Source organism: Cryptomeria japonica, unplaced genomic scaffold (assembly GCF_030272615.1).
Source record: "Cryptomeria japonica unplaced genomic scaffold, Sugi_1.0 HiC_scaffold_84, whole genome shotgun sequence".
In the NCBI taxonomy this organism is placed as follows: Eukaryota; Viridiplantae; Streptophyta; class Pinopsida; order Cupressales; family Cupressaceae; genus Cryptomeria; species Cryptomeria japonica.
Window position 1 is genome coordinate 207,086 of NW_026728906.1, and position 72,089 is coordinate 279,174.

Here is a 72,089-nt window from a genome sequence, read left to right on the forward strand (position 1 = left end):
TAAAAAATCGAACTATTTCAACAATGAGGTTTAGACCAACCATGCACTACAATTTGCAATCAACAAATAACAAATGGTATGAGCACTAAGTAATTCATCATATATCTTCGCATTTCTCCATCATAATCAGTAAAATTCAATTAACTTTGAGAAGTAACAAGAACCCATGCAAAATGTAGAAAGACAGCACAAACATCCACCATATCTTCAACAAAACTTATGTATTAATTTCAACAAGTCTTGGAAACAATCTCTAGCTTCCTCCTCCTACTCTACTTTCTAACAGTTCTGCTCTACTCTATTATCCACCTATTAACCTTTAAAAATGAGAAGGCAAACCTTATATAGAAGTCTTGATACAAATGAATGTCCGAGATTGATTTGAATTTAATGGCCGAGATTTAACCATGAAACCCTAATTAGGGCTAGTTATAACAACAACCACTTTAACCAATGAGAAAACTACAACACTTTGGGCACATGTCCCTCTTTGAATGTGGATCAATGAGAAATGAGATTAGGTACATTGAATAATATTTGATGTAATGCCATATGTCACTTGCTCCTCCTTTGATGAGTTAGGTTCAATACACCTACAAGAACTGACTTGGCATCACTGAATTGGTCTATGATGATCAAGCACCACCTTAGCTTGCATGTCTCCCTAGCAATATGTCGACACTCAACATCATCCAATTGCTTGATGTGATGGTTCATATTCTCAAATTGCATCCTCTTGAAAATCAAGTTTCTAGCTTTGATTAACTCTTCTAAAACTATTTATAACATGTAATTTTTTTCATATCAGTTATCTTTTTCTTGAATAATATTTTAGGAGATTGACAAAATACCTAGGTTTACATTTATTATACTTTTAGTATTGTTATCTATTCTTTCATTGTGGTAGATGTAAAATGTTTCTATCATAATTTTGTGGGATACATATATGACTAATCCATTACAATACAAGGAACATTTTGGAGCACCAACAACAACTACGTATTTAGACTTTGTTAGTGTATCTGAATGTTCCTTCTAGATAAATTTTAGAGTTGATATTAGCTTGTTAGGATGTTGGTTTCTTGGGATTCTATGCCTGTGTGTGATGACATTTCATTATATTAATTAAAATATTTCTAATTGATAGAGTTTCTATTTTATTTATGATTTTAATATACATATTTATATAATTTATAAAAAACTTTTCAATAAAATATTTAATATATTTATAAAAATCTTTATCATAATAATGTATATTTAATTCAAATAAAAATTTCTATCTTAATTTGTTTTAAATTTAATGAAAAATAAATAAATAAGTATAAATTATTTTGTAATTTATGAAATAGGCTCATGACAATAACTGCATAGTTACTCTCTAGTTGGTATGATGTCAAAAAAATTAGATGCACGTAACATCATTTGGCTACCAGTTGGAGGAATTGTTGAAGAGATTGTATGGTTAATTAGTAACTTATATTTCATAAGTTTTATTTTTCAAAAAGCTTTGAATGAAACCTACACTAGATGTGTGTGCATGTAACCACCCAGATGATGGAACTTTACTACATTTTGTGTAGTATAATTCACGAAATGATACTTCATCATTAAAATATGTGAACAATTTTTAAAATAACCAAATTGAAAAGAGCATAAACAATACGGGGGCAAAAAGAACACAAAATATGCACTAGGAACTATTATTGTCTTCCTCCATAAAAGCCTCCACAAAAAAGTGCTTGTAATAGGAATAAATCTCTGGAAGCAATTATTCTCATCCAAAATTCATGTAACAAAGATTCATAGTTGACAAAGGATCTTTTCATCAGCAATGGAACAAGGGACACTATAGCCTAAAAAGGCAAACGTGACTACCAAAATAAAGTAAAACTAGATGAGGCCATGAGGCAAAACAAAATCTCCACATGCCCTCTAATGCTAGATAACTGGTCTAAGTGGTGCAAAACATGACCTTGAAGAACTCAAGTAACGGTAAAAAAAGGTTAAAAATTAGACCAAGAAGGAGTCTTGCGGCCTTGTAAATAGCCAAAATGACATTCATGCAAGGAAAAATTAATAGAGAAAGACAAAACAGTTTTATTCAAATTGTTCAAAATTCATGCAAAAATAGATAAGCAACATATGCAACTCTAAGATTGACCAAAAATTGATTTGATTTGACAATATTTATGTTAACAACAGCCAAGAGGGAAGAATGAGAGGGGGGTGAATCAGTCTTCACCGGAATAACAAACTTTACCGCAAAACACAGATTTGATAAACTGCAGTAATAAGACAGATAAGAAAATTAATAGCACAACACACAACACTAAGATTTTGATGCGCAAAACCCAGTTAAGCGAAAAACCATGGTGGGAACCTACCCACAGTAAGATGATACTCTACAATAGTATGTGAAAATATTACAATGAGGAATGCACATGCATTCAGGCACACTGCCTAGAGCTCACTGCTCAAATAATATTTGCTCGGAAGGCTACAACCCTTAGGGAAGTCTCACTGACTCGCAATAAGATTTGGACTACAATTTGAAAGAAATGAACGGAAAGAATAGCATCTCCAAATAGAATCTCACCACAAACTCAACATCGAAGGATACATCACATGTTCGCACACAAACCTCTCTCTGATAATGAAGACACAACATCAAACAACCAAATTACATGACTATATCACCTATATATATAATTTATCAACCTTGATAACAAGGTCGGCTAAACCCTCGACCCTCAATTAAAAAATTACATCACACGATACAAACACTGACCACCAGACCAATATAGTGGTTTACATAGCATAGCATGGTTCTAGGTCAAATTCCCAAACACATAACTCCACCGAAAATCACGCAAAGATCAATCGCAACACGCTACACCACCAGAAATGGTGCATAACACACAAATCATCACTGGTTGATAGAAACCACCAAAAACTCACACAACGATAAATACAGATTGCCAAAACAAATAGGACATAATTAAAAAAAATACCAGCAAGCACATTAGAATCATCCACAATAGCTGCACCAACACTACTTTTCAAATCTTCATCGGTCAACGTCTGAAAGCTAAAGAACACAACCAATCAACAACGGCCAGGAAGAAAGATAACTTGCGGAGAACCAAATCATGATTCAACTGAAATTAAGATACACAAGACCTTCCCAAGAAATATCCCAAAATCTCAGCACCAGATCTGATCACACCAAAATATACCAGAGGATATACCGAACTCTGCGAAACAGTGATCAACAAAGCATCGCTACAAACCGGATCAGAAAATCTTCCCAATCTGCAATCACCAGAGAAAATCATAGGAATATGTTGACATCAATGACCACAACATATCCTAGCATGACCAACAATATCCAACAATTTATGCCAAAACAACCACTTTATATCACTAGTTCAAATCAAATATCTATGCCAAAAGATCAGCCTATGCAAATTTTACCACACCAGAAAGTGCCAAAAAGCCAGCACACAAGGATCGGCTTTTTAATAAAATATCCCAAACCTTTACACATGCAGATTGACCATAGTAAAATAATTGATCGTCTTATTAAAATTGAAGACAAATCATCTTTTAGCTAATTAAGCGCTTCCACTATCCACACAATAATGTGTTCCTAAAAAATCGCCCTACAGTAGAGCTTCAAATTTGTCAACTTGGTCTCCATGATCAACAATTTAATAAAAAATATATATAATTTAAAATACACTAATCAACCATGAAATAAAATCTCCTATTTTTATTTTATTATTTATACGATGAATTTTATAAACTTCAATTCATCGGGATTTTTAAAATCACAGTAGAAACACCTTCGGATTATCATGTCCTCACAAGAACACAAAAATATTATGGCACAAATCCACATTCCTTTCAGATGCTCAACCTCAATCAAAACCTCTATAAATCTGCAGTCATAATTAAAATAAATTACAAACATGTGAGTACCAAAAAACTAGTGGAGCTCAAAAAAAGAAAATGCACAGATTGAGATGAATGATAAGCTCTTAATATCTTTGATCAACTTAGGGGTGATTAAAAATACATATCTAATACAGTTCCACCTATAATATCAGATGCTATCTAGAATCATGTAATGTTTCATGGATAAGATTAACATAACCAGGCATTATTCTAACAACTAACCATCTAGCAAACTTACATAGAAGAATATTCTAGTTAGAATATCATACACTAACAACACATAGCTTGAAAAATTGGCGTAGGCTATTTTGGGTTCATGGAGGTGCGAGCAAACGTTAATCTATAGTAAGTGAAATTGCTCAAACCCACAAAAAGGTCATTTGGAGCTCGTCGATTTTGCACAAGTCACGAGTTTTCTCTTGCACAAGTGTTTATCCTTTTGTAGACTACGGTCTTCTTCAGCATGGTTTTCTATGTGGTTTTCTTCTATTTTTTTGTGTGTGCCTGGTTTATTCGTGTGTGTACCTAATGTTCAGATTGCTTTGGAAAACCAGGTTATTTCCCCTGTTGGTGAACTTTTAACTAGCACATTTTTCAAGGACTAGTGCACCCAACACCCCTATTTTGCTAAAATAGGCTCAACTGTTGAGAGATGAAAGTGGACCTTGTAATTTGCAAGAATCTAATTTGTTTTGTTGTCCCATCACAACAAAATGTTTCGAAAAGGTGTGAACTTCATATAAACACAACTCCCTTTCCCATTCTAGGAATCAATGTACTCAATATAGAAAACCAAAAAACCTAGTCAATCAAGCATTCAGGGAGCGAAACGATAAAGAAGTCCCAATTTGATTATTCAATCATTGAAATATATGCTATAGCAATTATGATCAAGTGTATTATGTAATTCGTACCTAAGATAAGGTGTCATCATTTCACCATTTATCATTTGCTTAGCCTCTTTTCTTGTGGGGGCATGCATCCTATCTCATCATTATCATTGTTGAAGAGAGAACACTAATACGCGGTTTGGATAAGGTAATCCCTTATATGAAATAACCATTTCTCCCAATTTTCTCTATCTACAGGTCCAAATCCGATAACAAGAAAGTTAAAGAAAAGTAGACCAGACATTAGCAGGCATCACAAAACATTGATTGAACGAAAACCCTAAGAACAGGGCACCCAGCAGTCATTGACCCATATTTTTAAGAGGCAAGTGATCAAATATTGTCGATTTCATTTTCGATCATCTCTCAATTTTCCCTCAACTTTAGACACGGATCTCCAACGTTTCTCTCTAGTACAATTAGCTTCATATTACAGTCCCAATTTCCTCTCTATGTCTCCATCTCAGATATGTCTTACTCTTTCTATATTTCATCTTGTATCTACTACATTCTATAAAACTTAGTCATTTTACCATTGTTAGACTAGTTCATCTATAGACACTTCACTGTCTCCATCTCATGCAACAAAAGGAACAGGAACCTAATTTCGTATCCCTTCCTTAAAGACAACAACTAGTCCTATTCTTATTACTAATTATGTTGTGTCAACTAAGATCTTCTAGCTTACATTGGTCAATCGTAGGATCTTGTTTCCTCCATTTCAAGGTTTACATTGATTTATGAGATGGTATGATTATATATGCTACATAAACCAACATTTTTTAAGGTATGATCCCATATTGTATTGGTATAAAATTGGTGGTACTGAAACCAACATTGATATAGAAAAAAATAGACATTTTTATTTCTAACGTGTTTCCATCTACATCTTTCACTTGTCTTGCAATTGTGTACATTCTCATGTAAATACCAACGATGTTATACTCGCGCCCTTTTATGCTTCATACCATAATGTGACTCCTCTAATTCCATAAGACCAGGAGTGCGCAAGGAGTGTAATGCTTCGTGTGGTTCATGTAACTAAACTCGGCTTCTATTTGTAGATATGAGCAAAGGTTGTGTTTTTATCACTTAAAATGTGCTTTATATGTTTTCTTAAATGCTCACATATACATACTGGTGGCATAAAATGAAAGTAAGCGTGTAGGACTCAATAGAATATAAAATAGTGACTAGTGATTTAGAACTTTCCTTGGTGTAACCCAATAAAAAATATTGAAAAGAATGGAGTTGTACCCTCATCTCTAGTATCAATTAAATGCAAGATTCACAAGCCAACTTCTCAATTTGAGTCTTAAATACAAAGTGGACATTACCTAGCACTTATGTAATTTCGTACAATATTGTATTCTTGTGGAAAGAGCTTGCTTAACAATATGCTCGAGTTCTACGCTCATTGACTAATTCTCTCCAATGACAAAACTTATGTTTCCATGAGTTGAAATCTAGAATCTCCATTTCCAAGTGTTGCACCATCTTATTACTCGACGTTTTTCTTCATCCAAATCTATTGATTGATATCTTCATTATTTTATAGTCTCTCTTTTCAATGTCTTCCCCCAAGCTAAACTATGCAACCAAATAGCGTTCACTTCCTTGTCAACCTCAATCAAAACCTAGAATAAAAAACATGCACCTAGCTATCAAATATGGAATAAAATACATGCACTTGTCTAAAACAAATTAGCACTTCCCTAAATAAATCATGTAGAAAACTTTCTCCAATACCAACCGATCGATAATCAAATCGAATATTCCATTCTAATCTCACCATCGCTGATTTTTGTTCTCTTCACTTATGTGCCGATCCAATGCACTATGCTACTGATGTGAACATTCAGAAAGCCAAAATTGGTATCTTCTACATCTACACCTTCCACTTGTCTTGAAATTTTGTATGTGGTCAAATTTTGTGCCTACAATGTTATACATAATATTTCGCACCCCTTTGTGATTTATAACAATATTCACCCCTGTAATACCACAAGACTATTTAATAAAGAGTATGTTGATTGAATAAGATTTATGTATTTGAAATATGCTTCTTTTTTGTTGTGAGCATGTACTATGTTTTTCATCAACTCAAGACATTATTGTTGCAGTTTCTTAAGAATTTGAGTATCTGCAGTAGTTGCATAGAATGAAAATGAGCAAGCTTCAAAGACATAGGTTATATAGACATCGAAGGCATGAAAGAAGAGGTCGTGAAGCTTTAGAATGAACTGATGTATGAAGCTCTATTTTATTAGATCATTTATAAATGCATGGGAAAAGTAGAAGATTATGATATTTGCAGATCTCACTGATAATGTATGAGTTATATCTATTATCTTATTCTTGATGGAAATGCGATTGCCAATTTCTCAATATGACGACACTTTTATCTTCTTCGTATCAATCAACAAATACCTTGAGATATTGGAAATTATATTCAAAATGCGCTTACAACTTACCTTAAAATGTGTTACAGCAAAGTGAAATTTTAATGTTGTCATCAAAGGGACAAAACGACATCAATATTTAATTTTCAATCTTTGGAATATGATGAGGACATACTGATGTCCAAAACAGATGCTATGAATGGCACAAGAGGACGCCAATAACCCTAAAATGATAGTTTTATTCAACGGTTAATTTTCAATCTTTGGAATATGATGAGGACATGCTGATGTCCAAAACAGATGCTATGAATGGCACAAGAGGACGCCAATAACCCTAAAATGATAGTTTTATTCAACGGTGAGAAAAAAGAATTGGGAAAGACGGTCTTCATTGGGAGACCTCTTGTTTGTTTTGTTTAGTATGCGAATTTCTTTTGAATGTAATTCACCAGTTCCTGGGTGATGCGGAAGGCCTTGCTCAAAACGGAATCGGGGAGAGGGGGATTCGCCGCAAACAGAGAATTGGCGATTGTCTGAACTCCGGGAAACTGGCTGCTCAATCCAGCTATGGCCACTGCATTTTCATGCCCCACATTCTGCTGGAAATGAACAAGTGCCTTTGGAAACACAAACACATCTCCCTTCTCCAAAGTTTTGCTGAAAAATTTGTTGCTGGTGTCAATGAAACCCACAAGAAGCTGGCCTTCCAGTAAAACAAGAACTTCGGTGGCTCTTGGGTGTGTGTGAGGAGGATTTATTCCACCCACTGCGTAGTCGATGCGGACCAACGATATTCCAAACGTATTGAGGCCTGGTATCTGTTTAACGTTCGCCATCGTTACGTTGGAGCCCACATCATTGTCGGTGTTCCCTGCCTGCCCAAGTCCCCGGAAGAAGAAATCGTTTGCTGAAACTTGCATTGGGTCTTTGCAAACGAACCCGTTCACCAAAACTGTTTAAAACAAGATCAAATCAATCTGTCTGTTAGTAACTCGACTCGTCTAATAAGCAAATCATTATCATTGTTTATGTATAAATATTCTCACTCACCGTTGCTTTCCTCATCTGCAACGCAGAAATCTTGCAAGGGATCCGGATCCCCTGCCATGACCCTGTCGCTGTAACAGCATATCAACAGAAAAAGTCCCAACGTGAAGTAAATCATGCGGTTAGCCATTGTAATAGAAACGCAGACACAAGAGATCAGGATATGAATGTCTATTACAAACCCATTACACGCTTTATATAGCCCAAACCATAACTCTCCGCAAAGACTAATTCATCTTGACTCCGTATATTTCACGGATCCTTCCAGAGTTGTTGCTCTTTTCCTTACGTCACACTAAGTCTTACTGCATGTGGTTGTCTCGCCTGCTACCGCAGATGTATTCTCACCATCCTTTCATTAACGTTGAAATTTTCTATCTTCTCCCTGCCCTGCTGCGTATGCCTATCTCAAGATCAACTTACCTCCTGCCTTACACGTATTCTCGCCATCGCCATCATTTTAGTAATGTGGAATTGTTTAGACTTAATTGGAACGGTGGGCTTCTTCAAAGGAAACAATATATAAATCTTTCTCCACCGTGGGAGAATCGGTATGAGAGGAAAGTTTCTTTCTTGGAGTTGGATATTGGCCTAAAGACTGTCCATGCTTTGTACCCTTTTTCAATGAGATTTTTATCTCTCGTCATTTAAATTAATTTATGTTATTCAATGTTTATTTCTCAGATTGTCTATGTTCTAGGACAGAAAAACATTGCTCAAAATAACTTATGTTCATTTACTTTACATTGAATGCGTTGATTAGAATATCTATTTCACATCCATCTACAATTTTGAAGTCAAGTAGGTGTATTACTTTTCTTTAGCAGTTTTGGAGACCTAAATTATAGGTTTAAGACAACATATGCAAACATAAGAACCAATTTATGGAGGATAAATGTATAAGAAGATAGATTTTGGAGAGGTATTCTACAAGAAAAAAAACTTTTTGGTGGTGTTGAGAATCCCATCTTGGAAGAGACCATGTTGTCCAAGGGATCTAGTATTTAGAATTATTTAAGATCGTTTTATTTTTCCAAACCCTAGAGGGTAGATGGGTAGCGGAAATAGAATCCGGTTTTGACATTACAATTCACTAGAATCCATCACCTCTATAGGATATAACCTTATTAAGACGTTGATGTCTGATTTTCAGAATGTCATGGGTGAGTAGTTTGAATGCATCTTGAACTACCTTGGGTCAAGGTACAACAGTGACTAAAAATCGTACCGCTTCCAATACTCATAACTATAATGAATGTAAACCGCGATATTTTAGAGAAAAGAGCCTTCATTCTCAAACTGTTGATGGGTGCGAAAACATTGCTCACGTTGCGTTGAGTGCGTTGCTTAGATTGTCTCTTTCACATCCATCTACAGTTGAACTCGGCCAAAATTTAATCTTTAGGTGAGTGTGTTGTTGTAAATGAAGTAGGTGTCTTTTCTAGCAGTTTTGGAGATCAAAATTTTACCTTTAGGTGAGTGAATTCTCTTTAATAAAGTAGGTTTACTACTTTTTCTAATGTTTGAGATCTGTCTATTTCCATTTTTCGACACCAAAACTTTTCGTCCAGTTGACTGCATTGTCCTCTCGATTCTCCTTTTAACAAAGTACATACAGTTGATTTAGATGATTTATTTTTTATTATTTTTGTGAGATATATGTTTATTTAATATTTTTTTTAACTTAATGTTTTGATGAATTAGTTGTTTGGGGTAACTAAATAGGAAAATATAATATTAAAGATTATTTTTTTCCTCTTACTTCAATCAAATATATGAGAAAAGTATTTCATATTGATTAGACATTTCATTTTATTTATTTTTATTTATATTGATTGAATTTTCTTTTCTTTTATATCAAATAATATGACAATTATAAATAGTTTATAAAAAATATTCAATTTGAGAAGTAAAAAATGCGTTAAAAGTGATATATTGGGATGATTCTTGGTTGGGAAACGTTTAGTTCCATGATCCCTTGTTTACCTATCAAGAATTATCTTTTTACTCTCTTTGGATAAGGGTGGCTAACTAATGAACTTTTTACAATTAAGAAATCAAAGTGATCAACAATCGAATATAAGGAACAAATAGAGTGAGAGGGGGAATAAAATTCTACACCTGATCGATTCATGATTATAATAAGTGGTTCATATTATAGAAGAGCAAGTCAATAAAACAGTTTGGTCATATTTTACGCTAGTATAATCTCAGTTTTCTTGATAACTACTCGAGTACATTTTTTTTTAATATCTCTCATAGGTTTTACCTTGTCTTTCATACCACACTCACAATCTCCAATTCCCCATTGAGTTTCCACAAATGACTAATACGAAAGGTAAATCTACATCCATGTAAGAGCATGGACACCGGGAGTGATCTAATATTGGATGCAATTAAGTGAGGAATATTTTTTGAATGAATCCCTATACTTTTGGACCCTTTAATGACATGGTTTGCATAAGTAAGAAAATGTTTATTAATGTAGAGAGCATGGTTTTAGGTACTTTTCTATGTGGAGGTGATACAAATAGGCATGGGTAGCCTATGCGGTTACAGATGATTGTGGTTCTTCCATCAACGCTATTCTCTTTTTTATTGAATGATATGGTGTAATAGAAAAGTCAAGAATATACAACTAGCAATTGCACCTTGGTGTGCAATATGTACGCCGAATAGATGTGGAATGATTATTAAAAAAAATTGATCTATTTTTTCATATATTTGTGCAACACGTGAGATAAATTAGCAAACCATTTAGTAAATGATATTATTTATTCAACAAAGGTCTCAACATTTGAAAAAATTATAGATCCAAATCAACTATGCATCTACTTAAACGGACAAATGCAATCAAACAAAACCCTTAAACCGGGAATATAATCGAGTTCCATTACCAATATTCTTATGTTTTGTTTGAAATAGGGAGAGAAGGAGAGAGGGAGATATAGGGATATAAAGAGAGAGATAGAGGAGGAAGAGTGAGGGAAAGATAAAGGAGTGAGGAGATAGAGTTAGGCGATAAATATAGAGAGGAAGATAGAGATCGAGATTGATATAGATATGGAGAAGAATAGGGATATGGATATGAGAGGAAGAGATAAAGAGAGAGGAGAGAGAAATAGATAGAGATAGAAGAGATAAATATATAGAGAGGGGGAGAGAGAATGAGCGAGGGATAACTTTGAATCAATTGTGCATTCATTAATACAAACCAAACATAAGTGAAAGAAAACCTTTCAATCAAAAGATAATTGAACTCCATTACCAATAGGCTCATGTTATGTTTGCAATAGTGAGAGGGGAGAGATGAATAGATAAAGAGAGCGAGACATGTCTGGAGATAGGGTGACAGAGGAAGAGAGAGCTAGAGATGGGAATGAAGAGAGGGAGGTGGCAAAGAAATAGATGGTTAAAGAGAGTGAGACGTGCCTAGATAGAGTGAGAGAGGATGAAAAGGACAAATAAAGAGAGATATAGTTGTAGAGGGATAAGGAGAAATTAAGATAAAGATTAGGAGATAGAAACGGATAGAAAAGAAGAGATACAAAGATACAAAAGGGGAGAGAGAGAGAGAGGGAGGGAGGGATATTTTTGGGCCAATTTGTAATTCAAACTCGTTAATGAAGATGTTAACATAGGTTGACACCTAGTATGGTGGTTATACCTTTTGTAAATCTTTGAACCAATAGTAATAGTATTAACATAGTATTGAATTATTTGTAATTGCCATGTATAACCTCATTTTGTGTGTTTTGTCACGTATGCACTATCCTTTAGTGCATTATCCACTTATACTTCTCAGTACATAATACATCTGAGGAATTTTGTAGATAGAGTGGCAAGGGAAGAAGTTACATAGAAGTTGTATACTTCAACACTTCTCTTGTTTGTATTTATTTCTCACATTTGGGAGTCTTAAATTACACACTATAATTATTTTCTCGATATCCATACTTGCCTTGCTTTAGCTTTACAAACAACCTTATGACCACACATAATAAGGTCAAGTCATCCTAAAGCCCATACAACCTTGCATCCCTCTAATGACATGTGTGGTTAATAATCACATTCTAAACTGAATTAACAATAGCTTCGATTTTATGTCCAACGACCATTAAGTTTAATTTAATCTAAATTGTTCTATTGATCTAGATTCTCCTTTAAATAAGAATAATATTTAAGAAGTCATAAACATATAATTTAATATTAAATTTTTTAAATACATAATTAATTATTTTAATATTATAAACTTTTAAAAGCAATAAATATTAATAGATAAAAATTTCAAAATAAATTAAAACAAATTATTTTTAAAATTCAAAATATAATTTAAAAATAATAATATATAGAACTTTTTACATTTTTAAAAATACTAAAAAATCGAACTATTTCAACAATGAGGTTTAGACCAACCATGCACTACAATTTGCAATCAACAAATAACAAATGGTATGAGCACTAAGTAATTCATCATATATCTTCGCATTTCTCCATCATAATCAGTAAAATTCAATTAACTTTGAGAAGTAACAAGAACCCATGCAAAATGTAGAAAGACAGCACAAACATCCACCATATCTTCAACAAAACTTATGTATTAATTTCAACAAGTCTTGGAAACAATCTCTAGCTTCCTCCTCCTACTCTACTTTCTAACAGTTCTGCTCTACTCTATTATCCACCTATTAACCTTTAAAAATGAGAAGGCAAACCTTATATAGAAGTCTTGATACAAATGAATGTCCGAGATTGATTTGAATTTAATGGCCGAGATTTAACCATGAAACCCTAATTAGGGCTAGTTATAACAACAACCACTTTAACCAATGAGAAAACTACAACACTTTGGGCACATGTCCCTCTTTGAATGTGGATCAATGAGAAATGAGATTAGGTACATTGAATAATATTTGATGTAATGCCATATGTCACTTGCTCCTCCTTTGATGAGTTAGGTTCAATACACCTACAAGAACTGACTTGGCATCACTGAATTGGTCTATGATGATCAAGCACCACCTTAGCTTGCATGTCTCCCTAGCAATATGTCGACACTCAACATCATCCAATTGCTTGATGTGATGGTTCATATTCTCAAATTGCATCCTCTTGAAAATCAAGTTTCTAGCTTTGATTAACTCTTCTAAAACTATTTATAACATGTAATTTTTTTCATATCAGTTATCTTTTTCTTGAATAATATTTTAGGAGATTGACAAAATACCTAGGTTTACATTTATTATACTTTTAGTATTGTTATCTATTCTTTCATTGTGGTAGATGTAAAATGTTTCTATCATAATTTTGTGGGATACATATATGACTAATCCATTACAATACAAGGAACATTTTGGAGCACCAACAACAACTACGTATTTAGACTTTGTTAGTGTATCTGAATGTTCCTTCTAGATAAATTTTAGAGTTGATATTAGCTTGTTAGGATGTTGGTTTCTTGGGATTCTATGCCTGTGTGTGATGACATTTCATTATATTAATTAAAATATTTCTAATTGATAGAGTTTCTATTTTATTTATGATTTTAATATACATATTTATATAATTTATAAAAAACTTTTCAATAAAATATTTAATATATTTATAAAAATCTTTATCATAATAATGTATATTTAATTCAAATAAAAATTTCTATCTTAATTTGTTTTAAATTTAATGAAAAATAAATAAATAAGTATAAATTATTTTGTAATTTATGAAATAGGCTCATGACAATAACTGCATAGTTACTCTCTAGTTGGTATGATGTCAAAAAAATTAGATGCACGTAACATCATTTGGCTACCAGTTGGAGGAATTGTTGAAGAGATTGTATGGTTAATTAGTAACTTATATTTCATAAGTTTTATTTTTCAAAAAGCTTTGAATGAAACCTACACTAGATGTGTGTGCATGTAACCACCCAGATGATGGAACTTTACTACATTTTGTGTAGTATAATTCACGAAATGATACTTCATCATTAAAATATGTGAACAATTTTTAAAATAACCAAATTGGAAAGAGCATAAACAATACGGGGGCAAAAAGAACACAAAATATGCACTAGGAACTATTATTGTCTTCCTCCATAAAAGCCTCCACAAAAAAGTGCTTGTAATAGGAATAAATCTCTGGAAGCAATTATTCTCATCCAAAATTCATGTAACAAAGATTCATAGTTGACAAAGGATCTTTTCATCAGCAATGGAACAAGGGACACTATAGCCTAAAAAGGCAAACGTGACTACCAAAATAAAGTAAAACTAGATGAGGCCATGAGGCAAAACAAAATCTCCACATGCCCTCTAATGCTAGATAACTGGTCTAAGTGGTGCAAAACATGACCTTGAAGAACTCAAGTAACGGTAAAAAAAGGTTAAAAATTAGACCAAGAAGGAGTCTTGCGGCCTTGTAAATAGCCAAAATGACATTCATGCAAGGAAAAATTAATAGAGAAAGACAAAACAGTTTTATTCAAATTGTTCAAAATTCATGCAAAAATAGATAAGCAACATATGCAACTCTAAGATTGACCAAAAATTGATTTGATTTGACAATATTTATGTTAACAACAGCCAAGAGGGAAGAATGAGAGGGGGGTGAATCAGTCTTCACCGGAATAACAAACTTTACCGCAAAACACAGATTTGATAAACTGCAGTAATAAGACAGATAAGAAAATTAATAGCACAACACACAACACTAAGATTTTGATGCGCAAAACCCAGTTAAGCGAAAAACCATGGTGGGAACCTACCCACAGTAAGATGATACTCTACAATAGTATGTGAAAATATTACAATGAGGAATGCACATGCATTCAGGCACACTGCCTAGAGCTCACTGCTCAAATAATATTTGCTCGGAAGGCTACAACCCTTAGGGAAGTCTCACTGACTCGCAATAAGATTTGGACTACAATTCGAAAGAAATGAACGGAAAGAATAGCATCTCCAAATAGAATCTCACCACAAACTCAACATCGAAGGATACATCACATGTTCGCACACAAACCTCTCTCTGATAATGAAGACACAACATCAAACAACCAAATTACATGACTATATCACCTATATATATAATTTATCAACCTTGATAACAAGGTCGGCTAAACCCTCGACCCTCAATTAAAAAATTACATCACATGATACAAACACTGACCACTAGACCAATATAGTGGTTTACATAGCATAGCATGGTTCTAGGTCAAATTCCCAAACACATAACTCCACCGAAAATCACGCAAAGATCAATCGCAACACGCTACACCACCAGAAATGGTGCATAACACACAAATCATCACTGGTTGATAGAAACCACCAAAAACTCACACAACGATAAATACAGATTGCCAAAACAAATAGGACATAATTAAAAAAAATACCAGCAAGCACATTAGAATCATCCACAATAGCTGCACCAACACTACTTTTCAAATCTTCATCGGTCAACGTCTGAAAGCTAAAGAACACAACCAATCAACAACGGCCAGGAAGAAAGATAACTTGCGGAGAACCAAATCATGATTCAACTGAAATTAAGATACACAAGACCTTCCCAAGAAATATCCCAAAATCTCAGCACCAGATCTGATCACACCAAAATATACCAGAGGATATACCGAACTCTGCGAAACAGTGATCAACAAAGCATCGCTACAAACCGGATCAGAAAATCTTCCCAATCTGCAATCACCAGAGAAAATCATAGGAATATGTTGACATCAATGACCACAACATATCCTAGCATGACCAACAATATCCAACAATTTATGCCAAAACAACCACTTTATATCACTAGTTCAAATCAAATATCTATGCCAAAAGATCAGCCTATGCAAATTTTACCACACCAGAAAGTGCCAAAAAGCCAGCACACAAGGATCGGCTTTTTAATAAAATATCCCAAACCTTTACACATGCAGATTGACCATAGTAAAATAATTGATCGTCTTATTAAAATTGAAGACAAATCATCTTTTAGCTAATTAAGCGCTTCCACTATCCACACAATAATGTGTTCCTAAAAAATCGCCCTACAGTAGAGCTTCAAATTTGTCAACTTGGTCTCCATGATCAACAATTTAATAAAAAATATATATAATTTAAAATACACTAATCAACCATGAAATAAAATCTCCTATTTTTATTTTATTATTTATACGATGAATTTTATAAACTTCAATTCATCGGGATTTTTAAAATCACAGTAGAAACACCTTCGGATTATCATGTCCTCACAAGAACACAAAAATATTATGGCACAAATCCACATTCCTTTCAGATGCTCAACCTCAATCAAAACCTCTATAAATCTGCAGTCATAATTAAAATAAATTACAAACATGTGAGTACCAAAAAACTAGTGGAGCTCAAAAAAAGAAAATGCACAGATTGAGATGAATGATAAGCTCTTAATATCTTTGATCAACTTAGGGGTGATTAAAAATACATATCTAATACAGTTCCACCTATAATATCAGATGCTATCTAGAATCATGTAATGTTTCATGGATAAGATTAACATAACCAGGCATTATTCTAACAACTAACCATCTAGCAAACTTACATAGAAGAATATTCTAGTTAGAATATCATACACTAACAACACATAGCTTGAAAAATTGGTGTAGGCTATTTTGGGTTCATGGAGGTGCGAGCAAACGTTAATCTATAGTAAGTGAAATTGCTCAAACCCACAAAAAGGTCATTTGGAGCTCGTCGATTTTGCACAAGTCACGAGTTTTCTCTTGCACAAGTGTTTATCCTTTTGTAGACTACGGTCTTCTTCAGCATGGTTTTCTATGTGGTTTTCTTCTATTTTTTTGTGTGTGCCTGGTTTATTCGTGTGTGTACCTAATGTTCAGATTGCTTTGGAAAACCAGGTTATTTCCCCTGTTGGTGAACTTTTAACTAGCACATTTTTCAAGGACTAGTGCACCCAACACCCCTATTTTGCTAAAATAGGCTCAACTGTTGAGAGATGAAAGTGGACCTTGTAATTTGCATGAATCTAATTTGTTTTGTTGTCCCATCACAACAAAATGTTTCGAAAAGGTGTGAACTTCATATAAACACAACTCCCTTTCCCATTCTAGGAATCAATGTACTCAATATAGAAAACCAAAAAACCTAGTCAATCAAGCATTCAGGGAGCGAAACGATAAAGAAGTCCCAATTTGATTATTCAATCATTGAAATATATGCTATAGCAATTATGATCAAGTGTATTATGTAATTCGTACCTAAGATAAGGTGTCATCATTTCACCATTTATCATTTGCTTAGCCTCTTTTCTTGTGGGGGCATGCATCCTATCTCATCATTATCATTGTTGAAGAGAGAACACTAATACGCGGTTTGGATAAGGTAATCCCTTATATGAAATAACCATTTCTCCCAATTTTCTCTATCTACAGGTCCAAATCCGATAACAAGAAAGTTAAAGAAAAGTAGACCAGACATTAGCAGGCATCACAAAACATTGATTGAACGAAAACCCTAAGAACAGGGCACCCAGCAGTCATTGACCCATATTTTTAAGAGGCAAGTGATCAAATATTGTCGATTTCATTTTCGATCATCTCTCAATTTTCCCTCAACTTTAGACACGGATCTCCAACGTTTCTCTCTAGTACAATTAGCTTCATATTACAGTCCCAATTTCCTCTCTATGTCTCCATCTCAGATATGTCTTACTCTTTCTATATTTCATCTTGTATCTACTACATTCTATAAAACTTAGTCATTTTACCATTGTTAGACTAGTTCATCTATAGACACTTCACTGTCTCCATCTCATGCAACAAAAGGAACAGGAACCTAATTTCGTATCCCTTCCTTAAAGACAACAACTAGTCCTATTCTTATTACTAATTATGTTGTGTCAACTAAGATCTTCTAGCTTACATTGGTCAATCGTAGGATCTTGTTTCCTCCATTTCAAGGTTTACATTGATTTATGAGATGGTATGATTATATATGCTACATAAACCAACATTTTTTAAGGTATGATCCCATATTGTATTGGTATAAAATTGGTGGTACTGAAACCAACATTGATATAGAAAAAAATAGACATTTTTATTTCTAACGTGTTTCCATCTACATCTTTCACTTGTCTTGCAATTGTGTACATTCTCATGTAAATACCAACGATGTTATACTCGCGCCCTTTTATGCTTCATACCATAATGTGACTCCTCTAATTCCATAAGACCAGGAGTGCGCAAGGAGTGTAATGCTTCGTGTGGTTCATGTAACTAAACTCGGCTTCTATTTGTAGATATGAGCAAAGGTTGTGTTTTTATCACTTAAAATGTGCTTTATATGTTTTCTTAAATGCTCACATATACATACTGGTGGCATAAAATGAAAGTAAGCGTGTAGGACTCAATAGAATATAAAATAGTGACTAGTGATTTAGAACTTTCCTTGGTGTAACCCAATAAAAAATATTGAAAAGAATGGAGTTGTACCCTCATCTCTAGTATCAATTAAATGCAAGATTCACAAGCCAACTTCTCAATTTGAGTCTTAAATACAAAGTGGACATTACCTAGCACTTATGTAATTTCGTACAATATTGTATTCTTGTGGAAAGAGCTTGCTTAACAATATGCTCGAGTTCTACGCTCATTGACTAATTCTCTCCAATGACAAAACTTATGTTTCCATGAGTTGAAATCTAGAATCTCCATTTCCAAGTGTTGCACCATCTTATTACTCGACGTTTTTCTTCATCCAAATCTATTGATTGATATCTTCATTATTTTATAGTCTCTCTTTTCAATGTCTTCCCCCAAGCTAAACTATGCAACCAAATAGCGTTCACTTCCTTGTCAACCTCAATCAAAACCTAGAATAAAAAACATGCACCTAGCTATCAAATATGGAATAAAATACATGCACTTGTCTAAAACAAATTAGCACTTCCCTAAATAAATCATGTAGAAAACTTTCTCCAATACCAACCGATCGATAATCAAATCGAATATTCCATTCTAATCTCACCATCGCTGATTTTTGTTCTCTTCACTTATGTGCCGATCCAATGCACTATGCTACTGATGTGAACATTCAGAAAGCCAAAATTGGTATCTTCTACATCTACACCTTCCACTTGTCTTGAAATTTTGTATGTGGTCAAATTTTGTGCCTACAATGTTATACATAATATTTCGCACCCCTTTGTGATTTATAACAATATGTCACCCCTGTAATACCACAAGACTATTTAATAAAGAGTATGTTGATTGAATAAGATTTATGTATTTGAAATATGCTTCTTTTTTGTTGTGAGCATGTACTATGTTTTTCATCAACTCAAGACATTATTGTTGCAGTTTCTTAAGAATTTGAGTATCTGCAGTAGTTGCATAGAATGAAAATGAGCAAGCTTCAAAGACATAGGTTATATAGACATCGAAGGCATGAAAGAAGAGGTCGTGAAGCTTTAGAATGAACTGATGTATGAAGCTCTATTTTATTAGATCATTTATAAATGCATGGGAAAAGTAGAAGATTATGATATTTGCAGATCTCACTGATAATGTATGAGTTATATCTATTATCTTATTCTTGATGGAAATGCGATTGCCAATTTCTCAATATGACGACACTTTTATCTTCTTCGTATCAATCAACAAATACCTTGAGATATTGGAAATTATATTCAAAATGCGCTTACAACTTACCTTAAAATGTGTTACAGCAAAGTGAAATTTTAATGTTGTCATCAAAGGGACAAAACGACATCAATATTTAATTTTCAATCTTTGGAATATGATGAGGACATACTGATGTCCAAAACAGATGCTATGAATGGCACAAGAGGACGCCAATAACCCTAAAATGATAGTTTTATTCAACGGTTAATTTTCAATCTTTGGAATATGATGAGGACATGCTGATGTCCAAAACAGATGCTATGAATGGCACAAGAGGACGCCAATAACCCTAAAATGATAGTTTTATTCAACGGTGAGAAAAAAGAATTGGGAAAGACGGTCTTCATTGGGAGACCTCTTGTTTGTTTTGTTTAGTATGCGAATTTCTTTTGAATGTAATTCACCAGTTCCTGGGTGATGCGGAAGGCCTTGCTCAAAACGGAATCGGGGAGAGGGGGATTCGCCGCAAACAGAGAATTGGCGATTGTCTGAACTCCGGGAAACTGGCTGCTCAATCCAGCTATGGCCACTGCATTTTCATGCCCCACATTCTGCTGGAAATGAACAAGTGCCTTTGGAAACACAAACACATCTCCCTTCTCCAAAGTTTTGCTGAAAAATTTGTTGCTGGTGTCAATGAAACCCACAAGAAGCTGGCCTTCCAGTAAAACAAGAACTTCGGTGGCTCTTGGGTGTGTGTGAGGAGGATTTATTCCACCCACTGCGTAGTCGATGCGGACCAACGATATTCCAAACGTATTGAGGCCTGGTATCTGTTTAACGTTCGCCATCGTTACGTTGGAGCCCACATCATTGTCGGTGTTCCCTGCCTGCCCAAGTCCCCGGAAGAAGAAATCGTTTGCTGAAACTTGCATTGGGTCTTTGCAAACGAACCCGTTCACCAAAACTGTTTAAAACAAGATCAAATCAATCTGTCTGTTAGTAACTCGACTCGTCTAATAAGCAAATCATTATCATTGTTTATGTATAAATATTCTCACTCACCGTTGCTTTCCTCATCTGCAACGCAGAAATCTTGCAAGGGATCCGGATCCCCTGCCATGACCCTGTCGCTGTAACAGCATATCAACAGAAAAAGTCCCAACGTGAAGTAAATCATGCGGTTAGCCATTGTAATAGAAACGCAGACACAAGAGATCAGGATATGAATGTCTATTACAAACCCATTACACGCTTTATATAGCCCAAACCATAACTCTCCGCAAAGACTAATTCATCTTGACTCCGTATATTTCACGGATCCTTCCAGAGTTGTTGCTCTTTTCCTTACGTCACACTAAGTCTTACTGCATGTGGTTGTCTCGCCTGCTACCGCAGATGTATTCTCACCATCCTTTCATTAACGTTGAAATTTTCTATCTTCTCCCTGCCCTGCTGCGTATGCCTATCTCAAGATCAACTTACCTCCTGCCTTACACGTATTCTCGCCATCGCCATCATTTTAGTAATGTGGAATTGTTTAGACTTAATTGGAACGGTGGGCTTCTTCAAAGGAAACAATATATAAATCTTTCTCCACCGTGGGAGAATCGGTATGAGAGGAAAGTTTCTTTCTTGGAGTTGGATATTGGCCTAAAGACTGTCCATGCTTTGTACCCTTTTTCAATGAGATTTTTATCTCTCGTCATTTAAATTAATTTATGTTATTCAATGTTTATTTCTCAGATTGTCTATGTTCTAGGACAGAAAAACATTGCTCAAAATAACTTATGTTCATTTACTTTACATTGAATGCGTTGATTAGAATATCTATTTCACATCCATCTACAATTTTGAAGTCAAGTAGGTGTATTACTTTTCTTTAGCAGTTTTGGAGACCTAAATTATAGGTTTAAGACAACATATGCAAACATAAGAACCAATTTATGGAGGATAAATGTATAAGAAGATAGATTTTGGAGAGGTATTCTACAAGAAAAAAAACTTTTTGGTGGTGTTGAGAATCCCATCTTGGAAGAGACCATGTTGTCCAAGGGATCTAGTATTTAGAATTATTTAAGATCGTTTTATTTTTCCAAACCCTAGAGGGTAGATGGGTAGCGGAAATAGAATCCGGTTTTGACATTACAATTCACTAGAATCCATCACCTCTATAAGATATAACCTTATTAAGACGTTGATGTCTGATTTTCAGAATGTCATGGGTGAGTAGTTTGAATGCATCTTGAACTACCTTGGGTCAAGGTACAACAGTGACTAAAAATCGTACCGCTTCCAATACTCATAACTATAATGAATGTAAACCGCGATATTTTAGAGAAAAGAGCCTTCATTCTCAAACTGTTGATGGGTGCGAAAACATTGCTCACGTTGCGTTGAGTGCGTTGCTTAGATTGTCTCTTTCACATCCATCTACAGTTGAACTCGGCCAAAATTTAATCTTTAGGTGAGTGTGTTGTTGTAAATGAAGTGCATTGTTGTAAATGAAGTAGGTGTCTTTTCTAGCAGTTTTGGAGATCAAAATTTTACCTTTAGGTGAGTGAATTCTCTTTAATAAAGTAGGTTTACTACTTTTTCTAATGTTTGAGATCTGTCTATTTCCATTTTTCGACACCAAAACTTTTCGTCCAGTTGACTGCATTGTCCTCTCGATTCTCCTTTTAACAAAGTACATACAGTTGATTTAGATGATTTATTTTTTATTATTTTTGTGAGATATATGTTTATTTAATATTTTTTTTAACTTAATGTTTTGATGAATTAGTTGTTTGGGGTAACTAAATAGGAAAATATAATATTAAAGATTATTTTTTTCCTCTTACTTCAATCAAATATATGAGAAAAGTATTTCATATTGATTAGACATTTCATTTTATTTATTTTTATTTATATTGATTGAATTTTCTTTTCTTTTATATCAAATAATATGACAATTATAAATAGTTTATAAAAAATATTCAATTTGAGAAGTAAAAAATGCGTTAAAAGTGATATATTGGGATGATTCTTGGTTGGGAAACGTTTAGTTCCATGATCCCTTGTTTACCTATCAAGAATTATCTTTTTACTCTCTTTGGATAAGGGTGGCTAACTAATGAACTTTTTACAATTAAGAAATCAAAGTGATCAACAATCGAATATAAGGAACAAATAGAGTGAGAGGGGGAATAAAATTCTACACCTGATCGATTCATGATTATAATAAGTGGTTCATATTATAGAAGAGCAAGTCAATAAAACAGTTTGGTCATATTTTACGCTAGTATAATCTCAGTTTTCTTGATAACTACTCGAGTACATTTTTTTTTAATATCTCTCATAGGTTTTACCTTGTCTTTCATACCACACTCACAATCTCCAATTCCCCATTGAGTTTCCACAAATGACTAATACGAAAGGTAAATCTACATCCATGTAAGAGCATGGACACCGGGAGTGATCTAATATTGGATGCAATTAAGTGAGGAATATTTTTTGAATGAATCCCTATACTTTTGGACCCTTTAATGACATGGTTTGCATAAGTAAGAAAATGTTTATTAATGTAGAGAGCATGGTTTTAGGTACTTTTCTATGTGGAGGTGATACAAATAGGCATGGGTAGCCTATGCGGTTACAGATGATTGTGGTTCTTCCATCAACGCTATTCTCTTTTTTATTGAATGATATGGTGTAATAGAAAAGTCAAGAATACACAACTAGCAATTGCACCTTGGTGTGCAATATGTACGCCGAATAGATGTGGAATGATTATTAAAAAAAATTGATCTATTTTTTCATATATTTGTGCAACACGTGAGATAAATTAGCAAACCATTTAGTAAATGATATTATTTATTCAACAAAGGTCTCAACATTTGAAAAAATTATAGATCCAAATCAACTATGCATCTACTTAAACGGACAAATGCAATCAAACAAAACCCTTAAACCGGGAATATAATCGAGTTCCATTACCAATATTCTTATGTTTTGTTTGAAATAGGGAGAGAAGGAGAGAGGGAGATATAGGGATATAAAGAGAGAGATAGAGGAGGAAGAGTGAGGGAAAGATAAAGGAGTGAGGAGATAGAGTTAGGCGATAAATATAGAGAGGAAGATAGAGATCGAGATTGATATAGATATGGAGAAGAATAGGGATATGGATATGAGAGGAAGAGATAAAGAGAGAGGAGAGAGAAATAGATAGAGATAGAAGAGATAAATATATAGAGAGGGGGAGAGAGAATGAGCGAGGGATAACTTTGAATCAATTGTGCATTCATTAATACAAACCAAACATAAGTGAAAGAAAACCTTTCAATCAAAAGATAATTGAACTCCATTACCAATAGGCTCATGTTATGTTTGCAATAGTGAGAGGGGAGATATGAATAGATAAAGAGAGCGAGACATGTCTGGAGATAGGGTGACAGAGGAAGAGAGAGCTAGAGATGGGAATGAAGAGAGGGAGGTGGCAAAGAAATAGATGGTTAAAGAGAGTGAGACGTGCCTAGATAGAGTGAGAGAGGATGAAAAGGACAAATAAAGAGAGATATAGTTGTAGAGGGATAAGGAGAAATTAAGATAAAGATTAGGAGATAGAAACGGATAGAAAAGAAGAGATACAAAGATACAAAAGGGGAGAGAGAGAGAGAGGGAGGGAGGGATATTTTTGGGCCAATTTGTAATTCAAACTCGTTAATGAAGATGTTAACATAGGTTGACACCTAGTATGGTGGTTATACCTTTTGTAAATCTTTGAACCAATAGTAATAGTATTAACATAGTATTGAATTATTTGTAATTGCCATGTATAACCTCATTTTGTGTGTTTTGTCACGTATGCACTATCCTTTAGTGCATTATCCACTTATACTTCTCAGTACATAATACATCTGAGGAATTTTGTAGATAGAGTGGCAAGGGAAGAAGTTACATAGAAGTTGTATACTTCAACACTTCTCTTGTTTGTATTTATTTCTCACATTTGGGAGTCTTAAATTACACACTATAATTATTTTCTCGATAACCATACTTGCCTTGCTTTAGCTTTACAAACAACCTTATGACCACACATAATAAGGTCAAGTCATCCTAAAGCCCATACAACCTTGCATCCCTCTAATGACATGTGTGGTTAATAATCACATTCTAAACTGAATTAACAATAGCTTCGATTTTATGTCCAACGACCATTAAGTTTAATTTAATCTAAATTGTTCTATTGATCTAGATTCTCCTTTAAATAAGAATAATATTTAAGAAGTCATAAACATATAATTTAATATTAAATTTTTTAAATACATAATTAATTATTTTAATATTATAAACTTTTAAAAGCAATAAATATTAATAGATAAAAATTTCAAAATAAATTAAAACAAATTATTTTTAAAATTCAAAATATAATTTAAAAATAATAATATATAGAACTTTTTACATTTTTAAAAATACTAAAAAATCGAACTATTTCAACAATGAGGTTTAGACCAACCATGCACTACAATTTGCAATCAACAAATAACAAATGGTATGAGCACTAAGTAATTCATCATATATCTTCGCATTTCTCCATCATAATCAGTAAAATTCAATTAACTTTGAGAAGTAACAAGAACCCATGCAAAATGTAGAAAGACAGCACAAACATCCACCATATCTTCAACAAAACTTATGTATTAATTTCAACAAGTCTTGGAAACAATCTCTAGCTTCCTCCTCCTACTCTACTTTCTAACAGTTCTGCTCTACTCTATTATCCACCTATTAACCTTTAAAAATGAGAAGGCAAACCTTATATAGAAGTCTTGATACAAATGAATGTCCGAGATTGATTTGAATTTAATGGCCGAGATTTAACCATGAAACCCTAATTAGGGCTAGTTATAACAACAACCACTTTAACCAATGAGAAAACTACAACACTTTGGGCACATGTCCCTCTTTGAATGTGGATCAATGAGAAATGAGATTAGGTACATTGAATAATATTTGATGTAATGCCATATGTCACTTGCTCCTCCTTTGATGAGTTAGGTTCAATACACCTACAAGAACTGACTTGGCATCACTGAATTGGTCTATGATGATCAAGCACCACCTTAGCTTGCATGTCTCCCTAGCAATATGTCGACACTCAACATCATCCAATTGCTTGATGTGATGGTTCATATTCTCAAATTGCATCCTCTTGAAAATCAAGTTTCTAGCTTTGATTAACTCTTCTAAAACTATTTATAACATGTAATTTTTTTCATATCAGTTATCTTTTTCTTGAATAATATTTTAGGAGATTGACAAAATACCTAGGTTTACATTTATTATACTTTTAGTATTGTTATCTATTCTTTCATTGTGGTAGATGTAAAATGTTTCTATCATAATTTTGTGGGATACATATATGACTAATCCATTACAATACAAGGAACATTTTGGAGCACCAACAACAACTACGTATTTAGACTTTGTTAGTGTATCTGAATGTTCCTTCTAGATAAATTTTAGAGTTGATATTAGCTTGTTAGGATGTTGGTTTCTTGGGATTCTATGCCTGTGTGTGATGACATTTCATTATATTAATTAAAATATTTCTAATTGATAGAGTTTCTATTTTATTTATGATTTTAATATACATATTTATATAATTTATAAAAAACTTTTCAATAAAATATTTAATATATTTATAAAAATCTTTATCATAATAATGTATATTTAATTCAAATAAAAATTTCTATCTTAATTTGTTTTAAATTTAATGAAAAATAAATAAATAAGTATAAATTATTTTGTAATTTATGAAATAGGCTCATGACAATAACTGCATAGTTACTCTCTAGTTGGTATGATGTCAAAAAAATTAGATGCACGTAACATCATTTGGCTACCAGTTGGAGGAATTGTTGAAGAGATTGTATGGTTAATTAGTAACTTATATTTCATAAGTTTTATTTTTCAAAAAGCTTTGAATGAAACCTACACTAGATGTGTGTGCATGTAACCACCCAGATGATGGAACTTTACTACATTTTGTGTAGTATAATTCACGAAATGATACTTCATCATTAAAATATGTGAACAATTTTTAAAATAACCAAATTGGAAAGAGCATAAACAATACGGGGGCAAAAAGAACACAAAATATGCACTAGGAACTATTATTGTCTTCCTCCATAAAAGCCTCCACAAAAAAGTGCTTGTAATAGGAATAAATCTCTGGAAGCAATTATTCTCATCCAAAATTCATGTAACAAAGATTCATAGTTGACAAAGGATCTTTTCATCAGCAATGGAACAAGGGACACTATAGCCTAAAAAGGCAAACGTGACTACCAAAATAAAGTAAAACTAGATGAGGCCATGAGGCAAAACAAAATCTCCACATGCCCTCTAATGCTAGATAACTGGTCTAAGTGGTGCAAAACATGACCTTGAAGAACTCAAGTAACGGTAAAAAAAGGTTAAAAATTAGACCAAGAAGGAGTCTTGCGGCCTTGTAAATAGCCAAAATGACATTCATGCAAGGAAAAATTAATAGAGAAAGACAAAACAGTTTTATTCAAATTGTTCAAAATTCATGCAAAAATAGATAAGCAACATATGCAACTCTAAGATTGACCAAAAATTGATTTGATTTGACAATATTTATGTTAACAACAGCCAAGAGGGAAGAATGAGAGGGGGGTGAATCAGTCTTCACCGGAATAACAAACTTTACCGCAAAACACAGATTTGATAAACTGCAGTAATAAGACAGATAAGAAAATTAATAGCACAACACACAACACTAAGATTTTGATGCGCAAAACCCAGTTAAGCGAAAAACCATGGTGGGAACCTACCCACAGTAAGATGATACTCTACAATAGTATGTGAAAATATTACAATGAGGAATGCACATGCATTCAGGCACACTGCCTAGAGCTCACTGCTCAAATAATATTTGCTCGGAAGGCTACAACCCTTAGGGAAGTCTCACTGACTCGCAATAAGATTTGGACTACAATTCGAAAGAAATGAACGGAAAGAATAGCATCTCCAAATAGAATCTCACCACAAACTCAACATCGAAGGATACATCACATGTTCGCACACAAACCTCTCTCTGATAATGAAGACACAACATCAAACAACCAAATTACATGACTATATCACCTATATATATAATTTATCAACCTTGATAACAAGGTCGGCTAAACCCTCGACCCTCAATTAAAAAATTACATCACACGATACAAACACTGACCACCAGACCAATATAGTGGTTTACATAGCATAGCATGGTTCTAGGTCAAATTCCCAAACACATAACTCCACCGAAAATCACGCAAAGATCAATCGCAACACGCTACACCACCAGAAATGGTGCATAACACACAAATCATCACTGGTTGATAGAAACCACCAAAAACTCACACAACGATAAATACAGATTGCCAAAACAAATAGGACATAATTAAAAAAAATACCAGCAAGCACATTAGAATCATCCACAATAGCTGCACCAACACTACTTTTCAAATCTTCATCGGTCAACGTCTGAAAGCTAAAGAACACAACCAATCAACAACGGCCAGGAAGAAAGATAACTTGCGGAGAACCAAATCATGATTCAACTGAAATTAAGATACACAAGACCTTCCCAAGAAATATCCCAAAATCTCAGCACCAGATCTGATCACACCAAAATATACCAGAGGATATACCGAACTCTGCGAAACAGTGATCAACAAAGCATCGCTACAAACCGGATCAGAAAATCTTCCCAATCTGCAATCACCAGAGAAAATCATAGGAATATGTTGACATCAATGACCACAACATATCCTAGCATGACCAACAATATCCAACAATTTATGCCAAAACAACCACTTTATATCACTAGTTCAAATCAAATATCTATGCCAAAAGATCAGCCTATGCAAATTTTACCACACCAGAAAGTGCCAAAAAGCCAGCACACAAGGATCGGCTTTTTAATAAAATATCCCAAACCTTTACACATGCAGATTGACCATAGTAAAATAATTGATCGTCTTATTAAAATTGAAGACAAATCATCTTTTAGCTAATTAAGCGCTTCCACTATCCACACAATAATGTGTTCCTAAAAAATCGCCCTACAGTAGAGCTTCAAATTTGTCAACTTGGTCTCCATGATCAACAATTTAATAAAAAATATATATAATTTAAAATACACTAATCAACCATGAAATAAAATCTCCTATTTTTATTTTATTATTTATACGATGAATTTTATAAACTTCAATTCATCGGGATTTTTAAAATCACAGTAGAAACACCTTCGGATTATCATGTCCTCACAAGAACACAAAAATATTATGGCACAAATCCACATTCCTTTCAGATGCTCAACCTCAATCAAAACCTCTATAAATCTGCAGTCATAATTAAAATAAATTACAAACATGTGAGTACCAAAAAACTAGTGGAGCTCAAAAAAAGAAAATGCACAGATTGAGATGAATGATAAGCTCTTAATATCTTTGATCAACTTAGGGGTGATTAAAAATACATATCTAATACAGTTCCACCTATAATATCAGATGCTATCTAGAATCATGTAATGTTTCATGGATAAGATTAACATAACCAGGCATTATTCTAACAACTAACCATCTAGCAAACTTACATAGAAGAATATTCTAGTTAGAATATCATACACTAACAACACATAGCTTGAAAAATTGGCGTAGGCTATTTTGGGTTCATGGAGGTGCGAGCAAACGTTAATCTATAGTAAGTGAAATTGCTCAAACCCACAAAAAGGTCATTTGGAGCTCGTCGATTTTGCACAAGTCACAAGTTTTCTCTTGCACAAGTGTTTATCCTTTTGTAGACTACGGTCTTCTTCAGCATGGTTTTCTATGTGGTTTTCTTCTATTTTTTTGTGTGTGCCTGGTTTATTCGTGTGTGTACCTAATGTTCAGATTGCTTTGGAAAACCAGGTTATTTCCCCTGTTGGTGAACTTTTAACTAGCACATTTTTCAAGGACTAGTGCACCCAACACCCCTATTTTGCTAAAATAGGCTCAACTGTTGAGAGATGAAAGTGGACCTTGTAATTTGCATGAATCTAATTTGTTTTGTTGTCCCATCACAACAAAATGTTTCGAAAAGGTGTGAACTTCATATAAACACAACTCCCTTTCCCATTCTAGGAATCAATGTACTCAATATAGAAAACCAAAAAACCTAGTCAATCAAGCATTCAGGGAGCGAAACGATAAAGAAGTCCCAATTTGATTATTCAATCATTGAAATATATGCTATAGCAATTATGATCAAGTGTATTATGTAATTCGTACCTAAGATAAGGTGTCATCATTTCACCATTTATCATTTGCTTAGCCTCTTTTCTTGTGGGGGCATGCATCCTATCTCATCATTATCATTGTTGAAGAGAGAACACTAATACGCGGTTTGGATAAGGTAATCCCTTATATGAAATAACCATTTCTCCCAATTTTCTCTATCTACAGGTCCAAATCCGATAACAAGAAAGTTAAAGAAAAGTAGACCAGACATTAGCAGGCATCACAAAACATTGATTGAACGAAAACCCTAAGAACAGGGCACCCAGCAGTCATTGACCCATATTTTTAAGAGGCAAGTGATCAAATATTGTCGATTTCATTTTCGATCATCTCTCAATTTTCCCTCAACTTTAGACACGGATCTCCAACGTTTCTCTCTAGTACAATTAGCTTCATATTACAGTCCCAATTTCCTCTCTATGTCTCCATCTCAGATATGTCTTACTCTTTCTATATTTCATCTTGTATCTACTACATTCTATAAAACTTAGTCATTTTACCATTGTTAGACTAGTTCATCTATAGACACTTCACTGTCTCCATCTCATGCAACAAAAGGAACAGGAACCTAATTTCGTATCCCTTCCTTAAAGACAACAACTAGTCCTATTCTTATTACTAATTATGTTGTGTCAACTAAGATCTTCTAGCTTACATTGGTCAATCGTAGGATCTTGTTTCCTCCATTTCAAGGTTTACATTGATTTATGAGATGGTATGATTATATATGCTACATAAACCAACATTTTTTAAGGTATGATCCCATATTGTATTGGTATAAAATTGGTGGTACTGAAACCAACATTGATATAGAAAAAAATAGACATTTTTATTTCTAACGTGTTTCCATCTACATCTTTCACTTGTCTTGCAATTGTGTACATTCTCATGTAAATACCAACGATGTTATACTCGCGCCCTTTTATGCTTCATACCATAATGTGACTCCTCTAATTCCATAAGACCAGGAGTGCGCAAGGAGTGTAATGCTTCGTGTGGTTCATGTAACTAAACTCGGCTTCTATTTGTAGATATGAGCAAAGGTTGTGTTTTTATCACTTAAAATGTGCTTTATATGTTTTCTTAAATGCTCACATATACATACTGGTGGCATAAAATGAAAGTAAGCGTGTAGGACTCAATAGAATATAAAATAGTGACTAGTGATTTAGAACTTTCCTTGGTGTAACCCAATAAAAAATATTGAAAAGAATGGAGTTGTACCCTCATCTCTAGTATCAATTAAATGCAAGATTCACAAGCCAACTTCTCAATTTGAGTCTTAAATACAAAGTGGACATTACCTAGCACTTATGTAATTTCGTACAATATTGTATTCTTGTGGAAAGAGCTTGCTTAACAATATGCTCGAGTTCTACGCTCATTGACTAATTCTCTCCAATGACAAAACTTATGTTTCCATGAGTTGAAATCTAGAATCTCCATTTCCAAGTGTTGCACCATCTTATTACTCGACGTTTTTCTTCATCCAAATCTATTGATTGATATCTTCATTATTTTATAGTCTCTCTTTTCAATGTCTTCCCCCAAGCTAAACTATGCAACCAAATAGCGTTCACTTCCTTGTCAACCTCAATCAAAACCTAGAATAAAAAACATGCACCTAGCTATCAAATATGGAATAAAATACATGCACTTGTCTAAAACAAATTAGCACTTCCCTAAATAAATCATGTAGAAAACTTTCTCCAATACCAACCGATCGATAATCAAATCGAATATTCCATTCTAATCTCACCATCGCTGATTTTTGTTCTCTTCACTTATGTGCCGATCCAATGCACTATGCTACTGATGTGAACATTCAGAAAGCCAAAATTGGTATCTTCTACATCTACACCTTCCACTTGTCTTGAAATTTTGTATGTGGTCAAATTTTGTGCCTACAATGTTATACATAATATTTCGCACCCCTTTGTGATTTATAACAATATGTCACCCCTGTAATACCACAAGACTATTTAATAAAGAGTATGTTGATTGAATAAGATTTATGTATTTGAAATATGCTTCTTTTTTGTTGTGAGCATGTACTATGTTTTTCATCAACTCAAGACATTATTGTTGCAGTTTCTTAAGAATTTGAGTATCTGCAGTAGTTGCATAGAATGAAAATGAGCAAGCTTCAAAGACATAGGTTATATAGACATCGAAGGCATGAAAGAAGAGGTCGTGAAGCTTTAGAATGAACTGATGTATGAAGCTCTATTTTATTAGATCATTTATAAATGCATGGGAAAAGTAGAAGATTATGATATTTGCAGATCTCACTGATAATGTATGAGTTATATCTATTATCTTATTCTTGATGGAAATGCGATTGCCAATTTCTCAATATGACGACACTTTTATCTTCTTCGTATCAATCAACAAATACCTTGAGATATTGGAAATTATATTCAAAATGCGCTTACAACTTACCTTAAAATGTGTTACAGCAAAGTGAAATTTTAATGTTGTCATCAAAGGGACAAAACGACATCAATATTTAATTTTCAATCTTTGGAATATGATGAGGACATACTGATGTCCAAAACAGATGCTATGAATGGCACAAGAGGACGCCAATAACCCTAAAATGATAGTTTTATTCAACGGTTAATTTTCAATCTTTGGAATATGATGAGGACATGCTGATGTCCAAAACAGATGCTATGAATGGCACAAGAGGACGCCAATAACCCTAAAATGATAGTTTTATTCAACGGTGAGAAAAAAGAATTGGGAAAGACGGTCTTCATTGGGAGACCTCTTGTTTGTTTTGTTTAGTATGCGAATTTCTTTTGAATGTAATTCACCAGTTCCTGGGTGATGCGGAAGGCCTTGCTCAAAACGGAATCGGGGAGAGGGGGATTCGCCGCAAACAGAGAATTGGCGATTGTCTGAACTCCGGGAAACTGGCTGCTCAATCCAGCTATGGCCACTGCATTTTCATGCCCCACATTCTGCTGGAAATGAACAAGTGCCTTTGGAAACACAAACACATCTCCCTTCTCCAAAGTTTTGCTGAAAAATTTGTTGCTGGTGTCAATGAAACCCACAAGAAGCTGGCCTTCCAGTAAAACAAGAACTTCGGTGGCTCTTGGGTGTGTGTGAGGAGGATTTATTCCACCCACTGCGTAGTCGATGCGGACCAACGATATTCCAAACGTATTGAGGCCTGGTATCTGTTTAACGTTCGCCATCGTTACGTTGGAGCCCACATCATTGTCGGTGTTCCCTGCCTGCCCAAGTCCCCGGAAGAAGAAATCGTTTGCTGAAACTTGCATTGGGTCTTTGCAAACGAACCCGTTCACCAAAACTGTTTAAAACAAGATCAAATCAATCTGTCTGTTAGTAACTCGACTCGTCTAATAAGCAAATCATTATCATTGTTTATGTATAAATATTCTCACTCACCGTTGCTTTCCTCATCTGCAACGCAGAAATCTTGCAAGGGATCCGGATCCCCTGCCATGACCCTGTCGCTGTAACAGCATATCAACAGAAAAAGTCCCAACGTGAAGTAAATCATGCGGTTAGCCATTGTAATAGAAACGCAGACACAAGAGATCAGGATATGAATGTCTATTACAAACCCATTACACGCTTTATATAGCCCAAACCATAACTCTCCGCAAAGACTAATTCATCTTGACTCCGTATATTTCACGGATCCTTCCAGAGTTGTTGCTCTTTTCCTTACGTCACACTAAGTCTTACTGCATGTGGTTGTCTCGCCTGCTACCGCAGATGTATTCTCACCATCCTTTCATTAACGTTGAAATTTTCTATCTTCTCCCTGCCCTGCTGCGTATGCCTATCTCAAGATCAACTTACCTCCTGCCTTACACGTATTCTCGCCATCGCCATCATTTTAGTAATGTGGAATTGTTTAGACTTAATTGGAACGGTGGGCTTCTTCAAAGGAAACAATATATAAATCTTTCTCCACCGTGGGAGAATCGGTATGAGAGGAAAGTTTCTTTCTTGGAGTTGGATATTGGCCTAAAGACTGTCCATGCTTTGTACCCTTTTTCAATGAGATTTTTATCTCTCGTCATTTAAATTAATTTATGTTATTCAATGTTTATTTCTCAGATTGTCTATGTTCTAGGACAGAAAAACATTGCTCAAAATAACTTATGTTCATTTACTTTACATTGAATGCGTTGATTAGAATATCTATTTCACATCCATCTACAATTTTGAAGTCAAGTAGGTGTATTACTTTTCTTTAGCAGTTTTGGAGACCTAAATTATAGGTTTAAGACAACATATGCAAACATAAGAACCAATTTATGGAGGATAAATGTATAAGAAGATAGATTTTGGAGAGGTATTCTACAAGAAAAAAAACTTTTTGGTGGTGTTGAGAATCCCATCTTGGAAGAGACCATGTTGTCCAAGGGATCTAGTATTTAGAATTATTTAAGATCGTTTTATTTTTCCAAACCCTAGAGGGTAGATGGGTAGCGGAAATAGAATCCGGTTTTGACATTACAATTCACTAGAATCCATCACCTCTATAAGATATAACCTTATTAAGACGTTGATGTCTGATTTTCAGAATGTCATGGGTGAGTAGTTTGAATGCATCTTGAACTACCTTGGGTCAAGGTACAACAGTGACTAAAAATCGTACCGCTTCCAATACTCATAACTATAATGAATGTAAACCGCGATATTTTAGAGAAAAGAGCCTTCATTCTCAAACTGTTGATGGGTGCGAAAACATTGCTCACGTTGCGTTGAGTGCGTTGCTTAGATTGTCTCTTTCACATCCATCTACAGTTGAACTCGGCCAAAATTTAATCTTTAGGTGAGTGTGTTGTTGTAAATGAAGTGCATTGTTGTAAATGAAGTAGGTGTCTTTTCTAGCAGTTTTGGAGATCAAAATTTTACCTTTAGGTGAGTGAATTCTCTTTAATAAAGTAGGTTTACTACTTTTTCTAATGTTTGAGATCTGTCTATTTCCATTTTTCGACACCAAAACTTTTCGTCCAGTTGACTGCATTGTCCTCTCGATTCTCCTTTTAACAAAGTACATACAGTTGATTTAGATGATTTATTTTTTATTATTTTTGTGAGATATATGTTTATTTAATATTTTTTTTAACTTAATGTTTTGATGAATTAGTTGTTTGGGGTAACTAAATAGGAAAATATAATATTAAAGATTATTTTTTTCCTCTTACTTCAATCAAATATATGAGAAAAGTATTTCATATTGATTAGACATTTCATTTTATTTATTTTTATTTATATTGATTGAATTTTCTTTTCTTTTATATCAAATAATATGACAATTATAAATAGTTTATAAAAAATATTCAATTTGAGAAGTAAAAAATGCGTTAAAAGTGATATATTGGGATGATTCTTGGTTGGGAAACGTTTAGTTCCATGATCCCTTGTTTACCTATCAAGAATTATCTTTTTACTCTCTTTGGATAAGGGTGGCTAACTAATGAACTTTTTACAATTAAGAAATCAAAGTGATCAACAATCGAATATAAGGAACAAATAGAGTGAGAGGGGGAATAAAATTCTACACCTGATCGATTCATGATTATAATAAGTGGTTCATATTATAGAAGAGCAAGTCAATAAAACAGTTTGGTCATATTTTACGCTAGTATAATCTCAGTTTTCTTGATAACTACTCGAGTACATTTTTTTTAATATCTCTCATAGGTTTTACCTTGTCTTTCATACCACACTCACAATCTCCAATTCCCCATTGAGTTTCCACAAATGACTAATACGAAAGGTAAATCTACATCCATGTAAGAGCATGGACACCGGGAGTGATCTAATATTGGATGCAATTAAGTGAGGAATATTTTTTGAATGAATCCCTATACTTTTGGACCCTTTAATGACATGGTTTGCATAAGTAAGAAAATGTTTATTAATGTAGAGAGCATGGTTTTAGGTACTTTTCTATGTGGAGGTGATACAAATAGGCATGGGTAGCCTATGCGGTTACAGATGATTGTGGTTCTTCCATCAACGCTATTCTCTTTTTTATTGAATGATATGGTGTAATAGAAAAGTCAAGAATATACAACTAGCAATTGCACCTTGGTGTGCAATATGTACGCCGAATAGATGTGGAATGATTATTAAAAAAAATTGATCTATTTTTTCATATATTTGTGCAACACGTGAGATAAATTAGCAAACCATTTAGTAAATGATATTATTTATTCAACAAAGGTCTCAACATTTGAAAAAATTATAGATCCAAATCAACTATGCATCTACTTAAACGGACAAATGCAATCAAACAAAACCCTTAAACCGGGAATATAATCGAGTTCCATTACCAATATTCTTATGTTTTGTTTGAAATAGGGAGAGAAGGAGAGAGGGAGATATAGGGATATAAAGAGAGAGATAGAGGAGGAAGAGTGAGGGAAAGATAAAGGAGTGAGGAGATAGAGTTAGGCGATAAATATAGAGAGGAAGATAGAGATCGAGATTGATATAGATATGGAGAAGAATAGGGATATGGATATGAGAGGAAGAGATAAAGAGAGAGGAGAGAGAAATAGATAGAGATAGAAGAGATAAATATATAGAGAGGGGGAGAGAGAATGAGCGAGGGATAACTTTGAATCAATTGTGCATTCATTAATACAAACCAAACATAAGTGAAAGAAAACCTTTCAATCAAAAGATAATTGAACTCCATTACCAATAGGCTCATGTTATGTTTGCAATAGTGAGAGGGGAGAGATGAATAGATAAAGAGAGCGAGACATGTCTGGAGATAGGGTGACAGAGGAAGAGAGAGCTAGAGATGGGAATGAAGAGAGGGAGGTGGCAAAGAAATAGATGGTTAAAGAGAGTGAGACGTGCCTAGATAGAGTGAGAGAGGATGAAAAGGACAAATAAAGAGAGATATAGTTGTAGAGGGATAAGGAGAAATTAAGATAAAGATTAGGAGATAGAAACGGATAGAAAAGAAGAGATACAAAGATACAAAAGGGGAGAGAGAGAGAGAGGGAGGGAGGGATATTTTTGGGCCAATTTGTAATTCAAACTCGTTAATGAAGATGTTAACATAGGTTGACACCTAGTATGGTGGTTATACCTTTTGTAAATCTTTGAACCAATAGTAATAGTATTAACATAGTATTGAATTATTTGTAATTGCCATGTATAACCTCATTTTGTGTGTTTTGTCACGTATGCACTATCCTTTAGTGCATTATCCACTTATACTTCTCAGTACATAATACATCTGAGGAATTTTGTAGATAGAGTGGCAAGGGAAGAAGTTACATAGAAGTTGTATACTTCAACACTTCTCTTGTTTGTATTTATTTCTCACATTTGGGAGTCTTAAATTACACACTATAATTATTTTCTCGATATCCATACTTGCCTTGCTTTAGCTTTACAAACAACCTTATGACCACACATAATAAGGTCAAGTCATCCTAAAGCCCATACAACCTTGCATCCCTCTAATGACATGTGTGGTTAATAATCACATTCTAAACTGAATTAACAATAGCTTCGATTTTATGTCCAACGACCATTAAGTTTAATTTAATCTAAATTGTTCTATTGATCTAGATTCTCCTTTAAATAAGAATAATATTTAAGAAGTCATAAACATATAATTTAATATTAAATTTTTTAAATACATAATTAATTATTTTAATATTATAAACTTTTAAAAGCAATAAATATTAATAGATAAAAATTTCAAAATAAATTAAAACAAATTATTTTTAAAATTCAAAATATAATTTAAAAATAATAATATATAGAACTTTTTACATTTTTAAAAATACTAAAAAATCGAACTATTTCAACAATGAGGTTTAGACCAACCATGCACTACAATTTGCAATCAACAAATAACAAATGGTATGAGCACTAAGTAATTCATCATATATCTTCGCATTTCTCCATCATAATCAGTAAAATTCAATTAACTTTGAGAAGTAACAAGAACCCATGCAAAATGTAGAAAGACAGCACAAACATCCACCATATCTTCAACAAAACTTATGTATTAATTTCAACGAGTCTTGGAAACAATCTCTAGCTTCCTCCTCCTACTCTACTTTCTAACAGTTCTGCTCTACTCTATTATCCACCTATTAACCTTTAAAAATGAGAAGGCAAACCTTATATAGAAGTCTTGATACAAATGAATGTCCGAGATTGATTTGAATTTAATGGCCGAGATTTAACCATGAAACCCTAATTAGGGCTAGTTATAACAACAACCACTTTAACCAATGAGAAAACTACAACACTTTGGGCACATGTCCCTCTTTGAATGTGGATCAATGAGAAATGAGATTAGGTACATTGAATAATATTTGATGTAATGCCATATGTCACTTGCTCCTCCTTTGATGAGTTAGGTTCAATACACCTACAAGAACTGACTTGGCATCACTGAATTGGTCTATGATGATCAAGCACCACCTTAGCTTGCATGTCTCCCTAGCAATATGTCGACACTCAACATCATCCAATTGCTTGATGTGATGGTTCATATTCTCAAATTGCATCCTCTTGAAAATCAAGTTTCTAGCTTTGATTAACTCTTCTAAAACTATTTATAACATGTAATTTTTTTCATATCAGTTATCTTTTTCTTGAATAATATTTTAGGAGATTGACAAAATACCTAGGTTTACATTTATTATACTTTTAGTATTGTTATCTATTCTTTCATTGTGGTAGATGTAAAATGTTTCTATCATAATTTTGTGGGATACATATATGACTAATCCATTACAATACAAGGAACATTTTGGAGCACCAACAACAACTACGTATTTAGACTTTGTTAGTGTATCTGAATGTTCCTTCTAGATAAATTTTAGAGTTGATATTAGCTTGTTAGGATGTTGGTTTCTTGGGATTCTATGCCTGTGTGTGATGACATTTCATTATATTAATTAAAATATTTCTAATTGATAGAGTTTCTATTTTATTTATGATTTTAATATACATATTTATATAATTTATAAAAAACTTTTCAATAAAATATTTAATATATTTATAAAAATCTTTATCATAATAATGTATATTTAATTCAAATAAAAATTTCTATCTTAATTTGTTTTAAATTTAATGAAAAATAAATAAATAAGTATAAATTATTTTGTAATTTATGAAATAGGCTCATGACAATAACTGCATAGTTACTCTCTAGTTGGTATGATGTCAAAAAAATTAGATGCACGTAACATCATTTGGCTACCAGTTGGAGGAATTGTTGAAGAGATTGTATGGTTAATTAGTAACTTATATTTCATAAGTTTTATTTTTCAAAAAGCTTTGAATGAAACCTACACTAGATGTGTGTGCATGTAACCACCCAGATGATGGAACTTTACTACATTTTGTGTAGTATAATTCACGAAATGATACTTCATCATTAAAATATGTGAACAATTTTTAAAATAACCAAATTGGAAAGAGCATAAACAATACGGGGGCAAAAAGAACACAAAATATGCACTAGGAACTATTATTGTCTTCCTCCATAAAAGCCTCCACAAAAAAGTGCTTGTAATAGGAATAAATCTCTGGAAGCAATTATTCTCATCCAAAATTCATGTAACAAAGATTCATAGTTGACAAAGGATCTTTTCATCAGCAATGGAACAAGGGACACTATAGCCTAAAAAGGCAAACGTGACTACCAAAATAAAGTAAAACTAGATGAGGCCATGAGGCAAAACAAAATCTCCACATGCCCTCTAATGCTAGATAACTGGTCTAAGTGGTGCAAAACATGACCTTGAAGAACTCAAGTAACGGTAAAAAAAGGTTAAAAATTAGACCAAGAAGGAGTCTTGCGGCCTTGTAAATAGCCAAAATGACATTCATGCAAGGAAAAATTAATAGAGAAAGACAAAACAGTTTTATTCAAATTGTTCAAAATTCATGCAAAAATAGATAAGCAACATATGCAACTCTAAGATTGACCAAAAATTGATTTGATTTGACAATATTTATGTTAACAACAGCCAAGAGGGAAGAATGAGAGGGGGGTGAATCAGTCTTCACCGGAATAACAAACTTTACCGCAAAACACAGATTTGATAAACTGCAGTAATAAGACAGATAAGAAAATTAATAGCACAACACACAACACTAAGATTTTGATGCGCAAAACCCAGTTAAGCGAAAAACCATGGTGGGAACCTACCCACAGTAAGATGATACTCTACAATAGTATGTGAAAATATTACAATGAGGAATGCACATGCATTCAGGCACACTGCCTAGAGCTCACTGCTCAAATAATATTTGCTCGGAAGGCTACAACCCTTAGGGAAGTCTCACTGACTCGCAATAAGATTTGGACTACAATTCGAAAGAAATGAACGGAAAGAATAGCATCTCCAAATAGAATCTCACCACAAACTCAACATCGAAGGATACATCACATGTTCGCACACAAACCTCTCTCTGATAATGAAGACACAACATCAAACAACCAAATTACATGACTATATCACCTATATATATAATTTATCAACCTTGATAACAAGGTCGGCTAAACCCTCGACCCTCAATTAAAAAATTACATCACACGATACAAACACTGACCACCAGACCAATATAGTGGTTTACATAGCATAGCATGGTTCTAGGTCAAATTCCCAAACACATAACTCCACCGAAAATCACGCAAAGATCAATCGCAACACGCTACACCACCAGAAATGGTGCATAACACACAAATCATCACTGGTTGATAGAAACCACCAAAAACTCACACAACGATAAATACAGATTGCCAAAACAAATAGGACATAATTAAAAAAAATACCAGCAAGCACATTAGAATCATCCACAATAGCTGCACCAACACTACTTTTCAAATCTTCATCGGTCAACGTCTGAAAGCTAAAGAACACAACCAATCAACAACGGCCAGGAAGAAAGATAACTTGCGGAGAACCAAATCATGATTCAACTGAAATTAAGATACACAAGACCTTCCCAAGAAATATCCCAAAATCTCAGCACCAGATCTGATCACACCAAAATATACCAGAGGATATACCGAACTCTGCGAAACAGTGATCAACAAAGCATCGCTACAAACCGGATCAGAAAATCTTCCCAATTTGCAATCACCAGAGAAAATCATAGGAATATGTTGACATCAATGACCACAACATATCCTAGCATGACCAACAATATCCAACAATTTATGCCAAAACAACCACTTTATATCACTAGTTCAAATCAAATATCTATGCCAAAAGATCAGCCTATGCAAATTTTACCACACCAGAAAGTGCCAAAAAGCCAGCACACAAGGATCGGCTTTTTAATAAAATATCCCAAACCTTTACACATGCAGATTGACCATAGTAAAATAATTGATCGTCTTATTAAAATTGAAGACAAATCATCTTTTAGCTAATTAAGCGCTTCCACTATCCACACAATAATGTGTTCCTAAAAAATCGCCCTACAGTAGAGCTTCAAATTTGTCAACTTGGTCTCCATGATCAACAATTTAATAAAAAATATATATAATTTAAAATACACTAATCAACCATGAAATAAAATCTCCTATTTTTATTTTATTATTTATACGATGAATTTTATAAACTTCAATTCATCGGGATTTTTAAAATCACAGTAGAAACACCTTCGGATTATCATGTCCTCACAAGAACACAAAAATATTATGGCACAAATCCACATTCCTTTCAGATGCTCAACCTCAATCAAAACCTCTATAAATCTGCAGTCATAATTAAAATAAATTACAAACATGTGAGTACCAAAAAACTAGTGGAGCTCAAAAAAAGAAAATGCACAGATTGAGATGAATGATAAGCTCTTAATATCTTTGATCAACTTAGGGGTGATTAAAAATACATATCTAATACAGTTCCACCTATAATATCAGATGCTATCTAGAATCATGTAATGTTTCATGGATAAGATTAACATAACCAGGCATTATTCTAACAACTAACCATCTAGCAAACTTACATAGAAGAATATTCTAGTTAGAATATCATACACTAACAACACATAGCTTGAAAAATTGGCGTAGGCTATTTTGGGTTCATGGAGGTGCGAGCAAACGTTAATCTATAGTAAGTGAAATTGCTCAAACCCACAAAAAGGTCATTTGGAGCTCGTCGATTTTGCACAAGTCACGAGTTTTCTCTTGCACAAGTGTTTATCCTTTTGTAGACTACGGTCTTCTTCAGCATGGTTTTCTATGTGGTTTTCTTCTATTTTTTTGTGTGTGCCTGGTTTATTCGTGTGTGTACCTAATGTTCAGATTGCTTTGGAAAACCAGGTTATTTCCCCTGTTGGTGAACTTTTAACTAGCACATTTTTCAAGGACTAGTGCACCCAACACCCCTATTTTGCTAAAATAGGCTCAACTGTTGAGAGATGAAAGTGGACCTTGTAATTTGCATGAATCTAATTTGTTTTGTTGTCCCATCACAACAAAATGTTTCGAAAAGGTGTGAACTTCATATAAACACAACTCCCTTTCCCATTCTAGGAATCAATGTACTCAATATAGAAAACCAAAAAACCTAGTCAATCAAGCATTCAGGGAGCGAAACGATAAAGAAGTCCCAATTTGATTATTCAATCATTGAAATATATGCTATAGCAATTATGATCAAGTGTATTATGTAATTCGTACCTAAGATAAGGTGTCATCATTTCACCATTTATCATTTTCTTAGCCTCTTTTCTTGTGGGGGCATGCATCCTATCTCATCATTATCATTGTTGAAGAGAGAACACTAATACGCGGTTTGGATAAGGTAATCCCTTATATGAAATAACCATTTCTCCCAATTTTCTCTATCTACAGGTCCAAATCCGATAACAAGAAAGTTAAAGAAAAGTAGACCAGACATTAGCAGGCATCACAAAACATTGATTGAACGAAAACCCTAAGAACAGGGCACCCAGCAGTCATTGACCCATATTTTTAAGAGGCAAGTGATCAAATATTGTCGATTTCATTTTCGATCATCTCTCAATTTTCCCTCAACTTTAGACACGGATCTCCAACGTTTCTCTCTAGTACAATTAGCTTCATATTACAGTCCCAATTTCCTCTCTATGTCTCCATCTCAGATATGTCTTACTCTTTCTATATTTCATCTTGTATCTACTACATTCTATAAAACTTAGTCATTTTACCATTGTTAGACTAGTTCATCTATAGACACTTCACTGTCTCCATCTCATGCAACAAAAGGAACAGGAACCTAATTTCGTATCCCTTCCTTAAAGACAACAACTAGTCCTATTCTTATTACTAATTATGTTGTGTCAACTAAGATCTTCTAGCTTACATTGGTCAATCGTAGGATCTTGTTTCCTCCATTTCAAGGTTTACATTGATTTATGAGATGGTATGATTATATATGCTACATAAACCAACATTTTTTAAGGTATGATCCCATATTGTATTGGTATAAAATTGGTGGTACTGAAACCAACATTGATATAGAAAAAAATAGACATTTTTATTTCTAACGTGTTTCCATCTACATCTTTCACTTGTCTTGCAATTGTGTACATTCTCATGTAAATACCAACGATGTTATACTCGCGCCCTTTTATGCTTCATACCATAATGTGACTCCTCTAATTCCATAAGACCAGGAGTGCGCAAGGAGTGTAATGCTTCGTGTGGTTCATGTAACTAAACTCGGCTTCTATTTGTAGATATGAGCAAAGGTTGTGTTTTTATCACTTAAAATGTGCTTTATATGTTTTCTTAAATGCTCACATATACATACTGGTGGCATAAAATGAAAGTAAGCGTGTAGGACTCAATAGAATATAAAATAGTGACTAGTGATTTAGAACTTTCCTTGGTGTAACCCAATAAAAAATATTGAAAAGAATGGAGTTGTACCCTCATCTCTAGTATCAATTAAATGCAAGATTCACAAGCCAACTTCTCAATTTGAGTCTTAAATACAAAGTGGACATTACCTAGCACTTATGTAATTTCGTACAATATTGTATTCTTGTGGAAAGAGCTTGCTTAACAATATGCTCGAGTTCTACGCTCATTGACTAATTCTCTCCAATGACAAAACTTATGTTTCCATGAGTTGAAATCTAGAATCTCCATTTCCAAGTGTTGCACCATCTTATTACTCGACGTTTTTCTTCATCCAAATCTATTGATTGATATCTTCATTATTTTATAGTCTCTCTTTTCAATGTCTTCCCCCAAGCTAAACTATGCAACCAAATAGCGTTCACTTCCTTGTCAACCTCAATCAAAACCTAGAATAAAAAACATGCACCTAGCTATCAAATATGGAATAAAATACATGCACTTGTCTAAAACAAATTAGCACTTCCCTAAATAAATCATGTAGAAAACTTTCTCCAATACCAACCGATCGATAATCAAATCGAATATTCCATTCTAATCTCACCATCGCTGATTTTTGTTCTCTTCACTTATGTGCCGATCCAATGCACTATGCTACTGATGTGAACATTCAGAAAGCCAAAATTGGTATCTTCTACATCTACACCTTCCACTTGTCTTGAAATTTTGTATGTGGTCAAATTTTGTGCCTACAATGTTATACATAATATTTCGCACCCCTTTGTGATTTATAACAATATGTCACCCCTGTAATACCACAAGACTATTTAATAAAGAGTATGTTGATTGAATAAGATTTATGTATTTGAAATATGCTTCTTTTTTGTTGTGAGCATGTACTATGTTTTTCATCAACTCAAGACATTATTGTTGCAGTTTCTTAAGAATTTGAGTATCTGCAGTAGTTGCATAGAATGAAAATGAGCAAGCTTCAAAGACATAGGTTATATAGACATCGAAGGCATGAAAGAAGAGGTCGTGAAGCTTTAGAATGAACTGATGTATGAAGCTCTATTTTATTAGATCATTTATAAATGCATGGGAAAAGTAGAAGATTATGATATTTGCAGATCTCACTGATAATGTATGAGTTATATCTATTATCTTATTCTTGATGGAAATGCGATTGCCAATTTCTCAATATGACGACACTTTTATCTTCTTCGTATCAATCAACAAATACCTTGAGATATTGGAAATTATATTCAAAATGCGCTTACAACTTACCTTAAAATGTGTTACAGCAAAGTGAAATTTTAATGTTGTCATCAAAGGGACAAAACGACATCAATATTTAATTTTCAATCTTTGGAATATGATGAGGACATACTGATGTCCAAAACAGATGCTATGAATGGCACAAGAGGACGCCAATAACCCTAAAATGATAGTTTTATTCAACGGTTAATTTTCAATCTTTGGAATATGATGAGGACATGCTGATGTCCAAAACAGATGCTATGAATGGCACAAGAGGACGCCAATAACCCTAAAATGATAGTTTTATTCAACGGTGAGAAAAAAGAATTGGGAAAGACGGTCTTCATTGGGAGACCTCTTGTTTGTTTTGTTTAGTATGCGAATTTCTTTTGAATGTAATTCACCAGTTCCTGGGTGATGCGGAAGGCCTTGCTCAAAACGGAATCGGGGAGAGGGGGATTCGCCGCAAACAGAGAATTGGCGATTGTCTGAACTCCGGGAAACTGGCTGCTCAATCCAGCTATGGCCACTGCATTTTCATGCCCCACATTCTGCTGGAAATGAACAAGTGCCTTTGGAAACACAAACACATCTCCCTTCTCCAAAGTTTTGCTGAAAAATTTGTTGCTGGTGTCAATGAAACCCACAAGAAGCTGGCCTTCCAGTAAAACAAGAACTTCGGTGGCTCTTGGGTGTGTGTGAGGAGGATTTATTCCACCCACTGCGTAGTCGATGCGGACCAACGATATTCCAAACGTATTGAGGCCTGGTATCTGTTTAACGTTCGCCATCGTTACGTTGGAGCCCACATCATTGTCGGTGTTCCCTGCCTGCCCAAGTCCCCGGAAGAAGAAATCGTTTGCTGAAACTTGCATTGGGTCTTTGCAAACGAACCCGTTCACCAAAACTGTTTAAAACAAGATCAAATCAATCTGTCTGTTAGTAACTCGACTCGTCTAATAAGCAAATCATTATCATTGTTTATGTATAAATATTCTCACTCACCGTTGCTTTCCTCATCTGCAACGCAGAAATCTTGCAAGGGATCCGGATCCCCTGCCATGACCCTGTCGCTGTAACAGCATATCAACAGAAAAAGTCCCAACGTGAAGTAAATCATGCGGTTAGCCATTGTAATAGAAACGCAGACACAAGAGATCAGGATATGAATGTCTATTACAAACCCATTACACGCTTTATATAGCCCAAACCATAACTCTCCGCAAAGACTAATTCATCTTGACTCCGTATATTTCACGGATCCTTCCAGAGTTGTTGCTCTTTTCCTTACGTCACACTAAGTCTTACTGCATGTGGTTGTCTCGCCTGCTACCGCAGATGTATTCTCACCATCCTTTCATTAACGTTGAAATTTTCTATCTTCTCCCTGCCCTGCTGCGTATGCCTATCTCAAGATCAACTTACCTCCTGCCTTACACGTATTCTCGCCATCGCCATCATTTTAGTAATGTGGAATTGTTTAGACTTAATTGGAACGGTGGGCTTCTTCAAAGGAAACAATATATAAATCTTTCTCCACCGTGGGAGAATCGGTATGAGAGGAAAGTTTCTTTCTTGGAGTTGGATATTGGCCTAAAGACTGTCCATGCTTTGTACCCTTTTTCAATGAGATTTTTATCTCTCGTCATTTAAATTAATTTATGTTATTCAATGTTTATTTCTCAGATTGTCTATGTTCTAGGACAGAAAAACATTGCTCAAAATAACTTATGTTCATTTACTTTACATTGAATGCGTTGATTAGAATATCTATTTCACATCCATCTACAATTTTGAAGTCAAGTAGGTGTATTACTTTTCTTTAGCAGTTTTGGAGACCTAAATTATAGGTTTAAGACAACATATGCAAACATAAGAACCAATTTATGGAGGATAAATGTATAAGAAGATAGATTTTGGAGAGGTATTCTACAAGAAAAAAAACTTTTTGGTGGTGTTGAGAATCCCATCTTGGAAGAGACCATGTTGTCCAAGGGATCTAGTATTTAGAATTATTTAAGATCGTTTTATTTTTCCAAACCCTAGAGGGTAGATGGGTAGCGGAAATAGAATCCGGTTTTGACATTACAATTCACTAGAATCCATCACCTCTATAAGATATGACCTTATTAAGACGTTGATGTCTGATTTTCAGAATGTCATGGGTGAGTAGTTTGAATGCATCTTGAACTACCTTGGGTCAAGGTACAACAGTGACTAAAAATCGTACCGCTTCCAATACTCATAACTATAATGAATGTAAACCGCGATATTTTAGAGAAAAGAGCCTTCATTCTCAAACTGTTGATGGGTGCGAAAACATTGCTCACGTTGCGTTGAGTGCGTTGCTTAGATTGTCTCTTTCACATCCATCTACAGTTGAACTCGGCCAAAATTTAATCTTTAGGTGAGTGTGTTGTTGTAAATGAAGTGCATTGTTGTAAATGAAGTAGGTGTCTTTTCTAGCAGTTTTGGAGATCAAAATTTTACCTTTAGGTGAGTGAATTCTCTTTAATAAAGTAGGTTTACTACTTTTTCTAATGTTTGAGATCTGTCTATTTCCATTTTTCGACACCAAAACTTTTCGTCCAGTTGACTGCATTGTCCTCTCGATTCTCCTTTTAACAAAGTACATACAGTTGATTTAGATGATTTATTTTTTATTATTTTTGTGAGATATATGTTTATTTAATATTTTTTTTAACTTAATGTTTTGATGAATTAGTTGTTTGGGGTAACTAAATAGGAAAATATAATATTAAAGATTATTTTTTTCCTCTTACTTCAATCAAATATATGAGAAAAGTATTTCATATTGATTAGACATTTCATTTTATTTATTTTTATTTATATTGATTGAATTTTCTTTTCTTTTATATCAAATAATATGACAATTATAAATAGTTTATAAAAAATATTCAATTTGAGAAGTAAAAAATGCGTTAAAAGTGATATATTGGGATGATTCTTGGTTGGGAAACGTTTAGTTCCATGATCCCTTGTTTACCTATCAAGAATTATCTTTTTACTCTCTTTGGATAAGGGTGGCTAACTAATGAACTTTTTACAATTAAGAAATCAAAGTGATCAACAATCGAATATAAGGAACAAATAGAGTGAGAGGGGGAATAAAATTCTACACCTGATCGATTCATGATTATAATAAGTGGTTCATATTATAGAAGAGCAAGTCAATAAAACAGTTTGGTCATATTTTACGCTAGTATAATCTCAGTTTTCTTGATAACTACTCGAGTACATTTTTTTTTAATATCTCTCATAGGTTTTACCTTGTCTTTCATACCACACTCACAATCTCCAATTCCCCATTGAGTTTCCACAAATGACTAATACGAAAGGTAAATCTACATCCATGTAAGAGCATGGACACCGGGAGTGATCTAATATTGGATGCAATTAAGTGAGGAATATTTTTTGAATGAATCCCTATACTTTTGGACCCTTTAATGACATGGTTTGCATAAGTAAGAAAATGTTTATTAATGTAGAGAGCATGGTTTTAGGTACTTTTCTATGTGGAGGTGATACAAATAGGCATGGGTAGCCTATGCGGTTACAGATGATTGTGGTTCTTCCATCAACGCTATTCTCTTTTTTATTGAATGATATGGTGTAATAGAAAAGTCAAGAATATACAACTAGCAATTGCACCTTGGTGTGCAATATGTACGCCGAATAGATGTGGAATGATTATTAAAAAAAATTGATCTATTTTTTCATATATTTGTGCAACACGTGAGATAAATTAGCAAACCATTTAGTAAATGATATTATTTATTCAACAAAGGTCTCAACATTTGAAAAAATTATAGATCCAAATCAACTATGCATCTACTTAAACGGACAAATGCAATCAAACAAAACCCTTAAACCGGGAATATAATCGAGTTCCATTACCAATATTCTTATGTTTTGTTTGAAATAGGGAGAGAAGGAGAGAGGGAGATATAGGGATATAAAGAGAGAGATAGAGGAGGAAGAGTGAGGGAAAGATAAAGGAGTGAGGAGATAGAGTTAGGCGATAAATATAGAGAGGAAGATAGAGATCGAGATTGATATAGATATGGAGAAGAATAGGGATATGGATATGAGAGGAAGAGATAAAGAGAGAGGAGAGAGAAATAGATAGAGATAGAAGAGATAAATATATAGAGAGGGGGAGAGAGAATGAGCGAGGGATAACTTTGAATCAATTGTGCATTCATTAATACAAACCAAACATAAGTGAAAGAAAACCTTTCAATCAAAAGATAATTGAACTCCATTACCAATAGGCTCATGTTATGTTTGCAATAGTGAGAGGGGAGAGATGAATAGATAAAGAGAGCGAGACATGTCTGGAGATAGGGTGACAGAGGAAGAGAGAGCTAGAGATGGGAATGAAGAGAGGGAGGTGGCAAAGAAATAGATGGTTAAAGAGAGTGAGACGTGCCTAGATAGAGTGAGAGAGGATGAAAAGGACAAATAAAGAGAGATATAGTTGTAGAGGGATAAGGAGAAATTAAGATAAAGATTAGGAGATAGAAACGGATAGAAAAGAAGAGATACAAAGATACAAAAGGGGAGAGAGAGAGAGAGGGAGGGAGGGATATTTTTGGGCCAATTTGTAATTCAAACTCGTTAATGAAGATGTTAACATAGGTTGACACCTAGTATGGTGGTTATACCTTTTGTAAATCTTTGAACCAATAGTAATAGTATTAACATAGTATTGAATTATTTGTAATTGCCATGTATAACCTCATTTTGTGTGTTTTGTCACGTATGCACTATCCTTTAGTGCATTATCCACTTATACTTCTCAGTACATAATACATCTGAGGAATTTTGTAGATAGAGTGGCAAGGGAAGAAGTTACATAGAAGTTGTATACTTCAACACTTCTCTTGTTTGTATTTATTTCTCACATTTGGGAGTCTTAAATTACACACTATAATTATTTTCTCGATATCCATACTTGCCTTGCTTTAGCTTTACAAACAACCTTATGACCACACATAATAAGGTCAAGTCATCCTAAAGCCCATACAACCTTGCATCCCTCTAATGACATGTGTGGTTAATAATCACATTCTAAACTGAATTAACAATAGCTTCGATTTTATGTCCAACGACCATTAAGTTTAATTTAATCTAAATTGTTCTATTGATCTAGATTCTCCTTTAAATAAGAATAATATTTAAGAAGTCATAAACATATAATTTAATATTAAATTTTTTAAATACATAATTAATTATTTTAATATTATAAACTTTTAAAAGCAATAAATATTAATAGATAAAAATTTCAAAATAAATTAAAACAAATTATTTTTAAAATTCAAAATATAATTTAAAAATAATAATATATAGAACTTTTTACATTTTTAAAAATACTAAAAAATCGAACTATTTCAACAATGAGGTTTAGACCAACCATGCACTACAATTTGCAATCAACAAATAACAAATGGTATGAGCACTAAGTAATTCATCATATATCTTCGCATTTCTCCATCATAATCAGTAAAATTCAATTAACTTTGAGAAGTAACAAGAACCCATGCAAAATGTAGAAAGACAGCACAAACATCCACCATATCTTCAACAAAACTTATGTATTAATTTCAACGAGTCTTGGAAACAATCTCTAGCTTCCTCCTCCTACTCTACTTTCTAACAGTTCTGCTCTACTCTATTATCCACCTATTAACCTTTAAAAATGAGAAGGCAAACCTTATATAGAAGTCTTGATACAAATGAATGTCCGAGATTGATTTGAATTTAATGGCCGAGATTTAACCATGAAACCCTAATTAGGGCTAGTTATAACAACAACCACTTTAACCAATGAGAAAACTACAACACTTTGGGCACATGTCCCTCTTTGAATGTGGATCAATGAGAAATGAGATTAGGTACATTGAATAATATTTGATGTAATGCCATATGTCACTTGCTCCTCCTTTGATGAGTTAGGTTCAATACACCTACAAGAACTGACTTGGCATCACTGAATTGGTCTATGATGATCAAGCACCACCTTAGCTTGCATGTCTCCCTAGCAATATGTCGACACTCAACATCATCCAATTGCTTGATGTGATGGTTCATATTCTCAAATTGCATCCTCTTGAAAATCAAGTTTCTAGCTTTGATTAACTCTTCTAAAACTATTTATAACATGTAATTTTTTTCATATCAGTTATCTTTTTCTTGAATAATATTTTAGGAGATTGACAAAATACCTAGGTTTACATTTATTATACTTTTAGTATTGTTATCTATTCTTTCATTGTGGTAGATGTAAAATGTTTCTATCATAATTTTGTGGGATACATATATGACTAATCCATTACAATACAAGGAACATTTTGGAGCACCAACAACAACTACGTATTTAGACTTTGTTAGTGTATCTGAATGTTCCTTCTAGATAAATTTTAGAGTTGATATTAGCTTGTTAGGATGTTGGTTTCTTGGGATTCTATGCCTGTGTGTGATGACATTTCATTATATTAATTAAAATATTTCTAATTGATAGAGTTTCTATTTTATTTATGATTTTAATATACATATTTATATAATTTATAAAAAACTTTTCAATAAAATATTTAATATATTTATAAAAATCTTTATCATAATAATGTATATTTAATTCAAATAAAAATTTCTATCTTAATTTGTTTTAAATTTAATGAAAAATAAATAAATAAGTATAAATTATTTTGTAATTTATGAAATAGGCTCATGACAATAACTGCATAGTTACTCTCTAGTTGGTATGATGTCAAAAAAATTAGATGCACGTAACATCATTTGGCTACCAGTTGGAGGAATTGTTGAAGAGATTGTATGGTTAATTAGTAACTTATATTTCATAAGTTTTATTTTTCAAAAAGCTTTGAATGAAACCTACACTAGATGTGTGTGCATGTAACCACCCAGATGATGGAACTTTACTACATTTTGTGTAGTATAATTCACGAAATGATACTTCATCATTAAAATATGTGAACAATTTTTAAAATAACCAAATTGGAAAGAGCATAAACAATACGGGGGCAAAAAGAACACAAAATATGCACTAGGAACTATTATTGTCTTCCTCCATAAAAGCCTCCACAAAAAAGTGCTTGTAATAGGAATAAATCTCTGGAAGCAATTATTCTCATCCAAAATTCATGTAACAAAGATTCATAGTTGACAAAGGATCTTTTCATCAGCAATGGAACAAGGGACACTATAGCCTAAAAAGGCAAACGTGACTACCAAAATAAAGTAAAACTAGATGAGGCCATGAGGCAAAACAAAATCTCCACATGCCCTCTAATGCTAGATAACTGGTCTAAGTGGTGCAAAACATGACCTTGAAGAACTCAAGTAACGGTAAAAAAAGGTTAAAAATTAGACCAAGAAGGAGTCTTGCGGCCTTGTAAATAGCCAAAATGACATTCATGCAAGGAAAAATTAATAGAGAAAGACAAAACAGTTTTATTCAAATTGTTCAAAATTCATGCAAAAATAGATAAGCAACATATGCAACTCTAAGATTGACCAAAAATTGATTTGATTTGACAATATTTATGTTAACAACAGCCAAGAGGGAAGAATGAGAGGGGGGTGAATCAGTCTTCACCGGAATAACAAACTTTACCGCAAAACACAGATTTGATAAACTGCAGTAATAAGACAGATAAGAAAATTAATAGCACAACACACAACACTAAGATTTTGATGCGCAAAACCCAGTTAAGCGAAAAACCATGGTGGGAACCTACCCACAGTAAGATGATACTCTACAATAGTATGTGAAAATATTACAATGAGGAATGCACATGCATTCAGGCACACTGCCTAGAGCTCACTGCTCAAATAATATTTGCTCGGAAGGCTACAACCCTTAGGGAAGTCTCACTGACTCGCAATAAGATTTGGACTACAATTCGAAAGAAATGAACGGAAAGAATAGCATCTCCAAATAGAATCTCACCACAAACTCAACATCGAAGGATACATCACATGTTCGCACACAAACCTCTCTCTGATAATGAAGACACAACATCAAACAACCAAATTACATGACTATATCACCTATATATATAATTTATCAACCTTGATAACAAGGTCGGCTAAACCCTCGACCCTCAATTAAAAAATTACATCACACGATACAAACACTGACCACCAGACCAATATAGTGGTTTACATAGCATAGCATGGTTCTAGGTCAAATTCCCAAACACATAACTCCACCGAAAATCACGCAAAGATCAATCGCAACACGCTACACCACCAGAAATGGTGCATAACACACAAATCATCACTGGTTGATAGAAACCACCAAAAACTCACACAACGATAAATACAGATTGCCAAAACAAATAGGACATAATTAAAAAAAATACCAGCAAGCACATTAGAATCATCCACAATAGCTGCACCAACACTACTTTTCAAATCTTCATCGGTCAACGTCTGAAAGCTAAAGAACACAACCAATCAACAACGGCCAGGAAGAAAGATAACTTGCGGAGAACCAAATCATGATTCAACTGAAATTAAGATACACAAGACCTTCCCAAGAAATATCCCAAAATCTCAGCACCAGATCTGATCACACCAAAATATACCAGAGGATATACCGAACTCTGCGAAACAGTGATCAACAAAGCATCGCTACAAACCGGATCAGAAAATCTTCCCAATCTGCAATCACCAGAGAAAATCATAGGAATATGTTGACATCAATGACCACAACATATCCTAGCATGACCAACAATATCCAACAATTTATGCCAAAACAACCACTTTATATCACTAGTTCAAATCAAATATCTATGCCAAAAGATCAGCCTATGCAAATTTTACCACACCAGAAAGTGCCAAAAAGCCAGCACACAAGGATCGGCTTTTTAATAAAATATCCCAAACCTTTACACATGCAGATTGACCATAGTAAAATAATTGATCGTCTTATTAAAATTGAAGACAAATCATCTTTTAGCTAATTAAGCGCTTCCACTATCCACACAATAATGTGTTCCTAAAAAATCGCCCTACAGTAGAGCTTCAAATTTGTCAACTTGGTCTCCATGATCAACAATTTAATAAAAAATATATATAATTTAAAATACACTAATCAACCATGAAATAAAATCTCCTATTTTTATTTTATTATTTATACGATGAATTTTATAAACTTCAATTCATCGGGATTTTTAAAATCACAGTAGAAACACCTTCGGATTATCATGTCCTCACAAGAACACAAAAATATTATGGCACAAATCCACATTCCTTTCAGATGCTCAACCTCAATCAAAACCTCTATAAATCTGCAGTCATAATTAAAATAAATTACAAACATGTGAGTACCAAAAAACTAGTGGAGCTCAAAAAAAGAAAATGCACAGATTGAGATGAATGATAAGCTCTTAATATCTTTGATCAACTTAGGGGTGATTAAAAATACATATCTAATACAGTTCCACCTATAATATCAGATGCTATCTAGAATCATGTAATGTTTCATGGATAAGATTAACATAACCAGGCATTATTCTAACAACTAACCATCTAGCAAACTTACATAGAAGAATATTCTAGTTAGAATATCATACACTAACAACACATAGCTTGAAAAATTGGCGTAGGCTATTTTGGGTTCATGGAGGTGCGAGCAAACGTTAATCTATAGTAAGTGAAATTGCTCAAACCCACAAAAAGGTCATTTGGAGCTCGTCGATTTTGCACAAGTCACGAGTTTTCTCTTGCACAAGTGTTTATCCTTTTGTAGACTACGGTCTTCTTCAGCATGGTTTTCTATGTGGTTTTCTTCTATTTTTTTGTGTGTGCCTGGTTTATTCGTGTGTGTACCTAATGTTCAGATTGCTTTGGAAAACCAGGTTATTTCCCCTGTTGGTGAACTTTTAACTAGCACATTTTTCAAGGACTAGTGCACCCAACACCCCTATTTTGCTAAAATAGGCTCAACTGTTGAGAGATGAAAGTGGACCTTGTAATTTGCATGAATCTAATTTGTTTTGTTGTCCCATCACAACAAAATGTTTCGAAAAGGTGTGAACTTCATATAAACACAACTCCCTTTCCCATTCTAGGAATCAATGTACTCAATATAGAAAACCAAAAAACCTAGTCAATCAAGCATTCAGGGAGCGAAACGATAAAGAAGTCCCAATTTGATTATTCAATCATTGAAATATATGCTATAGCAATTATGATCAAGTGTATTATGTAATTCGTACCTAAGATAAGGTGTCATCATTTCACCATTTATCATTTTCTTAGCCTCTTTTCTTGTGGGGGCATGCATCCTATCTCATCATTATCATTGTTGAAGAGAGAACACTAATACGCGGTTTGGATAAGGTAATCCCTTATATGAAATAACCATTTCTCCCAATTTTCTCTATCTACAGGTCCAAATCCGATAACAAGAAAGTTAAAGAAAAGTAGACCAGACATTAGCAGGCATCACAAAACATTGATTGAACGAAAACCCTAAGAACAGGGCACCCAGCAGTCATTGACCCATATTTTTAAGAGGCAAGTGATCAAATATTGTCGATTTCATTTTCGATCATCTCTCAATTTTCCCTCAACTTTAGACACGGATCTCCAACGTTTCTCTCTAGTACAATTAGCTTCATATTACAGTCCCAATTTCCTCTCTATGTCTCCATCTCAGATATGTCTTACTCTTTCTATATTTCATCTTGTATCTACTACATTCTATAAAACTTAGTCATTTTACCATTGTTAGACTAGTTCATCTATAGACACTTCACTGTCTCCATCTCATGCAACAAAAGGAACAGGAACCTAATTTCGTATCCCTTCCTTAAAGACAACAACTAGTCCTATTCTTATTACTAATTATGTTGTGTCAACTAAGATCTTCTAGCTTACATTGGTCAATCGTAGGATCTTGTTTCCTCCATTTCAAGGTTTACATTGATTTATGAGATGGTATGATTATATATGCTACATAAACCAACATTTTTTAAGGTATGATCCCATATTGTATTGGTATAAAATTGGTGGTACTGAAACCAACATTGATATAGAAAAAAATAGACATTTTTATTTCTAACGTGTTTCCATCTACATCTTTCACTTGTCTTGCAATTGTGTACATTCTCATGTAAATACCAACGATGTTATACTCGCGCCCTTTTATGCTTCATACCATAATGTGACTCCTCTAATTCCATAAGACCAGGAGTGCGCAAGGAGTGTAATGCTTCGTGTGGTTCATGTAACTAAACTCGGCTTCTATTTGTAGATATGAGCAAAGGTTGTGTTTTTATCACTTAAAATGTGCTTTATATGTTTTCTTAAATGCTCACATATACATACTGGTGGCATAAAATGAAAGTAAGCGTGTAGGACTCAATAGAATATAAAATAGTGACTAGTGATTTAGAACTTTCCTTGGTGTAACCCAATAAAAAATATTGAAAAGAATGGAGTTGTACCCTCATCTCTAGTATCAATTAAATGCAAGATTCACAAGCCAACTTCTCAATTTGAGTCTTAAATACAAAGTGGACATTACCTAGCACTTATGTAATTTCGTACAATATTGTATTCTTGTGGAAAGAGCTTGCTTAACAATATGCTCGAGTTCTACGCTCATTGACTAATTCTCTCCAATGACAAAACTTATGTTTCCATGAGTTGAAATCTAGAATCTCCATTTCCAAGTGTTGCACCATCTTATTACTCGACGTTTTTCTTCATCCAAATCTATTGATTGATATCTTCATTATTTTATAGTCTCTCTTTTCAATGTCTTCCCCCAAGCTAAACTATGCAACCAAATAGCGTTCACTTCCTTGTCAACCTCAATCAAAACCTAGAATAAAAAACATGCACCTAGCTATCAAATATGGAATAAAATACATGCACTTGTCTAAAACAAATTAGCACTTCCCTAAATAAATCATGTAGAAAACTTTCTCCAATACCAACCGATCGATAATCAAATCGAATATTCCATTCTAATCTCACCATCGCTGATTTTTGTTCTCTTCACTTATGTGCCGATCCAATGCACTATGCTACTGATGTGAACATTCAGAAAGCCAAAATTGGTATCTTCTACATCTACACCTTCCACTTGTCTTGAAATTTTGTATGTGGTCAAATTTTGTGCCTACAATGTTATACATAATATTTCGCACCCCTTTGTGATTTATAACAATATGTCACCCCTGTAATACCACAAGACTATTTAATAAAGAGTATGTTGATTGAATAAGATTTATGTATTTGAAATATGCTTCTTTTTTGTTGTGAGCATGTACTATGTTTTTCATCAACTCAAGACATTATTGTTGCAGTTTCTTAAGAATTTGAGTATCTGCAGTAGTTGCATAGAATGAAAATGAGCAAGCTTCAAAGACATAGGTTATATAGACATCGAAGGCATGAAAGAAGAGGTCGTGAAGCTTTAGAATGAACTGATGTATGAAGCTCTATTTTATTAGATCATTTATAAATGCATGGGAAAAGTAGAAGATTATGATATTTGCAGATCTCACTGATAATGTATGAGTTATATCTATTATCTTATTCTTGATGGAAATGCGATTGCCAATTTCTCAATATGACGACACTTTTATCTTCTTCGTATCAATCAACAAATACCTTGAGATATTGGAAATTATATTCAAAATGCGCTTACAACTTACCTTAAAATGTGTTACAGCAAAGTGAAATTTTAATGTTGTCATCAAAGGGACAAAACGACATCAATATTTAATTTTCAATCTTTGGAATATGATGAGGACATACTGATGTCCAAAACAGATGCTATGAATGGCACAAGAGGACGCCAATAACCCTAAAATGATAGTTTTATTCAACGGTTAATTTTCAATCTTTGGAATATGATGAGGACATGCTGATGTCCAAAACAGATGCTATGAATGGCACAAGAGGACGCCAATAACCCTAAAATGATAGTTTTATTCAACGGTGAGAAAAAAGAATTGGGAAAGACGGTCTTCATTGGGAGACCTCTTGTTTGTTTTGTTTAGTATGCGAATTTCTTTTGAATGTAATTCACCAGTTCCTGGGTGATGCGGAAGGCCTTGCTCAAAACGGAATCGGGGAGAGGGGGATTCGCCGCAAACAGAGAATTGGCGATTGTCTGAACTCCGGGAAACTGGCTGCTCAATCCAGCTATGGCCACTGCATTTTCATGCCCCACATTCTGCTGGAAATGAACAAGTGCCTTTGGAAACACAAACACATCTCCCTTCTCCAAAGTTTTGCTGAAAAATTTGTTGCTGGTGTCAATGAAACCCACAAGAAGCTGGCCTTCCAGTAAAACAAGAACTTCGGTGGCTCTTGGGTGTGTGTGAGGAGGATTTATTCCACCCACTGCGTAGTCGATGCGGACCAACGATATTCCAAACGTATTGAGGCCTGGTATCTGTTTAACGTTCGCCATCGTTACGTTGGAGCCCACATCATTGTCGGTGTTCCCTGCCTGCCCAAGTCCCCGGAAGAAGAAATCGTTTGCTGAAACTTGCATTGGGTCTTTGCAAACGAACCCGTTCACCAAAACTGTTTAAAACAAGATCAAATCAATCTGTCTGTTAGTAACTCGACTCGTCTAATAAGCAAATCATTATCATTGTTTATGTATAAATATTCTCACTCACCGTTGCTTTCCTCATCTGCAACGCAGAAATCTTGCAAGGGATCCGGATCCCCTGCCATGACCCTGTCGCTGTAACAGCATATCAACAGAAAAAGTCCCAACGTGAAGTAAATCATGCGGTTAGCCATTGTAATAGAAACGCAGACACAAGAGATCAGGATATGAATGTCTATTACAAACCCATTACACGCTTTATATAGCCCAAACCATAACTCTCCGCAAAGACTAATTCATCTTGACTCCGTATATTTCACGGATCCTTCCAGAGTTGTTGCTCTTTTCCTTACGTCACACTAAGTCTTACTGCATGTGGTTGTCTCGCCTGCTACCGCAGATGTATTCTCACCATCCTTTCATTAACGTTGAAATTTTCTATCTTCTCCCTGCCCTGCTGCGTATGCCTATCTCAAGATCAACTTACCTCCTGCCTTACACGTATTCTCGCCATCGCCATCATTTTAGTAATGTGGAATTGTTTAGACTTAATTGGAACGGTGGGCTTCTTCAAAGGAAACAATATATAAATCTTTCTCCACCGTGGGAGAATCGGTATGAGAGGAAAGTTTCTTTCTTGGAGTTGGATATTGGCCTAAAGACTGTCCATGCTTTGTACCCTTTTTCAATGAGATTTTTATCTCTCGTCATTTAAATTAATTTATGTTATTCAATGTTTATTTCTCAGATTGTCTATGTTCTAGGACAGAAAAACATTGCTCAAAATAACTTATGTTCATTTACTTTACATTGAATGCGTTGATTAGAATATCTATTTCACATCCATCTACAATTTTGAAGTCAAGTAGGTGTATTACTTTTCTTTAGCAGTTTTGGAGACCTAAATTATAGGTTTAAGACAACATATGCAAACATAAGAACCAATTTATGGAGGATAAATGTATAAGAAGATAGATTTTGGAGAGGTATTCTACAAGAAAAAAAACTTTTTGGTGGTGTTGAGAATCCCATCTTGGAAGAGACCATGTTGTCCAAGGGATCTAGTATTTAGAATTATTTAAGATCGTTTTATTTTTCCAAACCCTAGAGGGTAGATGGGTAGCGGAAATAGAATCCGGTTTTGACATTACAATTCACTAGAATCCATCACCTCTATAAGATATAACCTTATTAAGACGTTGATGTCTGATTTTCAGAATGTCATGGGTGAGTAGTTTGAATGCATCTTGAACTACCTTGGGTCAAGGTACAACAGTGACTAAAAATCGTACCGCTTCCAATACTCATAACTATAATGAATGTAAACCGCGATATTTTAGAGAAAAGAGCCTTCATTCTCAAACTGTTGATGGGTGCGAAAACATTGCTCACGTTGCGTTGAGTGCGTTGCTTAGATTGTCTCTTTCACATCCATCTACAGTTGAACTCGGCCAAAATTTAATCTTTAGGTGAGTGTGTTGTTGTAAATGAAGTAGGTGTCTTTTCTAGCAGTTTTGGAGATCAAAATTTTACCTTTAGGTGAGTGAATTCTCTTTAATAAAGTAGGTTTACTACTTTTTCTAATGTTTGAGATCTGTCTATTTCCATTTTTCGACACCAAAACTTTTCGTCCAGTTGACTGCATTGTCCTCTCGATTCTCCTTTTAACAAAGTACATACAGTTGATTTAGATGATTTATTTTTTATTATTTTTGTGAGATATATGTTTATTTAATATTTTTTTTAACTTAATGTTTTGATGAATTAGTTGTTTGGGGTAACTAAATAGGAAAATATAATATTAAAGATTATTTTTTTCCTCTTACTTCAATCAAATATATGAGAAAAGTATTTCATATTGATTAGACATTTCATTTTATTTATTTTTATTTATATTGATTGAATTTTCTTTTCTTTTATATCAAATAATATGACAATTATAAATAGTTTATAAAAAATATTCAATTTGAGAAGTAAAAAATGCGTTAAAAGTGATATATTGGGATGATTCTTGGTTGGGAAACGTTTAGTTCCATGATCCCTTGTTTACCTATCAAGAATTATCTTTTTACTCTCTTTGGATAAGGGTGGCTAACTAATGAACTTTTTACAATTAAGAAATCAAAGTGATCAACAATCGAATATAAGGAACAAATAGAGTGAGAGGGGGAATAAAATTCTACACCTGATCGATTCATGATTATAATAAGTGGTTCATATTATAGAAGAGCAAGTCAATAAAACAGTTTGGTCATATTTTACGCTAGTATAATCTCAGTTTTCTTGATAACTACTCGAGTACATTTTTTTTTAATATCTCTCATAGGTTTTACCTTGTCTTTCATACCACACTCACAATCTCCAATTCCCCATTGAGTTTCCACAAATGACTAATACGAAAGGTAAATCTACATCCATGTAAGAGCATGGACACCGGGAGTGATCTAATATTGGATGCAATTAAGTGAGGAATATTTTTTGAATGAATCCCTATACTTTTGGACCCTTTAATGACATGGTTTGCATAAGTAAGAAAATGTTTATTAATGTAGAGAGCATGGTTTTAGGTACTTTTCTATGTGGAGGTGATACAAATAGGCATGGGTAGCCTATGCGGTTACAGATGATTGTGGTTCTTCCATCAACGCTATTCTCTTTTTTATTGAATGATATGGTGTAATAGAAAAGTCAAGAATATACAACTAGCAATTGCACCTTGGTGTGCAATATGTACGCCGAATAGATGTGGAATGATTATTAAAAAAAATTGATCTATTTTTTCATATATTTGTGCAACACGTGAGATAAATTAGCAAACCATTTAGTAAATGATATTATTTATTCAACAAAGGTCTCAACATTTGAAAAAATTATAGATCCAAATCAACTATGCATCTACTTAAACGGACAAATGCAATCAAACAAAACCCTTAAACCGGGAATATAATCGAGTTCCATTACCAATATTCTTATGTTTTGTTTGAAATAGGGAGAGAAGGAGAGAGGGAGATATAGGGATATAAAGAGAGAGATAGAGGAGGAAGAGTGAGGGAAAGATAAAGGAGTGAGGAGATAGAGTTAGGCGATAAATATAGAGAGGAAGATAGAGATCGAGATTGATATAGATATGGAGAAGAATAGGGATATGGATATGAGAGGAAGAGATAAAGAGAGAGGAGAGAGAAATAGATAGAGATAGAAGAGATAAATATATAGAGAGGGGGAGAGAGAATGAGCGAGGGATAACTTTGAATCAATTGTGCATTCATTAATACAAACCAAACATAAGTGAAAGAAAACCTTTCAATCAAAAGATAATTGAACTCCATTACCAATAGGCTCATGTTATGTTTGCAATAGTGAGAGGGGAGAGATGAATAGATAAAGAGAGCGAGACATGTCTGGAGATAGGGTGACAGAGGAAGAGAGAGCTAGAGATGGGAATGAAGAGAGGGAGGTGGCAAAGAAATAGATGGTTAAAGAGAGTGAGACGTGCCTAGATAGAGTGAGAGAGGATGAAAAGGACAAATAAAGAGAGATATAGTTGTAGAGGGATAAGGAGAAATTAAGATAAAGATTAGGAGATAGAAACGGATAGAAAAGAAGAGATACAAAGATACAAAAGGGGAGAGAGAGAGAGAGGGAGGGAGGGATATTTTTGGGCCAATTTGTAATTCAAACTCGTTAATGAAGATGTTAACATAGGTTGACACCTAGTATGGTGGTTATACCTTTTGTAAATCTTTGAACCAATAGTAATAGTATTAACATAGTATTGAATTATTTGTAATTGCCATGTATAACCTCATTTTGTGTGTTTTGTCACGTATGCACTATCCTTTAGTGCATTATCCACTTATACTTCTCAGTACATAATACATCTGAGGAATTTTGTAGATAGAGTGGCAAGGGAAGAAGTTACATAGAAGTTGTATACTTCAACACTTCTCTTGTTTGTATTTATTTCTCACATTTGGGAGTCTTAAATTACACACTATAATTATTTTCTCGATATCCATACTTGCCTTGCTTTAGCTTTACAAACAACCTTATGACCACACATAATAAGGTCAAGTCATCCTAAAGCCCATACAACCTTGCATCCCTCTAATGACATGTGTGGTTAATAATCACATTCTAAACTGAATTAACAATAGCTTCGATTTTATGTCCAACGACCATTAAGTTTAATTTAATCTAAATTGTTCTATTGATCTAGATTCTCCTTTAAATAAGAATAATATTTAAGAAGTCATAAACATATAATTTAATATTAAATTTTTTAAATACATAATTAATTATTTTAATATTATAAACTTTTAAAAGCAATAAATATTAATAGATAAAAATTTCAAAATAAATTAAAACAAATTATTTTTAAAATTCAAAATATAATTTAAAAATAATAATATATAGAACTTTTTACATTTTTAAAAATACTAAAAAATCGAACTATTTCAACAATGAGGTTTAGACCAACCATGCACTACAATTTGCAATCAACAAATAACAAATGGTATGAGCACTAAGTAATTCATCATATATCTTCGCATTTCTCCATCATAATCAGTAAAATTCAATTAACTTTGAGAAGTAACAAGAACCCATGCAAAATGTAGAAAGACAGCACAAACATCCACCATATCTTCAACAAAACTTATGTATTAATTTCAACAAGTCTTGGAAACAATCTCTAGCTTCCTCCTCCTACTCTACTTTCTAACAGTTCTGCTCTACTCTATTATCCACCTATTAACCTTTAAAAATGAGAAGGCAAACCTTATATAGAAGTCTTGATACAAATGAATGTCCGAGATTGATTTGAATTTAATGGCCGAGATTTAACCATGAAACCCTAATTAGGGCTAGTTATAACAACAACCACTTTAACCAATGAGAAAACTACAACACTTTGGGCACATGTCCCTCTTTGAATGTGGATCAATGAGAAATGAGATTAGGTACATTGAATAATATTTGATGTAATGCCATATGTCACTTGCTCCTCCTTTGATGAGTTAGGTTCAATACACCTACAAGAACTGACTTGGCATCACTGAATTGGTCTATGATGATCAAGCACCACCTTAGCTTGCATGTCTCCCTAGCAATATGTCGACACTCAACATCATCCAATTGCTTGATGTGATGGTTCATATTCTCAAATTGCATCCTCTTGAAAATCAAGTTTCTAGCTTTGATTAACTCTTCTAAAACTATTTATAACATGTAATTTTTTTCATATCAGTTATCTTTTTCTTGAATAATATTTTAGGAGATTGACAAAATACCTAGGTTTACATTTATTATACTTTTAGTATTGTTATCTATTCTTTCATTGTGGTAGATGTAAAATGTTTCTATCATAATTTTGTGGGATACATATATGACTAATCCATTACAATACAAGGAACATTTTGGAGCACCAACAACAACTACGTATTTAGACTTTGTTAGTGTATCTGAATGTTCCTTCTAGATAAATTTTAGAGTTGATATTAGCTTGTTAGGATGTTGGTTTCTTGGGATTCTATGCCTGTGTGTGATGACATTTCATTATATTAATTAAAATATTTCTAATTGATAGAGTTTCTATTTTATTTATGATTTTAATATACATATTTATATAATTTATAAAAAACTTTTCAATAAAATATTTAATATATTTATAAAAATCTTTATCATAATAATGTATATTTAATTCAAATAAAAATTTCTATCTTAATTTGTTTTAAATTTAATGAAAAATAAATAAATAAGTATAAATTATTTTGTAATTTATGAAATAGGCTCATGACAATAATTGCATAGTTACTCTCTAGTTGGTATGATGTCAAAAAAATTAGATGCACGTAACATCATTTGGCTACCAGTTGGAGGAATTGTTGAAGAGATTGTATGGTTAATTAGTAACTTATATTTCATAAGTTTTATTTTTCAAAAAGCTTTGAATGAAACCTACACTAGATGTGTGTGCATGTAACCACCCAGATGATGGAACTTTACTACATTTTGTGTAGTATAATTCACGAAATGATACTTCATCATTAAAATATGTGAACAATTTTTAAAATAACCAAATTGGAAAGAGCATAAACAATACGGGGGCAAAAAGAACACAAAATATGCACTAGGAACTATTATTGTCTTCCTCCATAAAAGCCTCCACAAAAAAGTGCTTGTAATAGGAATAAATCTCTGGAAGCAATTATTCTCATCCAAAATTCATGTAACAAAGATTCATAGTTGACAAAGGATCTTTTCATCAGCAATGGAACAAGGGACACTATAGCCTAAAAAGGCAAACGTGACTACCAAAATAAAGTAAAACTAGATGAGGCCATGAGGCAAAACAAAATCTCCACATGCCCTCTAATGCTAGATAACTGGTCTAAGTGGTGCAAAACATGACCTTGAAGAACTCAAGTAACGGTAAAAAAAGGTTAAAAATTAGACCAAGAAGGAGTCTTGCGGCCTTGTAAATAGCCAAAATGACATTCATGCAAGGAAAAATTAATAGAGAAAGACAAAACAGTTTTATTCAAATTGTTCAAAATTCATGCAAAAATAGATAAGCAACATATGCAACTCTAAGATTGACCAAAAATTGATTTGATTTGACAATATTTATGTTAACAACAGCCAAGAGGGAAGAATGAGAGGGGGGTGAATCAGTCTTCACCGGAATAACAAACTTTACCGCAAAACACAGATTTGATAAACTGCAGTAATAAGACAGATAAGAAAATTAATAGCACAACACACAACACTAAGATTTTGATGCGCAAAACCCAGTTAAGCGAAAAACCATGGTGGGAACCTACCCACAGTAAAATGATACTCTACAATAGTATGTGAAAATATTACAATGAGGAATGCACATGCATTCAGGCACACTGCCTAGAGCTCACTGCTCAAATAATATTTGCTCGGAAGGCTACAACCCTTAGGGAAGTCTCACTGACTCGCAATAAGATTTGGACTACAATTCGAAAGAAATGAACGGAAAGAATAGCATCTCCAAATAGAATCTCACCACAAACTCAACATCGAAGGATACATCACATGTTCGCACACAAACCTCTCTCTGATAATGAAGACACAACATCAAACAACCAAATTACATGACTATATCACCTATATATATAATTTATCAACCTTGATAACAAGGTCGGCTAAACCCTCGACCCTCAATTAAAAAATTACATCACACGATACAAACACTGACCACCAGACCAATATAGTGGTTTACATAGCATAGCATGGTTCTAGGTCAAATTCCCAAACACATAACTCCACCGAAAATCACGCAAAGATCAATCGCAACACGCTACACCACCAGAAATGGTGCATAACACACAAATCATCACTGGTTGATAGAAACCACCAAAAACTCACACAACGATAAATACAGATTGCCAAAACAAATAGGACATAATTAAAAAAAATACCAGCAAGCACATTAGAATCATCCACAATAGCTGCACCAACACTACTTTTCAAATCTTCATCGGTCAACGTCTGAAAGCTAAAGAACACAACCAATCAACAACGGCTAGGAAGAAAGATAACTTGCGGAGAACCAAATCATGATTCAACTGAAATTAAGATACACAAGACCTTCCCAAGAAATATCCCAAAATCTCAGCACCAGATCTGATCACACCAAAATATACCAGAGGATATACCGAACTCTGCGAAACAGTGATCAACAAAGCATCGCTACAAACCGGATCAGAAAATCTTCCCAATCTGCAATCACCAGAGAAAATCATAGGAATATGTTGACATCAATGACCACAACATATCCTAGCATGACCAACAATATCCAACAATTTATGCCAAAACAACCACTTTATATCACTAGTTCAAATCAAATATCTATGCCAAAAGATCAGCCTATGCAAATTTTACCACACCAGAAAGTGCCAAAAAGCCAGCACACAAGGATCGGCTTTTTAATAAAATATCCCAAACCTTTACACATGCAGATTGACCATAGTAAAATAATTGATCGTCTTATTAAAATTGAAGACAAATCATCTTTTAGCTAATTAAGCGCTTCCACTATCCACACAATAATGTGTTCCTAAAAAATCGCCCTACAGTAGAGCTTCAAATTTGTCAACTTGGTCTCCATGATCAACAATTTAATAAAAAATATATATAATTTAAAATACACTAATCAACCATGAAATAAAATCTCCTATTTTTATTTTATTATTTATACGATGAATTTTATAAACTTCAATTCATCGGGATTTTTAAAATCACAGTAGAAACACCTTCGGATTATCATGTCCTCACAAGAACACAAAAATATTATGGCACAAATCCACATTCCTTTCAGATGCTCAACCTCAATCAAAACCTCTATAAATCTGCAGTCATAATTAAAATAAATTACAAACATGTGAGTACCAAAAAACTAGTGGAGCTCAAAAAAAGAAAATGCACAGATTGAGATGAATGATAAGCTCTTAATATCTTTGATCAACTTAGGGGTGATTAAAAATACATATCTAATACAGTTCCACCTATAATATCAGATGCTATCTAGAATCATGTAATGTTTCATGGATAAGATTAACATAACCAGGCATTATTCTAACAACTAACCATCTAGCAAACTTACATAGAAGAATATTCTAGTTAGAATATCATACACTAACAACACATAGCTTGAAAAATTGGCGTAGGCTATTTTGGGTTCATGGAGGTGCGAGCAAACGTTAATCTATAGTAAGTGAAATTGCTCAAACCCACAAAAAGGTCATTTGGAGCTCGTCGATTTTGCACAAGTCACGAGTTTTCTCTTGCACAAGTGTTTATCCTTTTGTAGACTACGGTCTTCTTCAGCATGGTTTTCTATGTGGTTTTCTTCTATTTTTTTGTGTGTGCCTGGTTTATTCGTGTGTGTACCTAATGTTCAGATTGCTTTGGAAAACCAGGTTATTTCCCCTGTTGGTGAACTTTTAACTAGCACATTTTTCAAGGACTAGTGCACCCAACACCCCTATTTTGCTAAAATAGGCTCAACTGTTGAGAGATGAAAGTGGACCTTGTAATTTGCATGAATCTAATTTGTTTTGTTGTCCCATCACAACAAAATGTTTCGAAAAGGTGTGAACTTCATATAAACACAACTCCCTTTCCCATTCTAGGAATCAATGTACTCAATATAGAAAACCAAAAAACCTAGTCAATCAAGCATTCAGGGAGCGAAACGATAAAGAAGTCCCAATTTGATTATTCAATCATTGAAATATATGCTATAGCAATTATGATCAAGTGTATTATGTAATTCGTACCTAAGATAAGGTGTCATCATTTCACCATTTATCATTTTCTTAGCCTCTTTTCTTGTGGGGGCATGCATCCTATCTCATCATTATCATTGTTGAAGAGAGAACACTAATACGCGGTTTGGATAAGGTAATCCCTTATATGAAATAACCATTTCTCCCAATTTTCTCTATCTACAGGTCCAAATCCGATAACAAGAAAGTTAAAGAAAAGTAGACCAGACATTAGCAGGCATCACAAAACATTGATTGAACGAAAACCCTAAGAACAGGGCACCCAGCAGTCATTGACCCATATTTTTAAGAGGCAAGTGATCAAATATTGTCGATTTCATTTTCGATCATCTCTCAATTTTCCCTCAACTTTAGACACGGATCTCCAACGTTTCTCTCTAGTACAATTAGCTTCATATTACAGTCCCAATTTCCTCTCTATGTCTCCATCTCAGATATGTCTTACTCTTTCTATATTTCATCTTGTATCTACTACATTCTATAAAACTTAGTCATTTTACCATTGTTAGACTAGTTCATCTATAGACACTTCACTGTCTCCATCTCATGCAACAAAAGGAACAGGAACCTAATTTCGTATCCCTTCCTTAAAGACAACAACTAGTCCTATTCTTATTACTAATTATGTTGTGTCAACTAAGATCTTCTAGCTTACATTGGTCAATCGTAGGATCTTGTTTCCTCCATTTCAAGGTTTACATTGATTTATGAGATGGTATGATTATATATGCTACATAAACCAACATTTTTTAAGGTATGATCCCATATTGTATTGGTATAAAATTGGTGGTACTGAAACCAACATTGATATAGAAAAAAATAGACATTTTTATTTCTAACGTGTTTCCATCTACATCTTTCACTTGTCTTGCAATTGTGTACATTCTCATGTAAATACCAACGATGTTATACTCGCGCCCTTTTATGCTTCATACCATAATGTGACTCCTCTAATTCCATAAGACCAGGAGTGCGCAAGGAGTGTAATGCTTCGTGTGGTTCATGTAACTAAACTCGGCTTCTATTTGTAGATATGAGCAAAGGTTGTGTTTTTATCACTTAAAATGTGCTTTATATGTTTTCTTAAATGCTCACATATACATACTGGTGGCATAAAATGAAAGTAAGCGTGTAGGACTCAATAGAATATAAAATAGTGACTAGTGATTTAGAACTTTCCTTGGTGTAACCCAATAAAAAATATTGAAAAGAATGGAGTTGTACCCTCATCTCTAGTATCAATTAAATGCAAGATTCACAAGCCAACTTCTCAATTTGAGTCTTAAATACAAAGTGGACATTACCTAGCACTTATGTAATTTCGTACAATATTGTATTCTTGTGGAAAGAGCTTGCTTAACAATATGCTCGAGTTCTACGCTCATTGACTAATTCTCTCCAATGACAAAACTTATGTTTCCATGAGTTGAAATCTAGAATCTCCATTTCCAAGTGTTGCACCATCTTATTACTCGACGTTTTTCTTCATCCAAATCTATTGATTGATATCTTCATTATTTTATAGTCTCTCTTTTCAATGTCTTCCCCCAAGCTAAACTATGCAACCAAATAGCGTTCACTTCCTTGTCAACCTCAATCAAAACCTAGAATAAAAAACATGCACCTAGCTATCAAATATGGAATAAAATACATGCACTTGTCTAAAACAAATTAGCACTTCCCTAAATAAATCATGTAGAAAACTTTCTCCAATACCAACCGATCGATAATCAAATCGAATATTCCATTCTAATCTCACCATCGCTGATTTTTGTTCTCTTCACTTATGTGCCGATCCAATGCACTATGCTACTGATGTGAACATTCAGAAAGCCAAAATTGGTATCTTCTACATCTACACCTTCCACTTGTCTTGAAATTTTGTATGTGGTCAAATTTTGTGCCTACAATGTTATACATAATATTTCGCACCCCTTTGTGATTTATAACAATATGTCACCCCTGTAATACCACAAGACTATTTAATAAAGAGTATGTTGATTGAATAAGATTTATGTATTTGAAATATGCTTCTTTTTTGTTGTGAGCATGTACTATGTTTTTCATCAACTCAAGACATTATTGTTGCAGTTTCTTAAGAATTTGAGTATCTGCAGTAGTTGCATAGAATGAAAATGAGCAAGCTTCAAAGACATAGGTTATATAGACATCGAAGGCATGAAAGAAGAGGTCGTGAAGCTTTAGAATGAACTGATGTATGAAGCTCTATTTTATTAGATCATTTATAAATGCATGGGAAAAGTAGAAGATTATGATATTTGCAGATCTCACTGATAATGTATGAGTTATATCTATTATCTTATTCTTGATGGAAATGCGATTGCCAATTTCTCAATATGACGACACTTTTATCTTCTTCGTATCAATCAACAAATACCTTGAGATATTGGAAATTATATTCAAAATGCGCTTACAACTTACCTTAAAATGTGTTACAGCAAAGTGAAATTTTAATGTTGTCATCAAAGGGACAAAACGACATCAATATTTAATTTTCAATCTTTGGAATATGATGAGGACATACTGATGTCCAAAACAGATGCTATGAATGGCACAAGAGGACGCCAATAACCCTAAAATGATAGTTTTATTCAACGGTTAATTTTCAATCTTTGGAATATGATGAGGACATGCTGATGTCCAAAACAGATGCTATGAATGGCACAAGAGGACGCCAATAACCCTAAAATGATAGTTTTATTCAACGGTGAGAAAAAAGAATTGGGAAAGACGGTCTTCATTGGGAGACCTCTTGTTTGTTTTGTTTAGTATGCGAATTTCTTTTGAATGTAATTCACCAGTTCCTGGGTGATGCGGAAGGCCTTGCTCAAAACGGAATCGGGGAGAGGGGGATTCGCCGCAAACAGAGAATTGGCGATTGTCTGAACTCCGGGAAACTGGCTGCTCAATCCAGCTATGGCCACTGCATTTTCATGCCCCACATTCTGCTGGAAATGAACAAGTGCCTTTGGAAACACAAACACATCTCCCTTCTCCAAAGTTTTGCTGAAAAATTTGTTGCTGGTGTCAATGAAACCCACAAGAAGCTGGCCTTCCAGTAAAACAAGAACTTCGGTGGCTCTTGGGTGTGTGTGAGGAGGATTTATTCCACCCACTGCGTAGTCGATGCGGACCAACGATATTCCAAACGTATTGAGGCCTGGTATCTGTTTAACGTTCGCCATCGTTACGTTGGAGCCCACATCATTGTCGGTGTTCCCTGCCTGCCCAAGTCCCCGGAAGAAGAAATCGTTTGCTGAAACTTGCATTGGGTCTTTGCAAACGAACCCGTTCACCAAAACTGTTTAAAACAAGATCAAATCAATCTGTCTGTTAGTAACTCGACTCGTCTAATAAGCAAATCATTATCATTGTTTATGTATAAATATTCTCACTCACCGTTGCTTTCCTCATCTGCAACGCAGAAATCTTGCAAGGGATCCGGATCCCCTGCCATGACCCTGTCGCTGTAACAGCATATCAACAGAAAAAGTCCCAACGTGAAGTAAATCATGCGGTTAGCCATTGTAATAGAAACGCAGACACAAGAGATCAGGATATGAATGTCTATTACAAACCCATTACACGCTTTATATAGCCCAAACCATAACTCTCCGCAAAGACTAATTCATCTTGACTCCGTATATTTCACGGATCCTTCCAGAGTTGTTGCTCTTTTCCTTACGTCACACTAAGTCTTACTGCATGTGGTTGTCTCGCCTGCTACCGCAGATGTATTCTCACCATCCTTTCATTAACGTTGAAATT

The 72,089-nt window shown here is 33.9% G+C and overlaps 6 protein-coding genes across 6 annotated transcripts; all 6 read right to left on the bottom strand.

Annotated features, from left to right (window-relative positions):
• Positions 1–7,505: 7,505 nt before the first annotated feature.
• On the bottom strand, positions 7,506–8,426 carry LOC131864365 (germin-like protein 8-2). Its single transcript, XM_059215209.1, has 4 exons — positions 8,300–8,426; positions 8,017–8,201; positions 7,699–7,848; positions 7,506–7,583 (listed from the first exon to the last, which is right to left on the bottom strand). The coding sequence occupies exons 1-4, from the start codon at positions 8,424–8,426 to the stop codon at positions 7,506–7,508; spliced, it is 540 nt and encodes a 179-aa protein (XP_059071192.1).
• An 11,752-nt stretch (positions 8,427–20,178) lies between these two features.
• Positions 20,179–21,099, bottom strand: LOC131864366 (germin-like protein 8-2). The gene is made up of 4 exons (XM_059215210.1): positions 20,973–21,099; positions 20,690–20,874; positions 20,372–20,521; positions 20,179–20,256 (listed from the first exon to the last, which is right to left on the bottom strand). The coding sequence occupies exons 1-4, from the start codon at positions 21,097–21,099 to the stop codon at positions 20,179–20,181; spliced, it is 540 nt and encodes a 179-aa protein (XP_059071193.1).
• An 11,771-nt stretch (positions 21,100–32,870) lies between these two features.
• On the bottom strand, positions 32,871–33,791 carry LOC131058049 (germin-like protein 8-2). Its single transcript, XM_057992085.2, has 4 exons — positions 33,665–33,791; positions 33,382–33,566; positions 33,064–33,213; positions 32,871–32,948 (listed from the first exon to the last, which is right to left on the bottom strand). Exons 1-4 carry the CDS (start codon positions 33,789–33,791, stop codon positions 32,871–32,873), a joined length of 540 nt encoding a protein of 179 aa, XP_057848068.2.
• An 11,770-nt stretch (positions 33,792–45,561) lies between these two features.
• On the bottom strand, positions 45,562–46,482 carry LOC131864367 (germin-like protein 8-2). Its single transcript, XM_059215211.1, has 4 exons — positions 46,356–46,482; positions 46,073–46,257; positions 45,755–45,904; positions 45,562–45,639 (listed from the first exon to the last, which is right to left on the bottom strand). The coding sequence occupies exons 1-4, from the start codon at positions 46,480–46,482 to the stop codon at positions 45,562–45,564; spliced, it is 540 nt and encodes a 179-aa protein (XP_059071194.1).
• An 11,771-nt stretch (positions 46,483–58,253) lies between these two features.
• LOC131058052 (germin-like protein 8-2) lies at positions 58,254–59,174 on the bottom strand. The gene is made up of 4 exons (XM_059215212.1): positions 59,048–59,174; positions 58,765–58,949; positions 58,447–58,596; positions 58,254–58,331 (listed from the first exon to the last, which is right to left on the bottom strand). Exons 1-4 carry the CDS (start codon positions 59,172–59,174, stop codon positions 58,254–58,256), a joined length of 540 nt encoding a protein of 179 aa, XP_059071195.1.
• Positions 59,175–70,926: 11,752 nt separating this feature from the next.
• LOC131058048 (germin-like protein 8-2) lies at positions 70,927–71,847 on the bottom strand. Its single transcript, XM_059215213.1, has 4 exons — positions 71,721–71,847; positions 71,438–71,622; positions 71,120–71,269; positions 70,927–71,004 (listed from the first exon to the last, which is right to left on the bottom strand). The coding sequence occupies exons 1-4, from the start codon at positions 71,845–71,847 to the stop codon at positions 70,927–70,929; spliced, it is 540 nt and encodes a 179-aa protein (XP_059071196.1).
• Positions 71,848–72,089: the final 242 nt, after the last annotated feature.

Coding starts and splice junctions, on each gene's coding strand:
- LOC131058048 (XM_059215213.1), bottom strand. CDS start 71,847: ATGGCTAACCGCATGATTTACTTCACGTTGGGACTTTTTCTGTTGATA. Junction 71,623..71,720: donor TGCAGATGAGGAAAGCAACG/GTGAGTGAGAAT, acceptor TGTTTTAAACAG/TTTTGGTGAACGGGTTCGTT. Junction 71,270..71,437: donor TGGTCCGCATCGACTACGCA/GTGGGTGGAATA, acceptor GTTCATTTCCAG/CAGAATGTGGGGCATGAAAA.
- LOC131864366 (XM_059215210.1), bottom strand. CDS start 21,099: ATGGCTAACCGCATGATTTACTTCACGTTGGGACTTTTTCTGTTGATA. Junction 20,875..20,972: donor TGCAGATGAGGAAAGCAACG/GTGAGTGAGAAT, acceptor TGTTTTAAACAG/TTTTGGTGAACGGGTTCGTT. Junction 20,522..20,689: donor TGGTCCGCATCGACTACGCA/GTGGGTGGAATA, acceptor GTTCATTTCCAG/CAGAATGTGGGGCATGAAAA.
- LOC131058049 (XM_057992085.2), bottom strand. CDS start 33,791: ATGGCTAACCGCATGATTTACTTCACGTTGGGACTTTTTCTGTTGATA. Junction 33,567..33,664: donor TGCAGATGAGGAAAGCAACG/GTGAGTGAGAAT, acceptor TGTTTTAAACAG/TTTTGGTGAACGGGTTCGTT. Junction 32,949..33,063: donor TCCGCATCACCCAGGAACTG/GTGAATTACATT, acceptor CTATCATTTTAG/GGTTATTGGCGTCCTCTTGT.
- LOC131058052 (XM_059215212.1), bottom strand. CDS start 59,174: ATGGCTAACCGCATGATTTACTTCACGTTGGGACTTTTTCTGTTGATA. Junction 58,950..59,047: donor TGCAGATGAGGAAAGCAACG/GTGAGTGAGAAT, acceptor TGTTTTAAACAG/TTTTGGTGAACGGGTTCGTT. Junction 58,597..58,764: donor TGGTCCGCATCGACTACGCA/GTGGGTGGAATA, acceptor GTTCATTTCCAG/CAGAATGTGGGGCATGAAAA.
- LOC131864367 (XM_059215211.1), bottom strand. CDS start 46,482: ATGGCTAACCGCATGATTTACTTCACGTTGGGACTTTTTCTGTTGATA. Junction 46,258..46,355: donor TGCAGATGAGGAAAGCAACG/GTGAGTGAGAAT, acceptor TGTTTTAAACAG/TTTTGGTGAACGGGTTCGTT. Junction 45,640..45,754: donor TCCGCATCACCCAGGAACTG/GTGAATTACATT, acceptor CTATCATTTTAG/GGTTATTGGCGTCCTCTTGT.
- LOC131864365 (XM_059215209.1), bottom strand. CDS start 8,426: ATGGCTAACCGCATGATTTACTTCACGTTGGGACTTTTTCTGTTGATA. Junction 8,202..8,299: donor TGCAGATGAGGAAAGCAACG/GTGAGTGAGAAT, acceptor TGTTTTAAACAG/TTTTGGTGAACGGGTTCGTT. Junction 7,584..7,698: donor TCCGCATCACCCAGGAACTG/GTGAATTACATT, acceptor CTATCATTTTAG/GGTTATTGGCGTCCTCTTGT.